The following is a 72089-nucleotide window of genomic DNA, read 5'->3' as shown; positions in this document are numbered from 1 at the left end:
AATGTCATCTGTACTGGCTTCAGTTTTACCGACAAAATTAGCTGAGGCTGCATTTCTGTACTGGGATAGCCTTTCCCCCGCAGTCAAGGAGGACTACGGGGCTGTCAAGAAGAGGCTCCAGGATGTTTTTGGTCCTAACCTGTCCCTGCCATTTTTCCAAACCCATATAAATGCCCGCCCCCGCAAGCCTGGTGAGAGCTTAGAAGTGTACAGTGCTGACGTCACCCGCCTCGTTATGGAAGCCTTCCCTGACTACGGCCGCGTAGCACAGGAAGGGGAGAAGTTTCGCCGCTTCGTGGCTGGTTTGGATCCTGCCCTGCAAGCAAAGATCCACGAGATGGGAGCAGGTGACCTTGACGAGGCCCTCGTTGTTGCTGGGCGCTGTGAAAGAGCACGTGCGGCACTGAACCTTCATGCTTCATACCCACCTATTCAGACTATGGACCAGGTGTCAGTGACATGTTCTGATACTGCTTCTGTTAAGCTTCTAGAAGCAATGGAACAACTGACAGTTAAAGTGAGTGGCCTACAGAGTGACGTCCACCAGCTACAGGAGAAGGACACCTACCGCAGCCAGCGCTTTGACCACTGGGCCAATCAATCTTCTGCATCTGGTGATCCCCTCGGTGGTGCACGCCGCCGTTCTCCATCCGACCATTGTGGTCCACACCAGTCCAGAAACTGCTACTCACCTGACAGATGCTACGGTCGAAGTCCAGAGTTCTATCGCAGGCACCGTCCAGACTCTCCTGAGTTCCGGCGCAGCAGACATGACTGGATCCCTGATGATGTCCAGCATCGCCGCCATTCTCCACGCAGACCTGACTGGGACTCCTCTGTGCATGAACGCCAGCGACGGCATTCCCTAAGCAGACGCAGCTGGGACTCTCAGGGGGATGCCCAGCGCTATCGTTCTGCAGATAGTACATCGCAAGGTGACTGCGGTGACTACCAGTCCAAGTCCGATCGGCCATACAGGAAACACTACAGCTCGCCGTCTCGGAGGGAGAGGGATGGGGACCTACCAGCCGGACGCAGTGTTCACTTCCAGTCTCCTGAGAGGCGAGTGCCATCCGGCACTTCCCGATCAACGCAACAGGGAAACGCCCACTAGCTGATGTTGAGGGGCAGACCTCAGCTTGTGAAATAGCGCCCCTGCCGACAACCTGGAACCTGACAATCAAGACAATAAGAAGTATATTCACTCGGAAACTGTGTCCCCCAACATCCTTTCCATTGTGGAAGGCATTGAAGTATCTGCTCTCCTCGACACTGGGTCTACCATTTCTATCATCAGTGAGGATTTCAGAGTATCACATCCAGCACTGAAGAAGCGCCCAATGAAGACATCCTTCACTTTGGCTCGCTCTGTCAATGGTCAATGCTTGGACACACTGGGGACTTTATCATTAGGCATCCGCTTAGGAAGAGAACTGTTGCAGCACGACTTCCAGGTCATCAGAGGAGCTCATCATTCTGTGATCTTAGGACGGGACTTCCTGAATCAGCACCATGCCCTGCTAGATGTCAGCAAAGGCCAGCTGATACTCTGGGACATGAATCTCCCTCTACTCCCTAAGAACCACGAAGTAGCTGCCTGCGGCAATGTCTCCGTGATGTCACCTGCCTGCATTCCTGCTCGGAGTGAAACCATCATCACCGCATGTGTCGCGGGTGCGACGGCCGCATCTCCAGTACCAACCGACTATGTTGGAGTCCTAATGCCCAACCCTTCATCTGAAGTTGTCGTGGCCCATACTCTCAGCGAAGTACAGAATGGAATGACTGTTGTTCGTGTTCTAAACACGACCGAAGAACACATCGAGCTGCATGTCGGTCAACACCTTGGTGAGTTTCATTCCATCTCATCTATTGACACTGTAGCTGTAGAAGAGTCACGCGGTGCTGCTTCGCATGTTTCTGATATGACTGCTCCTCCTGTTGAGATAGATGAAACCTGTCTGACCCCAACCCAAGCTCAGTCACTGAAAGCCTTACTGTCTAAGTACTCCGTCGTGTTCAGCAAACACCAAGACGACCAAGGTAGAACAGGTATCATCAAGCATCGCATTCGCACAGGTGATGCATCACCAATCAAGCAGAGAGCGTACCGGGTGACACCAGACCAGCGACAGGAAATCCAGCGCCAAGTCGACAAGCTTCTGAAAGCAGACGTCATCGAAGAGAGCTACAGTCCTTGGGCCGCGCCTGTCGTTCTGGTCCGCAAGAAGAATGGATCTTGCCGTTTCTGTTTAGATTATAGAAAACTTAACGCTGTAACCATCAAAGATTCACATCCTCTGCCAAGAGTGGACGATGCCTTGGATGCGCTCTCAGGTTCCGCTTGGTTTTCCACCATGGACCTCCAGCACGGATACTGGCAGGTGGAAATGAAAGAGGAGGATCGCGTGAAGACCGCTTTCACGACAGGGAGTGGACTCTATCACTTTAAAGTGATGCCAATGGGATTGACCAACGACCCAGCGACGTTTCAAAGGCTGATGGAGATGGTTCTCCGTGGCCTCCCATGGCAGACATGCCTCGTCTATTTAGATGATGTCTTGATCTTTAGCCAATCCTTTGAAGAACATCTCCAGCACTTGGAAGAGGTCTTCTGCAGATTCCAGTGTAGCGGCTTGAAGTTAAACCCTGCCAAATGCTACCTTGCCAAGGACAATGTACTCTTCCTTGGGCACATCGTCTCAAAGTACGGTGTAAAGCCGGACCCCAAGAACGTACAAAGTGTGAAAGATTGGCCCACTCCTCACACTCCAACTGAAGTGAGAGCCTTTCTCGGACTTTGTTCCTATTACAGAAAGTTCATTAAGAATTTTGCACATCATGCAGTACTCTTGCATGGACTGACAGAGAAGAATACACCATTCCGGTGGACACCAGCTTGTGAAGAAGCATTCGCTTATTTGAAACAAGCTCTATCACGTCCTCCTGTAATGGCCTTCCCAAACTTCGCCCAGCCGTTTCAACTATACACAGATGCCTCCTGCTCTGCCATTGGGGCAGTGTTAGCTCAGAAGCGTGATGAGAGGGAAGTGGTCGTTGCCTATGCCAGCCATGTCCTCACCAAAGCAGAGAGGAAATGGTCGACATATGACAAAGAGCTGTGGGCGATCGTCTGGTCTGTCAGACATTTTCGGCATTATCTCTACAAGCAACCTTTTGTCATCATTACAGATCACAAACCCCTCTTGGGCCTGAGAAGAATCCCCATCGACAGCAACAGGACTGGTCGGCGTGCACGTTGGGCCCTGGAATTAGATCCATTTGAGTGGACTGTGATCCACAGAGAAGGATATCGGCATCAGAATGCAGACTCATTGTCGAGGCGCCCAGAGGTAACAAGTCCACCTGCCACCACTGAAAACCCTTCTGTCGTCCCGCTGCCTTTTCATGTCGTCACAAAACCCAGCTATGTGTGCACCGCCGATCTTCAGCTGGAACCAGAACCAATACCCCATCAGCCGGTTCCAAACCAGTCCAAAGGATGCCCCTCATCGACTTTCCAGCTTTCCACCAGTGGATTGGAGCTGCAGGAGAAGCAACAGCAGGACCCGATCCTGGCGGAGGTCATCAGATGGAAGACCAAAGGCTACAAACCCCCACTCTGGAGGATGAAAAACAGACCCGCTGCAGAGAAGTCACTCTGGCGTGAATACAGAAGGCTCACCTTTCACAATAAGCTGCTCTGTAGGAAAGTTCATAACCGAACATCCAAGTCAGCAGTCTATCAGGTTATCATACCTCAAGAGTTGCAGGAAGACGTCTTCAAGCTGCTCCATGGTAATCAGGTGGCAGGCCATTTGTCAGCGGAGAAGGTTCTGCAACGTGCTCAGGTATTGTGCTACTGGCCATTCATGTCCCGGGATATTTGTCAGTGGTGCAAGAAGTGTGTGCCCTGTGATGCTCGACGCAATCCTGTCCCACATCAGAGAGCACCCATGAAGACAGTGACTGCAACCTCACCATTCCAGAAAGTGGCATCTGACATCTTGGAATTGCCAGTCACCAGCCATCGCAACCGGTATGTGCTGGTGGTTCAAGATTACTTTTCTAAATATGTCAACCTCTACGCCATTCCAGATCAAAGGTCAACAACTGTGGCCAAATGCATTTTTGAGAACTTCATCAGAGAGCATGGAATTCCGGAGAGTCTTCACACGGACCAAGGACGGCAGTTCGAGTTGGACCTAGTCAAACATCTTTGTGGTCTACTAGGAGTGAAGAAGACAAGGACCAGCCCATATCATCCACAATGTGACGGTATGGTGGAACGATTTAACCGGACACTCATCGACCAATTAGCTAAGACTCTTCTCCAGCAGTCTGGAGAGTGGGACGACTGCCTCAATCAGGTGGCCTTGGCCTATAACACCAGCCCTCACTCCTCTACGGGATACACCCCCTTTTTCCTGACCCATGGTCGAGAGGCACGGATGCCTGTTAATGCCCTGTTCCCCCCTGATGTGCCGTTTCCAAACTCCACGCCCGGCACTTCAGCTGACTATGCAGTACAACTGACCCGAAAGCTGCAATCTGCCTTCAGGTCTGCTACTGTGAACAGGGATCAAGCTCACGTGCGACAGAAACATCACTATGACCAGCTTGTCCATCACACTCCTTACACCCCAGGGGATTATGTGTGGTTGAGTGACCCTACAGCTTCACATTAAAAGCTGTCTCCACACTGGAAGGGACCTTTTGTGGTTCTGAAGTGTCTTGGATCGACTGAAGAGGAATCTGGCGTGACCTACAAGATCAAGTATCTGTTGGATCCACCTGATAAAGTCCAAACAGTCCACTACAACCGATTGCGTCCTTATTACCCTGATGTAAAGACCATGCCTTTGGATGCTTCATCAGCACCTGTGGGTCACACACCTCATCCACCCCTGGCCCTATCAGCGTTATCAGGTGCTCTACCTTTCCAGCCCTCCAGATCTTCAGTGACCCTGAGGAGATGCCTGCCTGGCCCTTTATCACCTTGTCTGGCCCCATTGGAAAGGCCTCAGCCGACTGATACAGACTTGCCTGTTCCCTCATCTGTTGACCAGAGGCCTACCGTTCTGCCTGCAGCACTGGGTTCAAACACCGGTTCCTCTTCACGCCCAGGCCACCGCCAAGTTAAACTTCCTTCGCGTTTCAAAGACTTTGTTCTGATGTGATTGTATGTTTCTGATGCCTTTTTGTTTTACCCCCCCGTGCAATGTTAGTTTGTTGTAACCTGAATTCTACATTAAGTGATCAAAGTAGAAATGAGGACATTTCTCTGGTGGGAGGGGGAAGAATGTAAGCTTTTGTTAAATTGTTAATTATTATCATTTTATATTTAAGCATTATATTCTTTTATGTTAGTTACCTTAATTATACTCTGTTTAATACGTCCTGAAATATTCTTATGTTGCTTACATGTGATTGGGGAAGAAAAGCAGGAAGGTGGGTCGTTACCGAAAGGGGGAGTGTTCGTTGGAGAGTGAGCAGGCAGCCGTTAAAAAAAAGAAAAAAAATTTAAAAAAAGAAAGAGCTGTGTTCAAACGAAGTCGTCCTCTCCTTTTTGCCCATTCTAAACGTAGAGCAATCCATCTAAAACCTACGAACCCCTCAACTTACACGTTTTTAAATGCACCGTAGCTTGTAAGTGCCCAGCCGTGCTCTGATGTTTCCTTGCTGCCTTGGTAAAACAACTTAAATGGGTAAATCCAGTGTGGCTCCAAACACCAAATCGGTCCGTTGCCAGCAATAGGCATTCCCAGCAGTACAATTTGCAGCGTTTCTCAGAGGCTGTGAGCCACGGGTACCGTTCATAATTGCTCGTCTGAAAATGACGGATAAACCCTTTTCCTTGCTGGGACAGGCTAGCTAGCGCAGGAGTTGGGCGACCTCTTCACACAATATCCAGCTTTTCGTGGAAAGTCCGTCTTGAAAATTGTGTGGAAAGTAGTTCCGCAACCAGATCAACGTCTTCTTCTTCGGCCATTTTGGGTTAAAATGCAGTGATAGCTCCCTCTAGCAGGCGCTAATCCAATCACCGAACGCGCACATCCAGTCTCGACGTAAGGCATTCTAGCTGGCCCCGGTGCGCAGACTCGTGATCTGATTGGCTATTGCAACCTGACTGTGCCCGTTCATTTACAGCGCACAGGGGCTAATTTACCTGGCAACACAAGCTAGCTGAAATATGATTGGTTAAAAACTCTACCATAATAAATAAGTTATTTATCAAGTGGCGTTCAATGTTATTTAAAATAACATTGAAAGCCACTCGACTAAGTGCAAATAACATGACGTAAAGAATACAGAGAATAATTTTGTTTACATATTTATGAAAATAAAATAACATGAATTAAATTAGTGTTATTGTGTGAATGTTTAGGCCAGCAGAGAGGGCCTTGCTGGCCCTGAGGGTCCGCCACTGCATTTCATTGATTTCAATTTTGATCCATCGTCAGTGGGTAGAAATATCACGTGATCAAATGATTCACAAATAAAGTGGCTGATGCTTTGTGATATGTAACAGTCAGAAATTTGTATCGTCCCGAAGCTTAAAGTGAGGCGGAAAAACTGGTTTTCCGAGCAACGGTTTGACAGATTTTATGAAAGAGATCTTGCTTGTCTAACTGTAAGAAATCCAAAAATACTACAGCTCAGACTGATGACATTTCAGGTAGCTGAGAAATAAGTGTGTCTCTCAGATATATGAAGCTCAAGCAGATATTCTGTCTTCATGAAATTTACAATAGCAAGGGCAATCCTTCTAAATTCTGCGAAGATGAAATCATTGCCTTCGTGCTCAAAGGACATTTTTGCTACACAGTAAATCTGAATGATGAGATTATTACAAAAAGAAAAAGTATACCCGACTCGTCAAACCAGCATTTTCTCTCTTATGAGTTGTAAGAAATACCACCAGAGTTAATTTAACAGGATTACAGCACGTCCAGGGGAGTTTAACTTTCGATTTTTATGCTGCCTTCACTACTTATTAGGAGGCACTGTTATACTAATCTTATCTCTTATCAAAGTTAAACAACAATAAATCACCTGATCCTGCATTGCATCCCTACTTTTTAATGTTTTGATAATTTCTGCTGAATAGGTTGCAGAACCTTCAAAACACACAGTCTGACTGTCAAACCTGGGATAATACCTGACATTTGAAAGTCAGCATCTGTCACTTCTTTAACGAAAGGCGGTGCCGATCAATACCTGCAATATAGGCCAATGTCCAAACTGTCTGTTTTAGCCAAGGTCTAAACGGGCGATAAGTAACCAGCAGGACTATATACAGCAGGGGTGTCAAACATACGGCCCGCGGGCCGGAACCGGCCCCAGAGGGGGTTCGATCAGGCCCGCGGGATAATTTAAAAATGGAAAAAAAAGCATAAAAGACACAAAATGAATATTTTTATTAAGATGCAATTCATGTATTAACCGCTAGTCATTGTTTTCTCTTTCATTTGTAAAGTGTAGGTGGGGGGTACATTTAGATTTCATATGCACATGTGTAAATGGTTTAAAAAAATCCTTTCTTTATAAATCTTGTTTAATCTTAAAATGCATGACTATATTTTTAAATACTAATTGTTCAAGTTTTGTGCCTTTGTACAATCAGTGGGATCAGTTGCACTGCATATATGTGAATGATAAAATTAAATTGCACATTTGTCGAAGGAAATCTAAGGTGTTTTATGAAATGTTAGCTAAATGAAATGTAGGTACATTTCAACATTTTCCTCATGTACTTGTGCGTCGCTATATCAAAACAAAGGAAAGACATATTTTGGTTATTTATAGCAGAGTATGGTATAATTTTAATGGTCTGGCCCACTTGACATCGACCGAGGCCGTATGCGGCCCACAATATGAAATGAGTTTGACACCCCTGATATACAGTATAGTTTGGGGAGAACAAATGGCCTTCTGATTGAATTTCACTGTGGTTTCTGAAACAAACAAGAGCAAAAACACAGCAGTCATATTATCCTTGCCTCTATGAAAGTGTAAATGACATCATAAGTGTTGAGAGTCAAAAGGATATTTGTCAGGTTCAGACTGAACTGAATAATGTTTTTGGATTCCAAAAATGCAGACTCAAAGCACGAAAACAAAAATACCTCTTAAAACAGGGGTGCCCATTACGTCGATGGCGATCCACCGGTCGATCGCGAATTGGTCCCAAGTCGATCGCAAGGGGTGTAGAGGAGAAAAACAACCTACCATTTGTGTGTCTTTGTGCAAGTTAGTAATATATTTTTTTGTGTTAATATACACTGCACCCTAATCATCCTATCAGTCCCATTTTCACAAAAAGTATTCAAAAAATACAATAAAATAAAGCAAGTAAATCTTTAACCTACGGTGGCGTGTGACCTGCATCACTGGAAGTTGTTGGGCGCGCAGCAGTCTGCAATTGCAGCTTGTGATCAGAGCTGTTGCGCTATATCTTTTATCGTTATCATTATTCTCATTCAGAGTTTGTTTCATATACAATTCACCTAGGGCAAAGAATAGGAATCTAGAGGGCTGAGAGAAGCACTTTAAAACGGCATGTGTGAGCTAGGATAGTTAGCAGGCTGCAAAAGTGCGTCGCATGCCTCCGTGTCAGGCTGTTGCTCATCATGGCGTGCGTGTGTACGTGCGTGCGCTTGCGCAGTAACAGGTCGATCGCGGGAGGATGGTTTGGGCACCCCTGTCTTAAAGAAAATCACGTTGAAGTCTAAACTGAAATCGCTGGTCACAAGGAGCCAGGGAAAGCAATGCGCGAAACCAAAAGCACTTGCAAAGGCAAGGGTCGATAGAACACAAATACACAAACGTAGTATCAAAAGTCCAACTACACAAAAACAATAATCAAGAGCAATAATGGAACAGCAAAATTACTTACAAAGATCTATGAACAAAATGAGAGCGACTATGAATAGTACCGCCAGGTCTGCAAAAATTACACTTGAAGCACAACATCGAGCAAGGTCAATTATCCAACAATGACCAGGTAGTTTGGGCAGTCCTTAAGTACTGTATTTTCTGCACTGTACGGTGATTCGGACTATAAGGCGCTTCTTCAATGAATGGCCTATTTTTAAACTGTTTTCATATACTGGGCACACAGCATTATGAGAATAGAAGCAACAAAACTGACTGCGGTTGCATTATGCATCCACTTGATGGTGCTATGCTAGAGGGAATACAATACAATACAATACAACAGCTTTATTTTTGCAAAGCCTTCACAACCGCTCCAGCTGTAACAAAGCCATGAGAACTGGTCACAAACACGGACATGAAACATATACATACAAATGGCATTACAAAACAATAAATGAAAGACAAATGTTATGAAGACGAGTGATTCAACAAGAGGGCACACAAACCTCGTGGGCTCACATCCACCAGTGGCTTAATATCCTTCGGAGTCTTGCTTGTCTCCTTCTTCCTTCATTTAGTCAGGAGTTAACTATGCTTTTGCACAGAGCTCACAAAGTAGTAGTCGTCTGTTTGAGTGTGTGTTGGCAAATACACATGTCCATTAGTCTCGAGCAGAACCCTTTTTACATCACAATTGTTTCTGCTAATAATCACCACTAGATGGCATCAGAACACCAACAGGGAAACAACTCAATGGGGATTATAAAGAGACTGTAACTAACACCACATATAAGGCGCATCGGATTATAGGGCGCACTGTCGGCTTTTGGGCAAACTGAATGCTTTTCGGTGCGCCTTATACTGCGGAAAATACCGTAACACGGCAAGGCTTGATTGGAAAATGCGGCACAGTTGCGCCCGCTGGAGGGAAACACCCTTTACTCCAGCTGGAGCTGAAACACAATCAAAACAAAACATGACAATATTGTGCTGTGTGGATCTGTCAAACACGTGCCAACAGTGTAGCTGTTTGTTCACATGCCTTGTCCACTCAACTTTATTGATCAAGAATGTTGAGAAACATGCAAAGTCCACACAGTATAGCCAGCGGCTGGATTTGAATCTATGTCCTCAGAACTGCATGATGGATGTGTGACCAAATCTTCCTTTCAACTCAGACTACAACATAGCTCCCGTATACAGAGGAGGTGCAAAGCTTTATTCCTTCATGTTGGACATGTTGCTTGAAGCTTAGCTGTTGGTTGATGAGAGCGGCGCAAGAATAAAGTCTCCATTGACCGATCATAGAAATCGGGATCGCGGCATGCATGACCTCACTCACCTTTCTTACGAACCGAGTTTGAAAGTAAACAAGCAACTGTCATTTTCTAACAGCTAATCTTTCACCTGCGGCAAACATCACACATACAATACAATACATGCTGATTTATATAGCACTTTCACAACAGCGGCAGCTGTAACAAAGCGCTAAACAAAACAGTTAACATAAAGTAAAATAATAAACACAACACATAAAACACGGACAGTCGTGCAGTCCTAACCACTTTTCCGTCACACGCTTTGTTGTTTGAAGGAGTTTGAGATGAAACAGGAGAGAATCAAAGTGTCCATTAACCAGTGGATCAGAGACGTCATGCTCAAAATGTGCACATGTCGGCTACAAGCTAAGTTTCAAAGTCAACAAGAAGCTTTAGCATCCATTGACGAAAAAAGAGATTGGTTCACTTCTCCTGTCCCATGGAAATCCATTTCAATTCCAAGCGGCGACTCTCGGTTCCGAATACGCATCGGCGCTCTGCGCCAACGCTCCTCTCTCCTCATCCTCAACTTCAGCAGCCATCCATCCAGACGCACCAACGCCGACTGTCCAACAGCGCCGACATCTCCACTGAACAAAACGGGGTTGTGAAAAATGCTGCCCATTACAGGCACAAAAAAACACAAGCGCCCCAGGTCTGTCCAGCACCGACAGTCAATGGCGCCGACACATACAATCACATACAAAATTGATTGCTTCAAATCTTCTGTCCTATTTAGTTGTCACTGGTTTCACTTTTCTACATTTTTAGTGCCGTTTCTATTCCTTTTTCATATCTCCCCTTAGACCAATTTGGCTCCACGTTGGGGGATGGCGAATTCTTTGCAGCTGCAGCGCCATGCCATGCCACTGCGGCTCCCCATACGCTGTATTAGCTCCTCGCGGTCGCAGTTTCTTGCATTTGTGGCATCGTAGACCGAGTCGAGTAGAGGAAATATTTTTCACTCTATAAAAACTGGGCCATCCTAATCATGCTGCCTCTGAAGGTGCAAAACATGAAGCACTGATAGCCTCCACCAAAAAATGTCATGGCAAAAAACGTTGAAAACAGTCAGCAACAGGTTGACAAGATGAACAATAAACATTCATTGACCCCACCCCCACCAACCAAAAAGACGGAAAAGTACAAATTACCGTATTTTTCGCACTATAAGGCACACCGAAAAGTCTTCTATTTTCTTAAAAGCTCACAGCGTGCCTTAAAATCCGGTGCGCCTTGTGTATGGTCATTACGGTAATATGTTGACCCCAAAATGGCTCCTTGCTGGAGACATGCTTACAATGTTATAACTTGCTGTTGATCCAGTGAACTATGTCGCTGCTTTATTAAATAACTTTTTGTTGCAGCTCCGATAAAAGGAGAGCTGTGGTGTTGTTGTTGTTTTTTTTAAACGCACACTTTATTAATGGTTTTCACAGTTTCAACAAATACGGGTACGTCTTTGTCAGTCTCCGTGCCTTCTCTTCTTCTGTTCGACTCGAGAGGCGTTCATGACCGCCTCTGACAAACGTAAATTAATGATTCCTTCATTGAAACTACGAAAATTGAAAATAATACATCAAAAGAGAATATCAAGCGAGGAAATCACAAAATAAAGTCTATAGCCCCCCTACAGAATTTATTTTCTGATTTCCTTGTTTGTGAATACACAACAAAGGAATAAATAACAAACACTTCTGAGACAGTTCAGTCTCCTACGTGTTACTGACATCTGATCGTTCTGCTGGAACTACACTTAAGGAAATGCCAAGGCGGGCTATAGAATGTATTTTGTGATTTCCTCGTTTGATGTTCTGTTTTGATGCATTATTGTCAATTTTCGTAGTTTCATTCAAGTAATGTTAATTTACGTTTTTCGGAGGCGGTCATGAACGCCTCTCGAGTCGAACGGAAGGAACGTAGCGACATCTAGTGGATGCATTGAATGCACCTTATAATCCAGTGCGTCCAATCTATGAAAAAAATGTAAAAATAGCCCATTCATTGAAGGTACGCCTCATAATCCAGTGCGCCTTTTTGTGCGGAAAATACGCGAATGGGTTAGCAAAGCTGTGCTAACAGACTGCTAACTCAACGATGCCATCTTTGAAAACTCGGCAGGGTTCGGTTCAATACAACACGAAAAAAGACAAAGAACATTGAAAGCATTTGCACCCTCGTCCGCAGGTGTAAATTACAGTGTTATCTAAAATCCGTGTTTTATGTTATGTGTTGTGTTTATTATTTTACTTTATGTTAACTGTTTTGTTAAGCGCTTTGTTACAGCTGCCGCTGTTGTGAAAGCGCTATTTAAATCAGCATGTATTGTATTGTAAAATTGTATTATCTGACAAGGTGCCGTTTAAAACTTGAACTAAGTACTATTTGAATACTGAATGCTAATGTCCTCTTACTGAACACTGATGATGATTATGATATAACTCAATAATGCAGGGGTGTCAGTCATTTTTGTCGCACTCCACTTTGAAGTTACGTCTTCCCTCGGAGGGCCGTTAAGACAGCGAACCCGAATAAATGTCCAGCTCAAATCCTTCACCTCAAAGCCCTCCCCAGTCACCACAGGTGTACCACAGGGATTTGTCCTAGGTCCCCTTCTCTTCATCATCTACATCCTGCCTCTTGGCCATATCCTCCGCAAATTTAATATCCACTTTCACTGCTTTGCTGATAACACCCAGCTCTACCTCTCCTGCAAGCCAAACTCCATACTCCCACCCCCCTCCCTCACCTCTTGCCTCTCCGAACTCAAAACATGGTTCACAACAAACTTTCTTAAATTAAATGCTAATAAAACTGAAGTCCTCCTTCTTGGCACCAAATCCACTTTATCCAAAGTAAACAGTTTTTCCTTCAACATTGACAGCTCCCTAGTGTCCCCCTCCCCCCAGGTTAAGAGTCTGGGTGTCATCCTGGATAGCATACTCACCTTCCACTCACATATCAACACCATCACCCGCACTGCTTATTTCCACCTCCGCAATATTACCAGACTTCGCCCTTCCCTCACCCCCCGCACCACTGCTATTCTTGTCCACAGTCTTGTCACATCCCGCCTTGATTACTGCAACGCTCTCCTCTTTGGCCTACCTCAAAAGTCCCTTCATAAAATCCAGCTGGTTCAAAACGCCTCTGCTCGCATCATCACAAAAACATCTTCCCAGCAGCACATCACCCCCGTTCCCCAACAGCTCCACTGGCTCCCTGTTCAACATCGCATCAATTACAAACTGCTTCTATATACATATATGGCCATCCACAACCTGGCCCCTCCTTACCTATCCGACCTTCTCCAGGTGCATATCCCCTCTCGCTCCCTCAGATCCTCGTCCTCCCTCCGCCTGTCAGTGCCCCCTGGCCGACTGAGCACCATGGGAGCCAGAGCCTTCAGTCACGCTGCTCCAAAGCTCTGGAACAACCTACCTCCGGACCTCCAAAACTGCACACCTCTTTCCACTTTCAAGTCCCGTCTAAAAACACACCTGTTCAGGATTGCCTACAACACATAGCTCTTCCATTTCCTATGTTTTTATGATTTTATGATTTTATGTCCTGTTTTTATATATCTCGTTTACTAATTTTTACATTGTATTTTCTTATTGTCTGTACAGTGTCCTTGGGTGGCATGAAAGGCGCTTTTAAATAAAATGCATTATTATTATTATTATTAAATGTTTAATCATCACATCGTATACGCAATAAAAAATAATGGCTCACTAGTTTTGAACTCAGTCAAGTGTTTGTTCAATTATTGCTCAAGTGACTATAAACAGGATCACAAAATTATTGCAAAGATGTCACCATTATTTATTACGTACAACAAATTGTTGGGATTTCAGTACAGATTTAAGCGAGGATCAGGGAAGGTGACACAGATGATTTGCTTTCGTGAGCCACATAAAATGACGTGGCGGGCCCAATCTGGCCCCCGGGCCTTGACTTTGACACCTGTGATATAATGCATTGATGTGATTTGCATCTTGTTTAGATTTTATGTGAGGCGATTGTGGTCGTGTCTTGGCCAAGATCCCCTTGCAAAAGAATCTGAATCTCAATGGGACGATTTCTGCTTAAATAATGGTCAATGAAAGTGAGAACAAAAAAATTATTTAGTGTGTTACTTTCATCAGTGCACCACAATGTAGGTGTCCACTTCAAAAAGGAAAATGAAACAACATCAAATCTTGCCAATTATTTCACAGAAGTCTAGATTACATGGGGGGGGGGAGAAAAATGACTGATTACATAAGATAAGATAAGATAAGAAAACCTTTATTAGTCTCGCAATGGAGAAATTCCCGATTCACAGCATCAGGTCTGATTTGATTTGACTTGACTTTTTATTAGGTCATCTTACTTGCTGCCTGTATTTTCATTGTGTTCCACTAATGACAAACGAAAATGTGGTTACTTTGTGATGTTGTGGTTACAGAAAAAGTATCCTGGGAACATAGTGTTCTCTGACATTATGAGATTCAATGTGAGTCCAGCCAGCAATCATGACACCCTTTTGGCATTGAATGACCTACTAAGCTGCTCATGTACTGTCGTTGTTAAAGAGACATCAATGCAAAAAATGCACTCGATGTAACATTCCTTGTCTGTATGCAGTTCACACGAAGCGATATGGCGTGACACTTGCGTGTAAGCTAATAAATTAGCATCATCGTGTCTTCAAAGTAGCAAAACCGCGTTCCTCATTAGAGTAAAAAAGAGGGAGGATGACAGAGGATAACATGTTGCTTTTCGGAATGGAGCTATCAAAGGAAATAGTTCCTTCAAAAGAATGTGGACGACAATGCCATTGTTTTGCGAGGAAAAGGATTGGAGTGGAATGTATCTGACGAAAGTCGACTAAATGTCAACTTCATTTGGGCTGTTCCTTGTGTAATCTAAATACACTGTAGGTGAGTGTGGTAAATCAAAAGTCTTTGTGAATACAAGCCTCAGGCTGTTTGGTGTGACCACGCTGATCCAAAATAGCTCAATAATCAAACCTGTAAGGTTGACACATTCCGGTACGGGATTTTCTGCTTAACTTCCCATTTTTCTCACTTTTTTTTCTCCATTGGAAAACTAGTTTCATAAATATCATGTATGTCAGGGGTGCCCATTACATTGATCGACCAGTAGTTCGCGGACTGGTTCCAAGTCGATTGCGAGGGGTGTGGAGTACAAAAACAAACAAAAAAAAAAACATTTGTGTGTCTCTGTGCATGTTCGGAATATATTTTTTGTTTTAATGCACACTGCACCCTAATCATCCTATCAGTCTCACTTTCGCAAAAAGATTTTGAAAAATAAAATAAAATAAAGCACGTCACCTTTAACTTATGGTGAAGGGTGACGTGCGTCACCGGAAGTTGTTAGTCTGCAATTGCAGATTGATCAGAGAATCGCAATCTGTCGAGCCAAGAGAAGCATTTTAAAATGGTACGCTTGAGCTACGATCATTAACAGGTTGCCAAAGTGTGTGGCGTGCCTCCGCGTCAAGTCTCCCACGAAACTCTTGTGTTTATTTTTCTGTTTCGTACATCTTAGTACGTCTGTCGCTCATCATGACATGCGTGTGTAAGTGCGTATGTATGTAGGGTGGTTGATCGAAAAGTAGATCTTCGGTCCAAAAAGTTCGGACACCCCTGATAAACGTCATATATGTATGTACCGTATTTCCATCACATAACGTTTTATGAACAGTGCAGGTCAATAATTAACGTATTGTTGTTCTTAACTGTTCTACAAAAAAAAAAAAAGCAAAAAAAAAAGCAAAAACGTTTACCCTGTTAATAAATGTTTTCCACAATTAAAAGAAAAAAAACTCCGGGTTTTTGTGGGAGGAATAAGGCCAAAGTAAAACAAAACATAATGTAAAGTTAATTTTTTTAGGTTAATTTAGCCCCGCTGCACACAACAAAATTGCAAAAAAAACAAAACAAAAACACAGTCAACGACTCACACCCGGCGATAGACCCTCGCACACATTATAACCAACTCACGCTAACAGAAAAACTGTTGTCCCTGATATTTTCATTGGGAAACAATATTTTGAAGCCCCATATATATATATATATATATATATGAAGCGTAGGATTAGTGTCTTTTTTTCCCCCCTTTTGTACTGTTTTAGGTAAGGTATAACCCCTCATCAAATGGGTCAATACTGCTCTTTTAGAGGTGGACTGACATTAAGTAGTATTGACCCAAGGGTGCTGATCTGAAACTGATGTTTGTCCGCTCGACATATTTCCCCACAGCACTTGCCCTTGAGGAATCCTGCAATCAGCACAGACGTCAATTCTTCTCATTCTGACTTGACCTTTCACAGCAAAAACCTTGTCACGCATCTCAATGCCATTTATTCCCAGCGAGTGAAATATTAAAACCCACGGGAGATGACTGTCTCGGAGTGTGACGCGGTCTCCACACACGACACCGGTCCCCCTCGGCATCTATTTTAAGATCAACCATAAGTGAAACATGGCTGTTGGGGGGTGATGATATCACCTCAGCATGGACCAACAAAGAGTGGTTCTGTAAAGTCTAAGCCCAATGTGCTATAAAACTCACCTCGCATGCTCCCTTTTAGAAAAGGAAAAAAAAAGAATCGGACTCCAAGCATGAGGGAGAGCAGATGGAAGTTAGTACGCATCCCATCTGTTCATTGTGTGCCATGACAAGAACTCAAACAGACACTGAATAGTAATCACTGGTTTCCTCACCGTGCCGTTTACGGAGTCGCTCTTGATTTCGTGCCTCTTATTTCTCTCACAAAATTAAGTCTTTTTTTTTTTTTTGGCTGACCTTTGACATTGGTTTCAAAAACGGATTGTCGTCATTATCATGTGCAAATGCTTGTTCATCCTTGTGGAAGGCATTTCGGATGTATCCATCCATCCGTTTTCAAGGCCGCTTATTTTCCAGATGTGCTGGAACCGATACAAGCAGACTTTCGGGCGAAAAGCCAGGAACACGCTTGACTGGCCACCAGCCAATCACAAGCAAGTCCTACTCTTTTCCCCTAGCCACACCCCTCGCAGCACTCCTTACAGAAATGAACGATATCGGAGTAATTGTCATCCATCCATCCATTTTCCGATGTGCTTTATCCTCACAAGGGTCACGGGGCGTGCGGGAGCCTATCCTAGCTAACTTTGGGCAGCAGGCAAGGGACACCCTGAACCGGTTGCCAGCCAATTGTCAGTTTAGTTTTATTTTACAATATAACTTGTCAAAATCAATGTTTCCATAAATAAGAAATAATCACACAAACACTATGAATGGCACCATACACTCAAATAAATAAAAATAAATAATTTTAAATTAAAACAGAATAAATGCCACTTCAGTGGTACCTCTACTTACGAACGTCTCTTCATACGAAATTTTCAAGTTACGAAACACCTCAACAGAGGTGCCTCGTGTTACAAAAGAAATTTCAAGATCCATCCATCCATCTACCGCTTATCGGGGGCAGCAGCTTTAGCAGGGAAGCCCAGACTTCCCTCTCCCTAGCTACTTCTTCCAGCGCTCCCCGAGGGATCCCGAGGCGTTCCCAGGCCAGCTGGGTGACAGTCTCTCCAGCGTGTCCTGGGTCGTCCTCGGGGTCTCCTCCCGGTGGGACATGCCTGGAATACCTCACCAGGGAGGCGTTCAGAGGCATCCGAATCAGATGCCCAAGCCACCTCGTCTGGGTCCTCTCGATGTGGAGGAGAAGCGGCTCGACTCTGATCCCCTCCCGGATGACCGAGCTTCTCACCTTATCTCTAAGGGAGAATCCGGACACCCTGCGGACAAAAAAATTTCGGCCGCTTGTATCCAGGATCTCGTTCTTTCGGTCACGACCCATAGCTCGTGACCATAGATGAGGGTTGGAATGTAGATCGGCCGGTAAATTGAGAGCTTTGCCCTTTGGCTCAGCTCCTTCTTTACCACGACAGACCGATACAATGTCCGCATCACAGCAGACGCTGCACCGATCTGCCTGTCGATCTCTCGCTCCCTCCTGCCCTCACTCGTGAACAAGACCCCAAGATAGTTAAACTCCTCCACTTGGGGCAAGATCTCCTCCCCGACCCATAGGGGGCACTCCACCCTTTTCCGACTGAGGACCATGGTTTCAGATTTGGAGGTGCTGATTTTCATCCCAACCGCTTCACACTCGGCTGCGAAATGCTCCAGTGAGAGTTGGAGAGCCCTGCTTGAAGGATCCAACAGTACCACATCATCTGCAAAAAGCAGAGATGCAATACTGAGGCCACCAAAACGGACTCCCTCAACGCTTCGGCTGCGCCTAGAAATTCTGTTCATAAAGGTTATGAACAGAATCGGCGACAAAGGGCAGCCTTGGCAGAGTCCTACCCTCACTGGAAACGATTCCGACTTACTGCCGGCAATGCGAACCAAACTCTGACATCGGTGGTATAGTGACCGAACAGCCCGTATCAGGGGGTTCGGTACCCCATACCCACGAAGCACCCCCCACAGAACTCCCCGATGGACACGGTCAAACGCCTTCTCCAAGTCCACAAAACACATGTAGACTGGTTGGGCGAATTCCCACATACCCTCGAGGACCCTGCTAAGGGTGTAGAGCTGGTCCACTGTTCCATGGCCGGAACGAAAACCACACTGCTCCTCCTCAATCTGAGGCTCAACTTCTGCCGGACCCTCCTCTCCAGCACCCCTGAATAGACCTTACCAGGGAGGCTGAGGAGTGTGATCCCTCTGTAGTTGGAACACACCCTCCGGTCCCCCTTTTTAAAAAGAGGGACCACCACCCCGGTCTGCCAATTCAGAGTCACTCTTCCCGATGACCACTCGATGTTGCAGAGGCGTGTCAGCCAGGACAGCCCCACAACATCCAGAGCCTTGAGGAACTCTGGGCGGATCTCATCCACCCCTGGGGCCTTGCCACCGAGGAGCTTTTTAACCACATCGGTGACTTCAACCACAGACATAGGAGAGCCCACCTCAGAGTCCCCAGACTCTGCTTCCTCCAAGGAAGGCGTGCTGGTGGAGTTGAGGAGGTCTTCGAAGTACTCCGCCCACCGGCTCACAACGTCCCGAGTCGAGGTCAACAGTGTAGTGTACACAGTGTTAGTGGTGCACTGTTTCCCCCTCCTGAGACGTCGGATGGTGGACCAGAATTTCCTCGACGCCGTCCGGAAGTCGGCTTCCATGGCCTCACCGAACTCTTCCCACGCCCGAGTTTTTGCCTCGGCGACCACCAAAGCTGCATTTCGCTTGGCCAGTCGATACCCGTCAGCTGCATCTGGGGTCCCACAGGCCATAAAGGCCCGATAGGACTCCTTCTTCAGCTTGACAGCATCCCTTACTGCTGGTGTCCACCAGCGAGTATGGGGGTTGCCGCCACGACAGGCACCAACTACCTTACGGCCACAACTCAGATTGGCCGCCTCAAAATAGAGGCACGGAACATGGTCCACTCTGACTCAATGTCCCCCGGGACATAGGAAAAGCTCTGTCGGAGGTGGGAGTTGAAACTCCTTCTGACAGGGGATTCCAAGTGCACATATGGACACCCTTATGTTTGAACAAGGTGTTCGTTATGGACAATCCGTGACAAGCACAGAAGTCCAATAACGAAACACGACTCGAGTTCTGATCGGGGGGGCCGTTCCTCCCTATCACGCACCTCCAGGTCTCACTGTCGTTGCCCACGTGAGCATTGAAGTCCCCCAGCAGAACGAGGGAGTCCCCAGCAGCAGTACTCTCCAGCACACCCTCCAAGGACTCCAAAAAGGGTGGTTTCGCTGAATTGCTGTTGGACGCGTACGCACAAACACCAGTCAGGACCCGTCCCCCTACCCGAAGGCGGAGGGAGGCAACCCTCTCGTCTACCAGTGGGAATCCCAATGTACAGGCACTGAGCCTGGGGGCAATGAGTATGCCCACACCTGCTCTGCGCCTCTCACCGTGGGCAACTCCAGAGTGGAAGAGAGTCCAACCCCTCTCGAGAGAACTGGTACCAGAACCCAGGCTGTGTGTAGAGGTAAGTCCGACGATATCCAGTTGGAACTTCTCTCCCTCGCACACCAGCTCGGGTTCCTTCCCTGCAAGAGAGGTGACATTCCATGTCCCTAGAGCTAGCTTCTGAAGCCGAGGATCGGACCGCCAGGGTCCCTGCCTTTGGCTGCCGCCCAGCTCACACTGCACCTGACCCCTTTGGCCCCTCCCATGAGTGGTGAGCCCATGAGAAGGGGGACCCACGTTGTCTCTTCGGGCTAAGCCCGGCCGGGCCCCATGGGTGTAGGCCCGGTCATCATGCGCTCGCCAACGAGCCCCACCTCCAGGCCTGGCTCCAGAGGGAGGCCCCGGTGACCCGCGTTGCAAGGGAAACTGAAGTCCATTTGTTTTATTCTTCATAAGGGGTCTTTTGAGTCGTGCTTTGTCTGGTCCCTCACCTTGGACCTGTTTGCCATGGGTGACCCTGCCAGGGGCATAAAGCCCCAGACAACTTAGCTCCTAGGATCATTGGGGCACACAAACCCCTCCACCACGATAAGGTGACGGCTCACGGAGGTGAAATTTCAAGATACGAAAGGTAAAAATACAGTATGGGCTGCTATGAGCAGCTCCCAGTTTCCTGAACACAATGTGTGTGTGTGTGTGTGTGTGTTGTTGGGTGGAAGGGATGCAGTGATGTTTATGTGTGCTCATGTGCAAGATATGACTCTGTGCAGTAACACAGTAAAAAAATGAGCTCTTAGTCTCTGACTGGTTGGCCACCCCTGCGCTAAGTCATACATAGTGATTTTCATTTGAGTGTTTTAGATTTAGGAGCGAGAACCGCTTATTGAAGACAAATGTTGACTATTTTGTGTGCCATTGGTAAGTGAGAGACGATGATATGTCTAGAAACAGAGGACACCCTGTACAGTGGTACCTCTACATACGGATGTCTCTTCATAGGAAATTTTCAAGTTACGAAACGCCTCAACAGGAAAATATTGCCTCTTGTTCCGAAAGAAATTTCAAGATACTAAAGGTAAAAATAAAGTATGGTCTGCTACTCGTAGCTCAGAGTTTCCTGCACACAACATACTTGTACCTGCTCTGCCATTGGCCTTTACCTAGCATCTTCCTGACATCCCATTAGCTAAAAGGGACCTCTGAGGTACGAGTCTATATATGATATGTGTCTATGCAGTGTCCTCGTCATTCGCCCCTGGGGCCATGAGGCATTCCAAAAGTTTTATGTAAATGTGAATCACCGAGAAAAAAGTGTTCACCAGTCGGGAGATCACTCACTATGCTGATATTTGCCTTGGACATTTTCGAAGGATTGTCAAAAGCCGACAAAAACAAACGTCCTTGGATCAGTTCTTTACAAAACGCCAGGCAAAAACCACTTCTGAGAGGAACATAAACTTAAGAGGGCAAAAAAACGATGAGGGCGCAGTTAAAAGTTAAATGACCATCATTTTTATTCTTTACTCTGTTCATGATGTACAACTCTAATTTATTGTGCAATGATCTAATTGTAACATGTATTTGTTACGTATTTCGATGCATTTTTATGCTTCAGAAAACATTTATGTCTGAATTTTGGGGGCCCTGGAACGGATTAGAGCATTTACATGGAAAACACATCTCTACTTACAAAATATTCTAGTTCAGACATTTCTTCCTGAACCAATTAATTTTGTAAGTACAGGTAGCACTGTACTATTAACAAATAAACATCATTGATCATCTGAAACTTTCACTTGGTCTTGAAGGGGGGCGAGAGAGAGAGAGAGAGAGACAGAGATGACCTTCTTGGTTTTTTTTGGGTGCCCAGGCTGTTGGTGCCGTATGCGCAGTGCGTGATGGGCATATGCCAAGCGCCGTGCCTGATTGTTCTATCATTTCCGAAGACTTTATAAGCACCCTCATGAGAATATGCTTGAACAGCCATCAATTTTAATAGTATGCGTCCGTGAGCAGCAGTCATCAAGGCTAAACCATAGACTGGAGGGTTGACAAGGTGAACCTATGCCCCACTCTCAAGAGTCTTGAGTGGAAATCGGTGTCACGGATGTTATGTGAACCATGACATAAACAACGGCCAATTTTGTCAGGTCATAATGGAGGCCTTAATTGGAGCTCTTGTAGAGGTTACATTCTTGGCATGTCTTATTTGGGTCATATCAAAAGCACTTTCCTTGCAGAGTCAACAAAAACAGCAACTTGAAAACTGATTGGTTGAAAGGGTCTTTTTACCAGCTGCCCTGTCGTGTCCATATTGTTAAATTACAATTGAAAGTTAGTTTTTGCTTGAAGGTAGCCTTATCTCGACGGTGCAGGGGAACCAAAAACTCACTCACAGAACCAGCGATTAGACAGGAAAGCGGTGCCTGGATTTCCTATTATGAGAGGAAAGGTTTGTTAGGAAAGAGCAGCAGGGAATTGCGGAGATTAAATTACACAGCCAAGCATTAAATCTAGGAGAAACTCGGATAAAATATTTGTGTATAATATCTCAAGTGCTCCCATGCACACAAGGTACATATCAACTCTGCTTTCTATTGCAGACATGCTTCTTTTAAATAATTCATGTAAGCATAACAAATCAGGCTAAGTGAGAATATACAGCACATTTTTCATCTTGGATCTGAAATAGTTGCCTGTTAGACTGAGCCATTGAATCAACTTTGAAATAGATGTTCACTGGCAAGTTTTTAAAATTAGGTGAATGCCATTCGACTGAGTTGGCAGCGAGCCCACTGTTTGTTTGTTTGTTTTTTTTGGTTTTATTTTTATTCCAGAGATTTCCTGCTTCTGGAAAAGAAATGAGAGCAATGTGACTGAGTAAAAAAAAATATTTAGGAAAAAAACCAAGTTATGGCCCAAAACAATCATGTGAATTATGCTAAAGGCTCTCCAGTGCCAAGGGGAGTTGGAGAGCTGGATGCACTTTTTTATTAGGGCAACCAATTCAGTTCCCATAACCCAGCAAGTGATTTGGCCTAATGAATACTGTAGTTTGTTAGCCCTACTGAATACTTCAAAGGCATATGAAAGGTAGACACAAAAGTCACATAAGCCTCATTTTATATATATATATATATATATATATATATATATGTATAAATAATGGTATTTTCCGTACTGGGAGGCGCTTAAGATTTTAAGGCGCACCTTCAATGAATGGCCTATTTTAAAACTGGTTTCATACATAGGGCACACCGGATTATAAAAACACGTAGAAGAGAAGCTACAATTGTGGCTGAGGTTGCATTATGTATCCACTAGATGGAGCTACACTCAAAGGAATACAATACAATCCAGCTTTATTTATCTAGCGCTTTCCAGAACATTTAAAATACTACGTCCAAGAAATCAGAATATTGATCCATATATAAGGTGCATCGGATTATAAATCGCACTGTTGGCTCTTGAGAAAATTGAATGCTTTTAGGTGCGCCTTATAGTGCGGAAAATACGGTATATTTGTAAAATTCTCTGCCACACAGCAATAGCATCATTTGTCGATAAACTGCTGTAAGTAACTTTGAATTCTCATGAACATGAAAGAGAAGAAAGAAAGAAATATCAATCGACTTACCACAAAGAATATGGTGATATGGTATTTAATACTGTGGTATTTTCGAAACATAATTTTAAACACGAATCATTACACAAGGAACGTCCTATCTAGCCGCAACACTCTCTGGTCGCTATGGTAACGTTTAAACGTGCCTTCAAAATAAGATACACCGCAAGTACAAAGTGCATGAAAAGTACGACTCACCATCGCCACATATTATGCGTAATGGGCTTGGTGCGTGGGAATCTCCCATTGTGATAAATCCATATTTTAAGTCGGAAATCCTGATACAATTACATGTAGCCTTCTTTTTCTTGAAGGTCGTAGGCTCTTCTTCTGACCTTTTCCCCTTCCCAAAGAAACTTTCCAAAGAGGTTTTTCCTCATTTTGCTAGCTCCTGAGTTTCATTTTAGCGGTAACCTATCACGTGACCGAGATGAGAGTCAAGAGTAATGTACTGCAAACGGATGTAGCAGAATCCGTTCAGTTTTCAAAATAAAACATCTTTCAGATTCCAAAATGAATAAAACAGAAGTAATGTAAGATCTTTATTCTTAAGCTCTTTACACATTCCAAATGGCCCATGGCCCGCTACCGGTCCGCGGCCCAGGGATTGGGGACCAATGGTCTTTTCATACAAGATCTTGGGGTCACTAATCCTCAAAGTGAGAGTAAAAAAAAAAAGTTTTTTAACCCATCCCAGAGGCTAAAATGAAAGCATGAACCTGATCTTTTTACTCTTTGCTGGAATTTCGAATGTAAATATGCTTAGTTTACAAACAAAAACTAACAAGTCACTTCAGGAAAGTGTCCAAATGCCACACATCTTTCCATCATGATTTTATTTTCTGTGAATGTGCAAGACACATATTTGCATTTCAGTGTTTGTTATCAGACCGCAGATGTGGATCGACTGCTGCTGTCAAATGCAGCCTGACACCGTCGTTAAATATTTGTTTTCAGGCTAATGGAAACAGTGGAGGGGGAAAAAAAAAGAAAACCCCATGACAGTTCAAAGCAGCCTCTAATGCATCTTGACACCATTATTTCCTATGAGAAGCGCCAGAAAATCCAGATCACAAAGAGGCTCAACAGCATTACTCCAATAAAGGAAAATATCAACTATTTCTCGTCAGTGAATCGCTGACTTTCTGCTTCGACCAGTTTACTTGTATAAGAAAAACTCAAGGAAATGGTTGTCATGGCAATAAGATTTTCCCGAAATGTATTTGTGAAAACATCTTTGTCCAGTATCTTCATGCTTTGTTTCTGTCAGTTTCTGCCTGACTCCTATGCCTGCTTTGCAAGCATCTCTTCTCGAGGTTGCAGAACCGCGTTGCACCGGAGCAGCTTCCGGTTTGTATCCGTGCTTCGTCACGTGTTACGTCAGCAGGTGCGAGGGAAAATTTGTTCCCTCTGCTGTATTTGCATATCCCACGCTGGCAGGTGGGCGGGTCGGTTGTCGGTGGGGGGGGGGGGGGGGGGGGGGGTTCGGGTTGTTGCGGAGAGGTAAGGATTCTCCCAGGATGACGCAGACACCCCGCAAGGTCTATTTTTAAACCTGTCAAAGTGTGTGCTACACTCTCTCGGTACGCTAACCTTCAACTGTGCCTGCAAACGAAAACAAACAGACACTAAGGGAAGGAGTGAGAGGGTAGAGAAAGTAAGCGCTAGCAACAAAGCTGTCTTTTTAGGCTTGTGAGAGCAATGAAATATGGATTATGACTCCATGGAAGGGGGCAGTGGGAGGGGGGGGGGTCCTTTTAAGCCTGAACGATTGTCAGCCCGCGGAATAAGAATAGAGCAGAATGGATGATCCCCCCCAACTAAAATGATTTGGCAGCACTTGAAAGCTGCGAATGACTAAAGTTCTATCCTGGCCAAACACAGAGCAGCCTGTATTCATTTAAGTCTCTCAGCGTTGGGGTTTATCGGTGGATAACACAGGCTCGGGTCGAGCCTTTTAGATCCTTTTTATCTTCGCTCATGGTCATGTATTTTTAATCAAGTGCGCAGCTCGCAGATTTGCAGTCATGCTTCACACTCACGTGGCGATGTGTTTGGCTCGCACACGTGCCAAAATCCAAAATTGCATGCAGGTGTTAACCTCATTCTCTTTGATGAATTCAGGGCTGTTCTTATTCAACGGTTCCTTTCTCACCTCATCTACTCCGGAGAAGTGAACATTTGAAAGTGGATTTATGACACTGGTCAACATTTTGTTGTAATCGTGGATGCAAGTAAACTTTTTGAGATTTTTTTTTTTTTTTTTGGTGCTGCTTCTGATTCTGCCACTTTTTTCAACAGGTTTTTGTAATAATAATAATAATAATAAGAAGAAGACACACATTTTATGTCTTATGGCCACATTTAGTAATATTTATGAATTAAGGCATAGGTTCAGCAAAATTACAACACATGGTAAAATATGTATTGCGCAATTTTTTTAATAAGTCACAATTGAAAACAAAAAAAAAATATCTCAAAAACCTGATATTCTAGGGGGGGGGGGGGGCGACATTTTAGACATAGGTTTAGGGACGCATTGTGCCATCCATGATTAAAATTTGCTGTTGACCAGTGTCATGGAAAATGGCTACATCGATTTTTAAAAATTCCACTTATCAACACCCGCGTATCTTGTGTGCCTGCTGCCCCAACAAGTATGACTTTTTTTTTTGTTATCTGCTCAACAGCTGTGTCTGTTAGTGAGTGCCTTACTGTTACGAAAGAGTTGGCCTAATTTACCAAATAACAGTGAATCATACTTCGCGGCTTATGAGTGCCTCTATGAATCCCAATAACCCTTTCAGGGACAGCGGTTACTATGGACACCTTATTATGTGATCAGGTTATAGGGTGCATGAAAGGGTTAAACCCAAATAATCCACAGAACTCTCAATGACCGATGAATTGGTTATCATGCTCATCCATATTCATACTACACGATTGAAAAACAATTCCTTATTTGAAATATTGACAAAGGACAACAGAATTCGCTCTCAGGTTTTCGATCTGCCCAGTAACCGCGTCAACTGAGCTCACCAGAAAACCTTGTGGGATGGAAGTAAGGTATTCACCTTTCCAAGTTTTTCCAAAGTCTTAGCTTTGCCGGAAAAGCTTTGCTCCTTTCATCAACCTGTCTTGCATAAAAATCCAATCTACTACATTTTCCCGTGCACATTGACATACCGTAATGTCGATTCTTCATGCCGTCCCCCCCCCCCCCCCCGATAACTACAAACAAAATAAGCAGAAGAATTACTGGTTTGAGTATTATTTGGAATTTGAATAGCTGCCCGGGGTTCTCATCAATCAGCTCCAGCAGCAAGTGGCAGCCAGATTGGATCACAGTACGATGGGGCCTAGCAGATACATCAGAAGTTTATTTTTATTTTTCATACAGAGTGCTCAAAAAATACAATCTAATTCAAGTCAACCGGTATAAAATACAGACATGATTTGATGCAGCAAAGAAAAGGCATTGCATACAATATTTGACAAGCTAAAAAAAAGTTGAGTTTTTTTTTTTTTTAAGGAAAACACCTGTTCTATAAGGATTTTAACCCTTTCAGGCACAACGGCTACTGCATTGGACAGCTTATCATGTTATCAGGTTACAGGGTGCATGAAATGGTTAATATCAGCACAAATATGCCCCAAGGATTTAAAACCTCTCCAAATTCGGATTTACAACAATGCAGATGTTCCCAACTGAATACCGAAAAGGAATTGTTTGACATTTCAGGAAATGTGCTTACTGACTATCTCGCCAAGAGTAAAATAACAACAGATGCCGCTCTCGCGTTGGAACGGGCTAACGTGAAGCGACAGCCACTTGGCGAGATGACAAACATTTATAGGAGTGAGAAAACATAAGCTTGTCTCTGTCTAATTCATTTTGCCAAGATATCTTCCCGTAGGAATGTCGACGTGGAGGTTGTGTTGATCTAGCGAACAGATTCCACTGCAAGTTTTCCACTGACTTTGTGCACGGTCCATATTGCTCTTTTCCCAGTACGTGTTTAGCGTTATTTAAAACCGAAATAATTTGGGGTAGTTTGTTCAAATGGATGGATGGATAGATGGGTGGTTTGTATATTTTTGATCCATGGCTTCCAACTGATGAACTAAATGTCAGAGACCTTTTACTAAGACACCTGGGAGCTGTTTTGAATTGTGAGAATTTACATAATGTCTCCTTGAAATATTTAATGTACTTTGTACCAAAATGTCACTTGCATGGCTTTAGAAAATGTGCATTTAACCCTTTTATGCACCCTGTAACCTGATAACATGAAAAGCTGTTCACTGTAGTAACCGCTGTTCCTCAAAGGGTTAATAATGTTTTACATGAGTGGTTGATTTTATGTTGTATTCTCCCTTGTCTTTGTGTGTTGCTCCTAATAATAATTATTCAACTTATTAATGACTTCTACTTATTACTCGTATGGCATTTGATCGTACACTCCTTTCTCGTGAGCACTTTGAAACAGGAATTCATGCCTTCGTCACATCCCGGCTGGATTACTGTAATGCACTTTACTTTGGAGTCAGCCAATCCTCCATTAAGCGTCTCCAGTTGGTCCAGAATGCTGCTGCTCACCTCTTGACCGGTACTCGTAAGAGGGAGCACATCACTCTGGCATCCCTTCACTGGCTCCCTATACATTTTCGAGTTCTTTTTAAGATTCTCGAATATTTAAATGGCCATCTTACCTTTCTGAACTCTTCTGCCCCGACACACTGCTCGGTGCCTCAGGTCTGCGGACCAGACATTATTAGAGGTACCAAGAACTAAATGGAGGCTCAGAGGGGACCCCGCCTTTTCCATTGCTGGTCCCTCTCTTTGGAATGACCTCCCACTGAACATTTGGCAAGCCCCCTCGCTGCCCATCTTTAAAACTCGTCTCAAAACTCAGTTGTATTCTTTGGCATTTGACTTGGCATGACTCAGACTTGATCTTAGTTTGACTGTTTTTCTCCTTTCTACTATCTTTATTAATTTATTGTATATATGATATTTGCTCCATGTACAGCACTTTGTATACGGTGGGGGTTGTTTTAAAGTGCTGTATAAATACAGTTGAGTTGAGTACTCAAGTGTTATTCAACATATTTCCGAAGTACAAATGGAATTTGTTTCAGTGGTAACGTTGTTTTGAAAGTCGTGATGTTATATAATTTCAGACATGAATAAAATGTGCCCTGCTTTCATAATACATTTGAATAAATGTCGAAACACCTTAAAACAACAAAGAGGCATCCTATTGGATGATGTAAGGTCTAAGTAGGTTCAAGTAGGTGTTGTTTGCAAAGCTTGTGAATCCTCTGTCTTGAGCTCTCTCTGTGGTGAAACCGGTGAGTGAGTACACACAAGATGGAGTCCAAGCAAGGCAACACCCCTAACCTTGGGAGTCTCCCAGCTGGTGTGTCACCGCGCCATCTGTGGCCCTGTTTGTTCCAGAGATGTTCAGGCTCTTGTGAAACTGTGTAAATTGTACTGCAGGTCTGCCTTGCATATTGTTTTTCATTAGGACCGCAAGGCCTTCAGAAAAAGGTCCTCGTGAAAAAGAAACAATGTGAGCTGGGAACAGGAATTGTTTGCTCGTCTGTTAGCCGGCCCAATTGATTACAGCGGTGATAAACAAAGCAACAATGGAGCTTTGAGAAAAGCAATTGGCCGGATAGGCAGCTCAGAACTTGAACTATCCACGTTGGTCCAACAAAACAAAAATTTGGCAAAAAATGCGATTGCCAGATTATTCCTCTGTTGTAAACAAAGCATTCTTGCAATATAGTTGACCGTTGGAAAGCGGAGGAGATGAATATTCCAAGTCCAATTGAAAAAAATATATATAAAAAATAAAACACTTTTCATGGTTTTATTTGATGTTTTTATGAAACTGTTAAAGAAGAAGAGGACCCAGGGGAGAGCCCTGCAGCCTTGTCAGGGAAAAGTATCCAGAGTGGAATTCCTACACCCCGGTTCTTGTCGTTTTTGCCGGTGATAGTTTCCAAAACTGTGAAAACGGAGGTGTCTATTTTAGGATGTAGTGCAGGCCTATGTTGACTGCGTCCTCCCCAGACCTGTTTGCCCGGTAGGCAAACTGAAGAGGGTCCAGTAGGGGTCCGGTGACGTTTCCAATAGAAAAATCCCACGGCACAGCATCAACAAAAAATACTGATATAATAATGATCTTCTCTCAATTTACTCACAAATCTAGGCCTGTTTAATTCAACACAAAGCCGATGTAGTCACAGGAAGCCGTGTCTTCTTCGTTTGTTATGATGACGACGGCGATTGTGATCATTCAAAGGAAATCAAATATTGTGGAAACAGTCAATGGAAACAAGTTCTGTAAATTTTTGCTAGGATTTATAAAATGTTGAATTTTTTTCTCCGTGTGTGGCAGACAATAAGGATCAAAACGAATAGCGTGCTTGACGCGCACTATTTCTTGTCTTGCTGAAATCAAAAAATTTGAAGAGGTGAGCCCTGCCATGTGCAGTCTGCCCGACATACTACTGGGCCAATGGCAAGCGCAGATTATGTTACCATGACGACAAGGTACAGATTTTGGGGTGAATTTACCTTTTGATTTCAAATTAAGTGACTGCGATTTATGAACAACAGACTCGATTTTCCCGCAATAACTGCAGAATTACATTTGTCAGTTACCTCTCGCTAATTTAAATATGCCACATTACATCATATTTACTTGGTTTTTCACCCTTGACGGGTGGGCATGCACTCTGGAGACTCGACTGCAGTCGAATCTAGTTACAACATACCTTAAGGGACATAACGAATCTATAACGGTGGTCTGTATAAACTACCTCCAATAAAATGGCCGCCAACTACAATGTACAGTATATATATACTTTTTTTTTCTGAACCACAAATACACGCTGGAAGTGGATTGACTGGCCATAAGGGGAGAGCATGGCTATTTTGACAGAGTGACGCAATGAGCACACCCACACCATTCATAGACTGCATTTATTATATTAACCCTTTCATGCACACTGTAACCTGATAACATGATCAGCTGTCCACACTGTAGTAACCGCTGTCCCTGAAAGGGTTAAGTGAAGCACACGCTGAAGTGCCCTGTCTCTAAAGCGGGTTATATAACAAGCCTTTGTGATACGTTCGACTAGAATTGCAGAAAATAATGACAGGCTTGATTGCTTCTCAAAAAGGCATCTTCCCCAAAAGCTGAAGACTAACAATGCTAAATCGGAACCACTTTCTTGTTTATGTCACAAAGAAATTGTTAGACTTCGGAACCACTTTCTTGTTTATGTCACAAAGAAATTGTTAGACTTCGCTTAAGATGAGCACAGGACTCACAGCAGACAAAATGAACTGAGAACTGGTTTACTTTCAGGAAGAGGGACGGGTCGAAGGGGCAGGAACCAAAGGCAGTCAGAGAGAAACCAAATCGAGGTCTACTGGAAGGCTTAAACGTAACAGTTAGGCAGCAACGAGTACGGCAGGGAAGATCTGGCAACGGGCGACTCTTCAGACTGGCCTTCATGCTGCCAAGGAGTGTGGCTGATGAGGTGAAGACTGGCAGGTGTGTAAGTGAGACAGGTGCAATGATTGGGGAGTGAAGGGAACGGAAACAAAAACAACAGAAGGAGGGGCCACACAGTGGACCACTGAGGACAGATAATGTTTTCCAACAGAAATGCTTTTCAGACACCAACATAGATTTTTTGATGTGTGCCATGCGGCTTACCAAGGAGCCATGAAGCATTCGAGTCAATAAGTAACAAGGTGGCTGGTCTTAAAGCAGTGATTATCTCTTTAAAGGCTGAAGATGTTATAAACGTCTCAACCTGGTGGCAAGTTCAGCACGCCGATTTCCGTTCCAACAGCCTTCCCGCTTTCTTCCAAAAGGTGGACCAACAGGCTTCCATCATATAATTACCGTGACAATAACCTTGGCCTTCCGAGCCGACGTTTACAGGACATGAGGCGTTGTGGCCTTAATCTCTGGGTGTCGCTATGACACACGCGTGTGAATACACACCCTGCTATTATTAGCTTGGTAAACTGCTTGGTGTGCGAAAGGGTAAATGATGGTTAAGACCACTGCTATGTTTGAGCAGGCAAACCCCCCCCCCCCAAAAAAAAACAAAAACAGAACTCACGTTCAGCAAGATCTTCCAACTGTAGTTTATTAAAAAGACCAGGGTGCAAATATGAAATTAAAAAAAATAAAGACAAGCATATCATTTTTAAGCATTTAATACAAACTTAACAATATAAACTATTTCAGTCCCTCTTGACATGTAAGACACTGACTCAAAATACTTTGTTATACCGCATTTTTTTTTCTCATCAAGTATTGCACAATGTAGGTACAAAAATTACTATCCATACGATTACATTTGCTGTCCATAGTATAGCAAAATCTTGAACCCCTTAACAGAAAATACAATTCATCTTTCAGAAATAGCAAATATTCCTACAATTCGAGTTCCACCACTAAAGGAATATTCTGTACACAATCTTGAGAATATCTGGTGTCATTTTTTTTTCTTTTAAGATGGATTTGTTTCACAATTGTTTTAAAAAAGAAAACTAAGGAAAAGCTGCTGCAGCCATCACAGATCACTGGAGTAGTAAAAAGATATAAATGCAACACCATGTCATAGAAACAATATATACTCTGATATCTTACAAACTTTGTACTAAATTAAATTATACAATTAGAAAAAGACCAAGTAACCCCACTTTGTACTGCCAATTCATAAAAATCAGCCCGTCTTACCAACTGTAAAATACTGTAAGAGGCCAAAACTTGAAGCTTGTGTTTTGTTTTTTTTCTTCATTATATCCCCCCTTATTTTTGGAGTATTTTCCTCAACATGGTAAAAAAAGAAAGAATATTGTGCTTGGTTGGCAAAAAAGGGGGGAAAAAAAAAGAAAAACAATGACGCATGATGAATTGAAGAAACCAAGCTTGGATGTGTTTATACAGCAAGCTTTTGTAGTGTAGAAACAAACTCGAAGGGTTCCAGTAAACACACCCTTGGGCACATGCGCCTGGTGGACGAGTCGCTCTCGGTCCAGTTTCTAAAGTGTGCGCTTTGTTTTTTTTCTTCCTCTCTTTTCCGAGCCACCTCATTCATAAATAACCATCTGCTCGGTAAGTTTTAGTTAGCCATAACAGGCTGGAATTGCTGGTTAGAATACTGCATGGGTCTCAGACTAAAGTTGAGGCCATCCACGAGGGACTTGTCATTGAGGCTTCCGTAAGCTGCAAACACATCGAAGGCATTGTTGTACGGCAGAGGTCCGAGCCCCAGGGAGGCCTCGGCGGGAAACGCTGGCCCGGGACTGGCCTGGCTCTGGAGACTGGGAAACACAAACTCCTTGGCGTTGGGGGACAGAGCCGAGGCCTTCTGTTGCTGCTGCTGACCGAGGCCCAGCCCGTACAGCGAGTGCATGGAGGTGGAGATGGCTTTCTGCTTGAGCAGGGTGTTGACATTCAGACCCAGGTTGCCAATAGGCGACGACCGTGCCGCTTTGTTGCTACCGCCGCCGTTGGTGCCGTTGGTGGCGTTGTTGCCGCGGCCGCAGCTTTTCATCTTGGTGGAGCCAAACTTGGTGGCGGCGAAGGTGGCCGTGGTGAATGTCAGCGGCTGGGCCGAACGCGGCATGAAGGAGGGGCTGACGGCGGCCGACTGGCCAAAAGGAGGCGACGGCGAGCTGGACTCGGACGATTGGCCGACGGGTTCTGTGATTGGCATAAACACCTGGGCCTCGGGATTAAAACTGTTCTTGATCTCCTTGTCTAGCTCGGAGCCGTTCTCGCCGTTATCATCCACGTAGAGCACCTTGACCGCTCCCTTCTCTCCGATTTGGTAGGAGACCTCGAACGGGTCAATCCACACGCTGAGGTCCTGAGGGAGGTTATTGCGGACATCTTCGATGGCCAGCCCGCTCTCTTTCGCCGCCTGTTCCACCACGGGGTCCACCTTCTCCCCTACGTGGATACAGCGGAACCCCGAACCTTTGTATGGCTTATCCGGGTACCAGTGGCCTTCATACTTTTTGCTCAGCAGGCTCTCCAGCTCCTCGCCGAAGATATTCACACGTCGTCGGGGGAGTTTGTTGTATAAATAGGAAATAATAAAGTTGAGTGCTACTTGAATTTCAAGCTGCATAGCTGCTTCGATGGGGATGAGATTTTCGTCTCAGCTGTTTGTTTCCCCCCCCAACGGCACCAGAACACAAAACAATTTTTAAATCTTCAAGGCAACAGTGACCGGAGTGATGGAAATGCTGATGGATGGAGTTCTTGTGGATGAAATGAATATCCTTCCTGAAACGTGGCTGGGTTCTGGATCCTGAAAGACAAGAAAGTTCCCTTTAGTACCTCTGCATTATGTCAAATGTAAATGGACATTTGCTGAACTAAAAATGTTTGTTGACATCCATTCTGATATCAACTTTCAAAATACCATTGACATATCGCAATTTATTTTATATGGCAGCTAAGGTGAATATGACGAGATTTAGCTGAGCCTTTTGCGAACATTTTAAAGAAATAACAGTTACAAATGTATGTATTTTTTGCTTTCTAGAAGCTTTTGTTATGGAAATACACGTTCCTGTAGAAATGCATGTGGAAATGCTGGCGACCGGTCGACAGTCTCACCCAATGACAAATGGGACAGGCTCCAACTGCAAAACATAACTCAATTTGAAACACGCGCTATACAAAACATGGACATGTCCAAAAGCTCACCAAATTTTGCAACAATGTTGATCCTGACTTTAAAAAAAAAAACAGACTTATTAAGGGTCCTAAACAGGAGCAGACGGGCGATGTTAAATTGTGAAATTGCTTGCTTACACCATTTAATATAGGGAGAGCATAGAATCATAGCCGCTCACTCAGTAGCGCCCCCTGGGGAGTTTGAACATAAATAAGCGGAGGATAAATTCGGTGCCCATGTCTATCATGCCAAGACATGCATAAAAGTCTCAAGGACCATGCTTGAATTTGAAACAAAATTTGGCCAGTTGGGTTTGAAGTTTCCATTTTGGGTCAGTTCACTTGCTCCTACTTTGGCAAAGGCCATTCATCCATTTTCTTACGACGTTCGGGGTCACAAGGAGCTGGTGCCTATCCCAGCCGACTTCAGGCCAAAAGCAAACTACACCGCAGATTTCCCAATCAATCAATCAATCCCAGGACAACTGTGTCAAATGGGTAACACTAAAAAGTGTAGCCATTTCATCCATACAGTCTACTTGTGTCTGAGTTAGATGATCACTTCAAGAATTGGTCATGAGAATGCCTCCCCCATTTAATGTCGGTACAAGGGGGGGCTACATCTCGTGGGGGGGCAGCACCAAGTCTTGAATATGCAACAGTCAGTTGCAAATGCTGCATCTCTCAATTGGACGGTACCAGCCCCGCTATAAATAAGCCATCGAGTCACTAACGGTGTCAGCGGTCTGTTCCTCATTGGCCTTGTGTGACAAGACGAAAGGCAAGCTTTGTGACCCCTGTGGGCAAACGGAAAGTGTGCAATAATCACGCGGATGCTGAATACGTGTTTGGACAAAACACCGACCGAGAGCTCTCTGGGTGGTTCCTTATTTCTACGACTCTGGCTTGCATCCAACGAGCTATAACAAGACACAAAACGTGAATGCTGCCGTTACATAATTTACACTGACTGCGCGCGCATTTCATAGCATCCCGAAGCAGATTTTTTTTAAATATGCGTGTTTTCTCGTCGTACATGACAACGTCGAAAATTAGCATAACTAGCATTAGCTTGACAACTTGCCGTGAGGGGTGTGAACGCCTGTGCAGCACAGCGTCCTTTTATTATTATAATTATGTCCCCCCCCCCCCCCCCCAATATCTCCTGTGAGCCAATTCTGTTAATGTGTAGCTCAGACAGGTTGGTTATAGTTGTCGGTTCGTGATGTGTACAGATTAAGGGATTAAAGGTCAGCGATGGACGCAAATAAAAACAAAAACGTCAAACGGGGGAAAGTCACGTTCATCGGATGCCTGCTCCACAGCTAGATAGGTAGCTTTTAGCTTGGTGGCCGGAACCAGAATATTCGACATATGCTACGTGACTGACATTTAGTAGCGCAATGACAGCAATTAAAAAGGCAAGGAAACGTCAGAAAATACACAATCAAGTTCAGATTCTCAATCAACAGATTATACGACACCGCTGCGGGTGATTTGAGATGGACTTACATGGGAAATTATCGAACCTCTTGCAATAACAGCTTCCGCTTGGAGTATTATAGACCTTCGAATTGCAGCGTTCTTTGGGAAGTAGAAAATTATGATGTCGACGTCGAACCTCTTGGTTCCAGACGAATTTCCTTCTGTGAGTGGTGGGGTAGTTAGCTTGATTCCAATTCCCGAATTTACTCAGCTGACTCCCCGCAGCCTGGGAGTTTGTACAACTCTACCCTTTAAGACTGATGGCGACTTGTTTATATAGTATCCCTCCGCCACGGACACGGAGGAGGTGGAGATGCGGCTCACAGAGGTCGACACCCAGCAGAGCGATTCCACTGGCTCGACGTATTACGTCATCCGCGAACCACCAAATGCCGGCTTCCGATTGGATAATATTTTGGTCAATCAATGGAGGGGAGTTCTATTTACGGCAGTTGGTTTCCCATTCGATGGGCTGTGAACTATTTTTGCCTTTTTTCGAGTCATTAAAAATCTTGTTATGAACCAAAAATTTATTTATTTAGATACATTTCTCAGACAATGGGGAACAGAGGATGAGGTGCTCGAAAATGGAAGGACAAGGCCCTACACGGGATGTACCACCGGACCATAACTGAAGTGGCTGATCTCAAGAAGTCCTATCAGTGGCTAGAGAGGGCTGGCCTGAAGGACAGCACAGAGGCACTCATCCTGGCTGCTCAGGAGCAGGCCCTGAGCACCAGAGCCATTGCGGCCCAGATATACCACACCACACCACACCAGACAAGACCCAAGGCGTAGGTTGTGCAAAGAGGCATCGGAGACGATCCAACACATAACTGCAGGGTAAAAGATGCTGGCAGGGAAACCCTACATGGAACGCCATAACCAGGTGGCTGACATCGTCTACTGAAACATCTGTGCGGAGTATGGACTGGAAACCCCAAGGTCAAACTGGGAAACACCTCCAAAGGTGGTGGAAAATGACTGAGCGAAGATCCTGTGGAACTTCCAGATACAGACTGACAAGATGGTAATGGCGAACCAAGCACATATCGTGATCTTAGATAAAGGGCAGAGGAAAGTGGATGTTAACTTTTCTTTTGATAGCGGCGCGGACACCCGCAGCGGCTCCTCTTGTTTTATGTTGAGAGGGAAGAAATTTCATCTGTGCTGTATGTTACACATACAGTACATTTGACAATAAAGTTTATCCAATCCAATCCATCAGAAAGAAGGAACACGAGAAACTCGAGAAATACCAAGGGCTCAGAGAGGAGCTGGAGAGAGCCTGGAAGGTAAAGGTGACAGTAGTGCCTGTGGTGGTCGGAGCACTCGGGGCAGTGACCCCCAAACTGATGAGTGGTTGCAACAGATTCCGGGAACAACATCGGACATCTCAGTCCAGAAAAGCGCAGTGCTGGGAACAGCAAGGATACTGCGCAGAACCCTCAAGCGTCCTAGCCTCTAGTAGAGGACCCGAGCTGAATGGGGGACGGACACCACCCGAGGGGTGAGACGAGGATCTATTTATTTATTTTATTTTTTTATGTAGCCGGGTCTTTAGAAAGACTGGACTGAACACAAAATATTTTTTATGTGGGCTTTATTCCCAACTGAACAAGAAAAAAATTGTACAGTTTAAGAGTTCGAAAAAAAGGGATCTAAGAGATCAAAGAAAATTATCTAACAGATAAAAGAAAATTATACAATAATAAACAACAGTGTGGCTCGCTTGATAGGAAAACAGAAATAAAATGGCATTACTTCCAAGCCACAATACTCTATTAAATTCGAATAATCATTCCAACCCAATGTTTTGAGACACACTTACTCGATACGTTCCGGCGTGTTGGGCAGACACGAAACACGCGGAAAAACACAAATGATTTCCCCTCTAAAGAACACATAAAGCAGCTCATATAATTTCACAGTAAAAAAACAAAACATATTTACACCTTGTCACATTGCGAACACTTACGCTGTACAGCCGTTTGCAGGACCCACCAGCGGAAGCATTCAATTTCCCAAACAATGATCTCTTACTCTTCAAATATTCCAACAATCAATCACTTGTCCAAATACAACCCCGAACGTGCTTCATGGTAAAATAGTTACCAATTACCTGAATATCGCCTGGGTCACAATGACGATTGTTGTTTTTTTCAAATTGGGACGAGCGGCATCCACAGTTCAGCGCTATCCTCCTTCACGTGCATGTCATCCCCCCCTACTTCTTGGTCTAATTCTCACTCGCGCTATATGTTACTGCGTGTTTTTGATCTAGCATTACTTTTAAAGAGACAGTGCTAGCAAGGTAGCCCTCGCTACAATATCAAAGTATGGTTCACCTACAATGTCAAAGTATGGTTCACCTGGTTACTTAATACAGTATACTGTATACTGTATTAAGTAACCAGGTGAACCATACTTTGATATTGTAGCGAGGGCTACCTTGCTAGCACTGTCTCTTTAAAAGTAATATTAAATTATTAATATTAAAATATATATATACTTTAAAAGTATATATATATATATATATATATATATATATATATATCCCGTATTCACACACACACGCACTGCAACGTGATTAAATTGTAAAATTGAACAATGTTGTCATGTGTGATTACGACTTTAATGTGACACCAAGCCCTTTTAAAATAAAGAAGCTTACCGTGATCGCATAGTAATGTCCTCTCCTGTTTAGTATCGTCCTGCCCTATCCTGTCTTGACTATACTATAGTTTCACAACAAACTTAACACTTGAAAGGAAGCCAATTTCTCACTGACAGTCTTTCACTGTGGGAGTGGGCAACACACACACACACACACACACACACACACAGCTGTTTACGCAAAATGGCATTATGATGTTCCAAGAACTAACAGTAGCCGCAAATGACAACCTTGTTTTGCAACATCCACCTGCAAGATTTCATGAAACAGATGCACTTACTGCATGAGAAAAAGGTACTACATTGCACTGTATATCACTACTGTCAACATGGTATTAAAAAAAATTACCTGATTTGATCTGTAGATTGTGAAAAAATGAATAGTTGTCCAGTGATTCTTGGCAGCATTGTGTGTGCTGGCTACTTTTTTCACAGCAGCTGAACAGTACAGCAGGGCTTAAGTTCTCCCCTGTCAGGCCTAGGGAGCTTGACGCCACAGCCTGTTCTTACCTAACATGGGCTCCCGCACTCCTGTGTTTGCACAATAAATACAATGCCACATGAATCTCGCAGGGCCAGGGGGCAGGGTAGCATTGTGAATAAATCAAGACAGGTGTTTGGATAAGACCTGTGACGTAAAACTGTAGATAACAAATTGTGAACTCATCGCCAAAAAGCTCCTTTTCGTCAGCTAAGATACAGGATCATATTTGGGTTGGTGGACATTTTTCCCCTACCCCCACCATGACATACAAAATACAGAAACATTTACTTATGTCCTTAGACAAAAGTGATTCTTAACTATGATGTCAAATAGATCATGACCATTCCCTAAAATGGCATTCCTATTATCGCTCCTTCTTGGTGACCAACTTACATATTTAAGATAACAGATTTTTAAAATCTGTTTTAAATCAGTTTTTTTTTTTTTGGTCGGATTGTACCGATATCTTCCGTGTAATTTTTAAAAACATTTCATTTGTGCTACGGTCTTTTTTTTATCCTGGACTTAAATTATCCTCGGAAGAGGATAGTTCGAGCGTGGTTTTTTTTTTCCCTCTCCCTACCCAGCGTTTTTCCTTTCTGAATTCTGATTGTAATTTCCCCATTGCGGGACAAATAAAGGATATCTTAATTTGATGAAAGGTGTATTTTAAATGGTTGTACTTGTTATCTGAAGTTGTGTCTCAACTTACTCACAGCCCTGTTAGGATAATATTTATAGCCAGAGAGGATGAGAAGGAAAAGTGAGCTACATGACTCAGCAGAAATTATTCTGTTGTGATCATGGATAGACCTAAGATGGTCCTCTCTTCTATTTTTCATTATTATTTTTTCAATGTTTTCAGCCCCCATAATGGAGTGTGTCACTCTTACCAACGCAACCCTGTTACACATCATCAGATTTGGTCTTCTTTTTATTATATAGCTAAGCTTGTTCTTAGCAGAGTAGCTAGCTTAATAGTAGTAGCTATTAAGTAGCAGAAATCTAAATAAATAAATAAGTAGTAGTAGCATTTACCAGAGCAAAAATTAAACACCAGCACTGATTTGAAATCCTGTTACATACAACTCTGTAACACATTACTGTATCAGATATAGTCTTCTTTTTTTGTATATAGCTAATTTTGTTCTTAGCAGAGCAGCAAGCTAGCATTTACCAGAGCAAAAACTCAACACGACCACTGATTTGAAATCCTGCTACATACAATCCTGGTATCTTGGTTACAATTATCCAAAAATTAAATTAGCATTCCAACAAAAGTTAACTTTTTAAGATGTAATCACAAAGGATTTAATCCATCCATCCATCCATTTTCTAATTGGCTTATCCTCACAAGGGTTGCGGGCGTGCCGGAGCCAATGCCAGCTGTCTTCAGGCAGGTAGGCAAGGTGAACTGGTTGCCAGCCAATTGCAGGGCACCCAGAGACGATCAACCATTCGCACTCACAATCACACCGAGGTTCAATTTGGAGTGTTCCATTGACATGCCAGACATGTTTTAGGAATGAAACCAGAGTACCCAGCGGAAACCCACGCAGCCACTGGGAGAAGATACAAACTCCACACAGGAAGGCGGGAGCCAGAATCGAACCCTGCACAGCCATCTCGTCCTAGACGCATAATTTTCCCGCGGGACGCACAGTTCCAAATAATGTGCGTTTTTGGGACGCAAGGAAATTTCTCAGTCAAAACAAACAAAAAAAAAAACCAACTACGGCAGGCCTGAGGATTTCACAGTAACGATCGTTACCGGTAGCGTGTCGTTTCCGTGGCGTCACTTTGACGGTACCGAAAAATCGTCTCCCATAAAAGTCACCATACATCGAGTTGACTGTACACGATCGAATCTCTCCTGCGTGATTAACGCGATTTCACTGTGCTTGTATGTGTGTTTGTGGTGTGGTGTGTGAGTGTGTTTCTTCTAATTTACTTTCTTTTTGTTTTGTTTTCAGTGTTGGCGGGGTGGGACAGATAAGGTTATGTGCTCATGCGGGTTGCTATTTTAGTCCGCAAACTGAGGAATCGCGCAGATGACAGTTTGAGATGGCGGCGAAAAAACACACAAAGGTCTACAAATTACGACAAGAAATGGGAATGCCAGTCTGATTTTTTGTATAAATCGTCCGAAGGGTGTATCACTAAACTCACCTGTGACGTATGCACAGAACACGAGAGCGAGATACGACGCGAGGCACGATTACGAGGCAAGTTGGTTATTAGATCTATAGGCTAATCGCTATGAAAAATATTATGAAATAGTCTTGATTATTCCATAATTTACTGGGTGTAGCATGGTAACTTTAGGAATAAAACATTCGTCACAAGGTGTAGTAATGCTAATGTTAACCGTCAGTAGAACTAACGATGATGTGTGGTAGATTCTTTCGTCAAATTGATCGTAGATTACACATGACGATGACCAGTAAATTAATCTTTGCTGTGTGATACTGGAAAAAATACTCTGATTTTGTGGTATGTTGTATTCATGATGCCATATGACTACATATTTTGATCCATTTATTTTGTTGAATAAACCCGGAGTACACAGCTGCTGATGTTCATTGTTAATCTTGTATGCCTGAATTATTTACATTTTTGCAGCATTTGTTTATATGAAATAAACCTATTATCAATGTATATTGTTGTTGTTTGTGATATTATCATATGTAATTGAATAAGTAGACCATTTCAGAATTCGAAATTTGGGACTCTCTAAAGGCATAATGGGACTCGTACTTTTCTGATCAGCGAGTCCCTGGGACTCGCTGGGGGAAAACTGTAAAATGATCACTGCCTGCACTGCAAGGCGGACGTGCTAACGAGTCGACTGCCATGCCATCCCTTCATAAACGATTTATTCAGTCACATTATTTTAAATACGATTTTCAGACGCCTAAGCACCTTTAAAAGGGTCACACCAATCACAGCAAAATTTGATATGACAAATAGAATATAAGCATCAAATGAATTTTATATACTATTTGTGTGTTTTCGTTTGTGGAGGCACCATTCCATCACCCGGTTTATCTAATCAATCTTTATTTTTCAACATGCAGCCTGTTTAATTTCATTTGCCTATAGACTCAGATTCTGTGTTTTATACGCTTCAAATGACATCATTCATTATAAGAGGCATTTGATTCACTGATGATTAATTAGCTTTGTGAGATACAAAGACAGAAGACGGTTTGATCAGTCTGCTTGCAAAATCATTCATGATCTCAAACAAGAAAACAAATTGTATTCTGCACATGTGAATGTTTGATGTTGAGCTTGGTTTCAGGATGCTGCAAGCGTCATGAATCGTTCTTTCTCTAGAATCATCTCTCTCATACCCAGAGATGATTCCCCCATCATCCATGAAGCCACTCGTGTGATGGATGACGTCAATGCAGCTAAACACACTATTGGGGCCGAGGAGACACACCAAGGCCAACAGAGAAAGGGGCCTTTTTTTCCTTTCATACCTCAGGATCAAAGGCGATTGCGCTATAAGACTGCAAGGGAAGCACAGCTTCCGTAAAATGTCAAGAAATAAGTGATCAAATATATGTGTGTACATACAATTGTGCGTACATGTCATTGACTAAATGTGCGCTACAACCCGCTCAACCTTTGTTCCGAATCAGCTTCTTATTACTGGTTACGACGGGGTTCTCTTATCATTCATTCCCGCAGCTTCACTGCGCTTTAAACTGTGTGGACGCTGAGCGTCTACAGCGCTGATGCTGGGCGTCGAGAGAGTTCAGAGCCCGTTGTCCCAATGCATTGAAACGAGACGAGTCATTGGATAAATGCTGGTTTGGTCCCGTCCATCGGACGCTCGGCGTCTCCGGGAGTCTATGGACAGTGGGCGCTTATCGGCTGGCCCGGACGCTCCGCTTTTCTGCATGATGATTGAATGATGTGCCTGAGGCTGAATCTCTTTTTGATTGACAGCGAAATGAGGCAATCACCAATCTTTTTGTGTAGGCATCCGTGGGAGCATTTTTCAATTCTCATTCTGTTCTGAGTTGAACTGGAGACTTCTTCAATCATCTTACAGACACTTTCTTTGTTGAAAACGACTCGCGGCAAATTAATCTTTTATTTCTGGTGGGTTTTATTGTAGTTGCTTTTGTTCGCAGACTGACTTATATCACCACAGTTTCCGTCCTAACCGAGCAGCGGGTGCTGCTGAGCCCCTCCACCGTCAATAAGCACTCGCAGGTGGACACACTTGACACGAGCCTCGCGCCAGCCCCAGCTAGCGAGCTACCTAAGTAGCAAGCCCCACATAATGGCAGACAATTTGAATGTTGTGGACCGAATTTTAGTGAAGCCATTTGATAGTCTTCCTTACGAGGAAAAGCTTAGAGTTAAACAGCAGGGTAGATCAACTCCTCGGATTGATTTGGTGCAAAGGGTGGGGGAAAAGTCACCGTGTGACGGGTCTTTTCAGTTGTCCTCATGTGAGAAAGTGAGCTGGCTGACTGGCAGTGCTGTAACAAATAAAATGTACTGTTGGCCATGCCTCTTGATGAAACCATCTCAGGGATGTGTTGTCTGGTCAAAAGTGGGTTTTGGGGATCTCTCTAACTTTAACAGGGCATACAAAAGGCATGAGAAAAGCAACATGTGAGTGCATGTGCTAGGTTAAGTTGCCTGGGCAGAGTAAGCGTTGAGCATGCAATTAATGAAGGCGCTCGCATTCAATTGGTAAAACATAATGAAACTGTCAAACAACAGAGCTTTCCTAAACCGCCTTATTGACATGACTTCATTGCTTGGCCGTCAGAAGCTGTCATTTAGGCATACCTGTCAACTTTTCGGAGCGCCAACCTGTATAAACTACCAAAAAAATCCTTATAAAGAGCAAAAAATCCTTATAACATACCAAAGCATTTTATATGTCAAAATAACGGCAGAAAAACCCCCACGAAATTTTCAATGATATTTATTGTAGATCTCCATAATACAATGTCTGCTTAATGTCTAATCATCATTCAACTTAGTGGCATTACTGTGTTCAGAGTTGTATTCCTGCGTTACTTTTTTCACCAACTCCAAATATTGAAAACACTGAAAAAATAGCCATTCAGCACTCAGGTTTCAACTAGGAACCACGTGATTTACTGGAAAGTTACCGGAAATGAAAGCATTCGAGTAGACTAGCACCATTCTGGGCAAAAGCAAACGGAACTACCCGTTAGGGGAGGGGGGGACGGAAATTTTCAGACTCCATATGATTTGTGCGATACGGCCATATACGTAAGATTCCCCACAAAATCCGTATGAACTATGGCTAAACCGTATGAGTTGACAGGTATGTTTAGGGGGCATGATGAGAGTGATGAATCATCCAATTAGAGGGAGTTTACAAAAATATTCGCTAAATATGACTCTGTCCTGGCCACACAATTCCGGTCATCAGCTGTGTTTTCTGGCATGTCCCATGCAATTCAAAATGATTTGAACTCTGCTCTTTCAGCCACTGTTTCTGATGAGATCGAGGATGAAATTCAGGCTGCTCCCTTCTTTGCGTGGCAGGTGGATGAAACAACTGATTTAGATTACCATGCTCAACTCTCGATCATTGTTTGCTGTGTGGATAGGGCAGGTAAAAATCAGGGGCGCTATATTGGATTCTTTAATGTTTCTGGGGGGCGAGAGTGTGTTTTTGAAATCTTGAATGAGAGCTTGCAGAAATATAATTTCAGGGAGAAACTTGTGGCGCAAACCTGTGATTCAGCTCTTGTTTGATTGTAAGGTGTCCTTGAGTGTTTTATAAATAAAATGTATTATTATTATTATGATTATTATTGCCCCCAGTGCAATGTGTGTGCATTGCTATGCACTCAGACTGAATCTGGTTCTCTCTCAGGGGGTTAAATGCTGAGTGCAGAATATTTTTTGCATCAGTCTCTGGGTTTGCCACATTTTTCTCAAAATCCACCAAGAGGATGTCTTTTCTTGAGTCTGCAGGTCGCTCAAGGTTGCCCAGAAATGCTCCTACTCGATGGAATTTCACATCACAGATAGTGAGCACTGTGGCAAACAATTATGATGCCCTTATGATGATCATTGCAGATAGTTCCATGGATGATGACACATTCGACCGTGCCAAAGGCTTTCTGATGAAACTGGAGGATTTTGAGTTTGTGTTCATGCTGTACGCATGCGAACAAATCTGCACCGAGACTGATGTGGTATTTGACATTGTCCAGCAGAGAGCTGTGGATGTTCTCTACTGCAAGAAAAGATTTGAGTCTCTTCTTGCTTTTGTAAAAAAAGAAGGGGTAAGAGGGGGCTGTTTATGCCAAAGCAGCAGATCTCACATCAGACCTACAAACTGATCCCACGAGAAAACGCCGTATGTAACAACCAAAGGATCCTAAGGAGCGCTACAGAAATCTGTACATGACCATCCTACACAATCTCACAGAGCAGATACCTCTGCGCTTTGCAGATTTGGAACGTCTGCGCTTCTTGGAATTAGTCAATTCAGGGAAGTTTGATGAGATGAGACAAGTGTTTCCAGAGTAGGCATTTCAGAGTGTCCTGAAAGGTTTTGGCCCGTTCTTTGATTGTGGAAGACTGAGGTCTTGTCACGTTGAGCCCGAAGCGACAGAATAATCGCTTCGTGCACAACTACTAGAGGTAAGTGGATCCCCGAAACAGCAGACACAGAAAAAGAATTTTGTCATAAAAAATGAAATTTATTATAACACAAAATCCCCGTCTAAACGGACAACAGAAAACGCTGGTCAAAAGAGGGCCAGGAAATAATAACGAAGCAACAGGAAACGCTGGTCAAAAAAGAGGACCAGGAAATAACAGAAAACGCTTGCGAAACAAAAACGGCAAGGAGAAAGTTCTTAAGTAAAATACTAATCAATCACGAGAGAAATATCAAGGCACATATAGTCATGTAAGTCAGAGTTTTAACCGAGAAGGAATAGACGATAGCAAATGGCACGGCGTGGAATACTCCGGCAGTGAGTTGACTGTCGGAGTGCCTAGATATAGCAGGTGCAATCGTCAACTAATGGGTGGCAGGTGTGCAGGCGGCAAGCAAGAACGCCTGCCCCCTGCTGTCAAATACGGAACGTGACAGGTCTGAACTTCAAGTCCTATACTCAAACCAGGACTTGCAGGGCAACAGGGGAAAGCAGTGTGATTTCTTGTTGTTTCTGAAAGACATTGAGTCAGACAGTACAATGCCTCAGGTCTACAAACAACGATTGGAGCTACTTCTGCAGGTGTAGAGAAGAGCTTCTCCTGTTTAAAGCGGCTCAAGTCTTAAACCCGCAACACCATGGGCCAAGGCCGTTTAAGCAGCCTAGGTCTTCTGGCCATAGAGAGGACGCTAGTTAAGTCCCTGGAAAAGATGCCTTGTTAGTATGACAGGGTCACAGATCATTTTCTTGAAAAGGAACCTGAGAGTAGAATTCACGTATAAATAAACGGACACATTTTATGATGTAAGCCGAAATTGAGCTTCCCCACCTCGACAGACTAGCATCCGCCACTGCTCAGGATATGCCTGACACAAAGGCAAATAGCTCTAAAGTCACTGAAAATATTCTCTTGCGATCACATGAGACCTCAGCTTGTTGCCACTCAATTTTTATACTTGTATGGCAGCTAAGAATGTTAAAATGTTACTTTTTTTAAGGATTGTTTCTACTTCCATCATAGGATTCTTTAACTCTCTCATGCACCCTGTAACCTGTTAACATGGTAAACTGTCCACTGGAGTAACCGCTGCGCCTGAAAGGGTTAAAATGGGACATATTCTGAAAAATAGCTTTTTAGTACCTCGGATACAACAAATTTGACAACAAGAGTGTAAAATTAAACAAGGAAGTAAATATTCTAACTGTGACGTCATTTATTTGAGCGAACCCCCCCCCCCCCTACAAACACACACACTCGCCGTGACACACACACTTACCGACAAATTCCAGCCTGCTGTGCATACACTTGCCAGTGAGATAAGACAGAGTGTCTATCAAGCCATTGTTGGCGCTTCGCTCTTGGTTGTCATGGTAAAAAAATAAAAATAATAATAGTAATAATGAAGTACAAACACAAAATACAGTACACTACTGTACTGTTATATTCTCTTCAAGATGGTGTTCATAGTGCAGTTTGCTTCTGTAAAAAAAAAAAAAAAAACGGAGGAAACTATTCATATTTTAAAAAAGGTCAGCTCCTTGCATTAACTATGTTTGGAAAATAGTACGGTATTCAACCTGTCAGGGTAGCTTTCAACAAAGTGTCGAGGAGCGCTTACTGACGCCAACTAAAGCATGTATCGTGCTTTAAAAATGTGTAACTGTTATACAAAGGTTAAAAAGAAAAGAAAGAAAGAAAGAAAAAGTTAACAGCTGTGCATTAAAAGTAGGGGTGTGCCAAGACCACTTTTTCACTTCTGATATCATACCGATATTGCCTCTAGTGTACTGTAGGACACAAATATTGATCTGATATCAGCAGGAATGATACATGCTTGTATGACTTGATGAAATGATATTGTTCAAATAAAGAACAACAGTTAGCAACAGTAGGTATTAGAAAATATGACCCATTTATCAATAAAATAGATTCATAAATACAAAATAAATATAATAAAATAAAACAAAGTAATTTAAAAAAAGGACACTGAGAAATAACCACAATAAAGTCTATAAAAACAAATTACACTCTCTGAAGTGCAAAATCACGATGTTTGCGTAAGATGCCGGATAGAAGAGCAGGAGGGGAGAGGGAGGGGGAATGGACTGCAATTGACTAATCAAATTTCCATTTGCGTTGGTATCCCAAGGCCACATCTCAATTCAGCGAGTGATTTTTTACAAATTCAAGATATTTAAAAACAACGCATTTATTAAAAACAGAAAAAAGTAAATAAAATTACATGGCATAAGTATCGTTTTGTTTTTTGTTTTTTAATTGTATGACATACAATCACGACAGTCACAAGGTGACTACTGAGTGAATTAAATTTCCCGCAGCACTGATTGGACAAGCAATGTCATGTGATCATCTGCAGCCAGTGATGGCCAAGCGGGCGTGTCATAACTAATTGACATGTTGAGTCAGGTGTGTGTTACCCTCCATGGCAGAGGCTCTGTTGAACCCCTGAGAGCGACTCACCGAACCCCAGGGGTTCGATTGAACCCAGGTTAAGAACCACTGATTGAGAGGCACGCCTTGACTCAGAATAGTCCTGATCCTCTTAATTTCAGCCTCTCAACGGTAAATAGTCTGCGATTTCTATAGTCCTCTATGAAAGCAGACTAATTGCGCTTGATCAAAGTAACACATTTGCAGATATCTTTGGAAAAGAATGCTCCACATTTGTAACTATTTTCTGGTCATCAGACCAAATCCCTGACTGAATCATAATCAATTAATGTTTGTGCATTTTCTGCACGGTCCATTTGAAATACTGTCCTGTTTTTGAATAAAGGGATGGAAATGAACCCTTTCAGGGACAGCGGTTACTACAGTGGGCAGCTAATCAAAGTATCAGGTTACAAGGTACATGAAAGGGTTAAGCAGGTTTTTTTTTGTATCTAATTAAAACTCATTCAGTACCAGCCAATTCTTGACTAAGTCTGAAAAGACGTTTAAAAATGTCTTTGGGAGTGAATGAGTTTAATATGAAAAAAATGCTGACATAGCAGTTGATTACATTTCCTGTAAAATGATCATCATTAGATGTTTCCTCATCACTTCCACTGGCACCATTGTTCCGAAAACCCAAGAAACAGTGAGAAGCCACGTAAACACAGGGAGAACATGCAAACTCCACAACTGAGGCAGATGGGCTATCGATCCACCCTGCTACCCAATACATTTCCTTCAGTTGTTTGAACCCTTTCATGCACCAATCATGACAACCCGTAGCCCAGGGATGTCAAACTCATTTTTGTCGCGGGCCACGTTTTAGTTACGGTTTCCCTTGGAGGGCCGTTCTGAATTTTGGAAAACCATAAAAATGTTTAATCACCTCCACATATTACATACACAGCGCACAACAAATTGATGGAGAGCCACGAGTTTTAAAATCAGAAGTCAAGAAAAATGACTGTTATTGTGGATTACAAATCACAATTGGAAATTTTGGTTCAGACTTAAGCAAGCATCATTGAACTTGATTTGCTTTTGCGGGCCACATAAAATGATGTCGCGGGCCAGATCTGGCCCCCGGGCCTTGACTTTGACACCTGTGCCATAGCCTGATAACGTGATAAGCTCTCCATTGGAGTGACCACTGTCCCTGAAAGGGTTAAAACAAAGGTTTCAAAATATGTTTCCATTTGCGTTGGCATCCCAAGGCCACATCTCAATTCAGCGAGTGATATACCAAGCGAGGAGGTGCAGAATCATTTTGCCCCCCCCCCCACCCCCACAATATATCTCCAGTATGTGGGTGTTAGTCTTGGCTAGAGACAGGTAGAATAATAGTCCCACTGCATGCCTAACAATGACTTATTTGTTATTCCCCACTAGAAAATGGCCTGTGAGCCAGGTGAAAGTTTCCTTCTGTTGTCGAGTGTGTCTGGCAGGGACTTGGAGGTAAACACAGCTAATGAAGTGAGATGTTTTAGCATGACTCATGCACATTTTTCTGTGAAGTCAGTCTACATAGACATTTTTTCGATACTCTCTTCACAACACTGTGAAATCCTCCCCCTCCCCTCTGCGGGGCTTTGGAGTTTGCACACGATAGTATGCAAACCATATGCACACTCCCGCATGTTATTGGCAGGTTTTGACTGATCCATTGGGCTCTGTATCAAAAACTCAATAACAAAAGATGGAAATTAGGGCAGTGTGAAAATGTCAGGATCTGCTTATTTCCAAGCAGGAATTGGAATCATCCATGGAAATATCCTTGAAAGACCGTCCAGTGTTTTGTTTAGGGTTTTTTTTCCTGGGAAAGTTAATTTTGTGTTGGTGAGTCAATAGAGTGGACACAAAGCTCATGCAAGCGCGTCCAATAATAAAACGTGTCACACACTGTGTTTATTTCTCTTGGCTGTTTGTCAAGTACTGAGAGCGCAGATGGCTTTATTATACTGTGTTCTACTAGTGGCCTCCGAAATACGACTTCAAGCTTTCCTCTCTTATTGAATGCCACTTATTTGTTTCATTGCTTTTTTTTATGATTTACACCCGAAACAGCAAGCCAGATGCTTTTATTGTAACAAACAACGCACGCAGGTTTTGGATCACAGCTCCGGCTTTTTCTTTGGATTTGCACATCATTTTCCTTAAATCACATGTGTAGGATGAAACTTTGCAAAGTGTAGAACTAAATTTTTTTTCTATACTATAATTAGCTATAAAAAAAATGTAATTGCTCATTCAAAGGGCATTTCAGTGGCTTTCAGTCGTGTTTGGTTTTCGAGAACACTCGTGCAATCCAAGGGTGTATGATGATAAATCATTGCAAATTTTTTCCACATTTAATGTGACCTATAACTTTTGATTGAAAACTAATACAGACTAATACTATGTTACAGCCCAATTGGCTTGTTTTACAGCAGTCAAATAGTTACATGCAGTAGCGTACTAGGCCTAAGTGTTCATGAATTTAAAAAAAAACAAGGCTGAGGTTTTATTCCTAATTATTTATTATCAATTGAATAACATGATTTCATATCATTGTATGAAATGCAAGACGCTAACGTTAGGCAGTTTGCATTCCAGAGGTTGTCACAAGTGTTCTCATAGGAAACAGCGTGATTTAAGTAATGACTCAATCAAAATAAATTGCACATAAAAGTTGAATAAAAATACTTAAAAAATATATAATATTTAATTAGGCTGTATGCATATATCCATCCATCCGTCCATTTTCTGATCCGCTTCATCCTCACAAGGATCGCGGGGCGTGCTGGAGCCTATCCCAGCTGTCTTTGGGCAGTAGGCAGGGGACACCCTGAAACGGTTGCTAGCCAATCGCAGGGCACACAGAGACGGACAACCACTCACACCTAGGGTCAATTTAGAGCACAGTGTCAAAGTCAAGGCCCGGGGGCTACATCTGGCCTGCCACATCATTTTATGTGGCCCGCGAAAGCAATTCAAGCATGTCAATTTCCATGATGCCCGCTAAAGTCTAAACCAAAATTTCAAACTGTCATATATAATGTAATAATTACAATGTTTGAGCAATCCATTATTCTTGACTTCTGATGTCAAAACAAGTGATCCATTGATTTGTTGTTCGCTGTGTATGTAATATGTGGAGGTGGTTAAACATTTAGATGGTTTTACAAAATTCACAGTCATAACGGAACTCCAAGAGAAACCGTAATTACAATGTGGCCCGCGACAAAAATGAGTTTGACAACACTGATTTAGAGTGTTCCATTAACTTGCCACGCATGTTTTTGGAATGTGGGAGGAAACCGGAGTACCCGGAGAAAACCCACGCAGGCACAAGGGAGAACATGCAAACTCCACACAGGGAGGCCGGAGCCGGAATTGAACCTCTGCACTGTGAGGTTGACGTGCTAACCACTTGCTATTCCTTTCAAATGTAATTTCTATTTTGGAAACAATTGGTTAAAAATCTGTTTTTTGTTTTTTTTACTTAATCAGGTGGCGGCCCGGTAGTCCAGTGGTTAGCACGTCGACTTCGCAGTGCAGAGGTACCGGGTTCAATTCCAGCTCCGGCCTCCCTGTGTGGAGTTTGCATGTTCTCCCCGGGCCTGCGTGGGTTTTCTCCGGGTACTCCGGTTTCCTCCCACATTCCAAAAACATGCTTGGCAGGCTGATTGAACACTCTAAATTGTCCCTAGGTGTGAATGTGAGCGTGGATGGTTATTCGTCTCTGTGTGCCCTGCGATTGGCTGGCAACCGATTTAGGGTGTCCCCCGCCCACTGCCCGAAGACAGCTGGGATAGGCTCCAGCACCCCCCGCGACCCTAGTGAGGATCAAGCGGTTCGGAAAATGGATGGATGGATACTTAATCAGGTGTCGAAATTCTTTTTCTTCAAATGATCCTTTTCCACTGCCATTTTGTAAACAATGGGGAAGTAATTGACAATTTAAAATCTGTTCCTCAAAGAAGCCATAAAATGGTTTTCAGAGCGACGTGGGAATTCATTGTACTTTGTCAAAGGCAGGCTGTTGGGTTTACTTGTGAGAAAATTTAGCCTTGCATCAACCAGGGCAGAACTCTCCAGTATTAGGTCAAGTAAAAATGACGGTTCAGGTGTGTTAAAAATCCTATTCTGAGTTACGACTAGATTTCATAGCGTTAATCTTGCTTCTGAAGTGGTTTGCAGTGTCCTCACAGAGGGCCCTAGATGGTGTCAGGGATTTTTTTTAATTTTTAAATTGGTGTTGGTTGAATGGTCGAAAGTAGAGAAACGGTACAGGTCTTCGAACTTTTCTTTGTTTTCTGTGATGAGTTTGAAAAATGGGAGATTCTTGCTTGTTTGACTGCATTAGTGTAGGTTTTGAATTGTACACGGATTATTTCATGGCACGCTGTCAACCTGATTTTTTTTCTCCTCCTGTCTGTACTTCATTTTAATGTGATTGTTTTACTTCAGCTTTCTTCATCTGCATAATGGATGAAGCGGTGTCTACGTGAAATCAACAGCGAGTCACTTCACTCCCAGTCATTTGATATTTGAGGTGGCTTCCTGCTTTTTCGGTCAGATTTCGGTCAGATGCTGTCAAAAACAAATAACACATAGCAGAGGCTCTCACAGGCCTTGAATTAAATTAATGTCAGATATGAACAGACATCTATTGCACACAAAAAAAAAAGAAAAAAGAAAAGGGAAACAGAGGGGTATGAGTTGGAATAAAATCCATCCATTGGAGTGGGTATTTGTCCGGTTACATGATTCGTAAACATCCATGCTATGATGGAAAAGATTTACATATAAAGTCCTTCAAATATGGTCATTTCACATGACCTGCCAACAAACCCTCTTGTGCAAAACCTTCAATCCCGCTGTTTGTCATAAATGATGTCACTGTAGCCATGGCAACCATTTTCATCCTCCTCCTTTCATTCACAGTTAAAGTAGCACTTAAGCGCTATTTTTCTGACAAATGTCAGAGGCACATATGGCAGGTGGAGGCAGGAGCGAGCAGAGCTCTGTTTTGCTTCTTTCTGCGATTTTTTTAAACAGGTGGCCGTGAGGATGGATGAGAAGGATTAATAAATGAGCCAGAAGTCATGGACAGGCATGTGCGGAGTGACCAATGTTAGTGCTGGCTGCTGATTCACTACACATGCTACATAATATAGATTGTAAACAGACTGAGGCAATGCACTCACTTTGTGTTATTGACTGTATGGAGCAGAGCTTTCGAACTCAATGAGTATAAAAAGCAAACTTAAAAAAAACAAAACAAAAAAAACCCCTACATGCATCTGTAGGATGATATGACCACACCAATAATTAATGACAATAAAAATACAGTGGTACCTCTACTTACGAAATTAATTCGTTCTGGAAGAAATGAACTTTGAAGTCAAGACGGCGCCCGACTAGGCAGCCGTCAGCAAGTGCTCTCATGAGCCTTGCTTTTTTTTGTTGTTTTTGTGTTTGTTTTGTCACTTTGTGTTTGTTGTTACGTCGTGTGGACCTGATGTGGACTTTTTTCAGCATTTTTTGGCCACGACATTCATCAAAGAGGACACTCTGTGCTCGGTGGTTGCGCCTTCTCGGCAGCATGGGTATACCAGCACTGTTTTTGACTGGGAGGAATGTCGGCGCCATTTGACTGTCGTTGCTGGACAGTCCCGGGGCGCTTGTGTCTTGCGCCTGTAATGGGCAGCATTTTTCACAGCCCCGCTTTGTTCAGCGGAGAGATCGGTGCTGTTGAACGGTCTGCGGCTGGATGGATGTAAGGCTTGAAGAGCCGACGATGAGAAGAAAGGAGCGTTAGCCCGGAGCGCCGATGCGGATTTGGAACTCGGAGTCGCGGCTTGGAGTTTGAAGCGGATTACGTGGGACAGGAGAAGTGAACTCAGCTCTTTTCGTCAATGGATGCTACAGCATGACATTTCTGATCCACTGGTGAAAGGACACTTTGATCCTCTCCTCTTTCATCTAGAACTGCTTCAGACAACAAAGTGTATGCAGAAAAGTGGTGAAGATTGCACGACTGTCTGTGTCCTATGTGTTGTGTTGTGTTATTTTTGTTATTTTGACTTCAAAATGGCGCCGCGAGAGTGGCTGCCTTTCCAGCAGCTCCTATATTTTGTTGTTCTACTTCTTCCTTTCATAACGTTGCTGCTGTGAATTGGGAATTTCTCCATTGCGAGACTAATAAAGGTTTTCTTATCTTTTCTTATCTAAATGTCTTCACTAGAAAATTGTGTTAGTACTGTACAGACGCGGTTTCCTCGTAGTTAGTTTTGATTTTGCCTTTTTTTTAATTCATGTACTTTTAATTAATGTCTAGCGGGTTTGTTAGTTTTTATTATTTGGTTCAGTGCTTCTTAGTTTTAGTATCAGTTTTAATTTGTTTTTTAAAATATATTATTCCGTGTTACTCAAGTTCAAGATCAAAAAAATATATATATATATATATATATATATATTACTTTGAATTGTGCGATAAAGTAACAAAACAATTCTCAAATGGCTATGACTGATCTTCCTTTTTTTTATGGACATGAGACAATACTCATATAAATACGTTTAAAATTAACCCCAAAATGATATACTGCATCCTAATTGGCAAAAGCAAAAACAAAGGACATTTTTGCGATAATTATAGTTCATTTTAATTCATTTTATAAATGTAGGATGTGGTTTCAGTCAGTTTCCATTTGAGAAAAGCATTTTCGTATTATTTTCGTATTACAAATGTATGTTTCATTTCGCGCTATTTCGTTTTCATTAACTACATAATAACCTTGACTCATACGCCACTGTACAAACTGATTCAGTGTGTGCACTGTTTGTAAGCTTGAAATGTACGCAGTAACTACTTGTATCCAAAACATTTCTCAGCACTAAATGAGATACTATCGAGATTAATAGATTGGATTGGATGCCACCTCTCCATCAGCACCACCCAGAACCAGCAGCGGCATTACCCACCGCTTTTCGGTTCACAGAGCTGACAAAGTGCTCTTGGTGTAGCAAGAGAGTCGAGCCATATTTCGCTGAGAATGATCTTTGATAGAAACGCACAAAAGTGATAGGATAGACAAAAAAAATGCCTGAGAACAAGCGAAAAAAGAGCCGCGGTGTATAAAAAAAAAAAAAGCCTTTTCCCAGCCCGGCTGCATGTATGCAACTCCATCAGCAGCTCAATGTCTGTACTCTCCGGGGGGAGGAGGAGGAGTTTGATTGTGACATTGCTCTTTGGCTTGGAATTTCTACTGAGTGCAGTTCAGCCCATGTAATCACACAGTGTCAGGATGACTTGTCAATTTACCGCAGTCACATTCAGCTCATTTGAATGGTGAATGGAAAATGTTCATGTTGCTTGCCTTGTTGGTTTTGGTCATTTTTAGGCATTTATTTTGTGCTGAATTGCCAGATGTTTTTGAATATAGGAAACCGGAGTACCCAGAGAAAGCCCATGCAGGCCCGGGGAGAACATGCAAACTCCACACAAGAAGACCGATCGAACCCATGACCTCTGCACGGCGAGGTCGACGCGCTAACCACTTGCCCACCGAGCCACCCCGTCACATTATATTTAATATTTTATTTTCTGGCATGCAAGTTCATCTTAGTTCATGTTCCCACTGCTGTAAATGGACCAGGAAGTTAACCGTAAATTTTTTGGATGAAATATGGTACGGACCTGGTACACGTTGTCAATGGTGTGCTCGTTTTCCACAAAAACTACCGGTACTTGTTGCCTTCTCTTTGTCCCCTTTCTTTCATTTCATCATGCAACCAAACAACCAACTTCGTTTTGATGACGCTATTCAGTAAAATGTTATACTACTTGAAAAAAAAAATCTATTAAATTTTAGCCGATAGCTGATTATTTGAGCCCCTCAATTCCACTTGTCATTCTAGTTAAGGTGTTGTTCACGGTTTGTATAAGCCTCCTTATAATCTTGAGCTTAACCTTTAGCGGGTCAGCTGCATTCGTATCTCCCACCATTCATAACCAACGTCACGGGTCTCTTTGTTACACCATTGTGCATGAATGGAATTTAGCCACACAAGGCTAACTCCAGTTCTCAGCGCAACGCAGCCAAGTTGTGTCAATCCTATAAAGCCGTCGTGTTGCGAAATATCCTCTCCCTCATGGGACACAAAGTCTATTTTTGTACGGACAGCTTAGCTCAAGGTGTGACGTAGGAAAACTCTTGCTGTAATAACGTAATAACAGCTCGACAGTTTGGTGAAACTGGCTTGAACTTTTTTTTTTTTCATTCGCAGTTCTATTTGTGGTTTCATCAAACACGTTTGTTGTGAGATTAGCCTTCCTCTCAGGTGAAAGTACACATTTTTGTTTCTAGGCACCCACGACGGTTTGAGACTATAAAGTAATTTGAATGTTGATACAAGGTAATTGATACAGTTTGACGCTGCCCATTTGTTCTCCTTATTACACTGTAAACCAGGGTTCAGAAATTTTTTTTGAGCTGCACTTTATTGTACATGTGGTGTATTACATAGCGTTATGGGCATTATGTATTTTTTTTCTCCACAATTTCCAGATGTCCGCAATATGCTTTCTTCAAAAGACCCCAAGGAAGAATTAGAGCACTTCTTTACACATAAGGCAAACAAAAGTAGAGCCCATAGTTTGGAAAAAGTGAGCACCCGTGGGAAAGAAAAAGTAAAGCATTTTCACTTTTGGATATTGTACTTCATATCACACATTTAGCAAAATTTACAATTATTTCCTTCCAGGTTATTTAACCCTTTCGGGGACAGCGGTCACTGCAGTCACTGCAGTCTTATCATGTTATCGCGTTACAGGTTATCAACATTGATGCATGAAAGGGTTCACACAGGAAACGATCTTTTCACTCGTCTAGCGCTTCTCCACCTATTAAGGCCCTCAAAGCGCTTCGCACTCCAATCAGCACATACAATACTGATTTGATTATTCAAGTTCACACTTGAAGCGTGTGCAGACCCTCCAGAGACCCAATGATTTGTATCCAAATAATTAAAAAGTCAGCTTTCTATAATACTTATGTCCTTTTTTTTAATGTTGTGAGCGTTGTCATCACAATTAATCCTTCTGAGAGAAATGCATGCCAGAGACAAATGTGTTTGGCTGCTTTTCCTCATGCTGGTGGTAGAGCAAATGAACACACTTCAATATGTAAAGCCAGATACAGAGAACCTTTTCCCACTGCTTGCCTTTGGGTGTTTACTTATTGCACCGTTTACTGTCTGCAGTGACCTGCCGTGTGGGTAGAAAAGGCAACCACAGGCCTGAGCTCTGATCAGACCATGAAAACAGCTAACAGATTGAAAAAGAATGTCACGGGGAAGCGGTGGGTGATTCCATGCCTATGTGAAAAGCCATTAATCACAAATGAGCCTGATCACAATGGGAGGTCAGGGAAGGGAACCCAACCATGTGTCATCAGTATCAGGACTCCCTTGATTCCTTCCTACTTTTCGCTTTTTTCTGTAAACAACTATTCTTGTCACTTGGTCATGACTTATGAGTCTTTCTGCATATATCATACAGGATGTACATGAACTGTGTGTGTGTGTGTGTGTGTGTGTGTGTGTGTGTGTGTGTGTGTGTGTGTGTGTGTGTGTGTGTGTGTGTGGAGTGGGGTGTATACAAAATAATTATCCATCCATCCTTCCATTTTCTACCGCAGGGAGCAACAGCTTTAGCAGGGAAGCCTAGTCTTCCCTTTCCCCAGCCACTTCTTCCAGCTCCTCCTGGGGGATGCCAAGGCATTCCCGGGCCAGCCAGGAGACATAGTCTCTCCAGTGTGTCCTGGTCGTCCCTGCGGCCTCCGACTGGTGGGACATTCCCGAAACACCTCACCAGGAAGACGTCCAGGAGGCATCCTAATCAGATGCCCGAGCCACCTCATCTGGCTCCTCTAGACGTGGACGAGAAGTGGTTCTACTCTGAGCCCCTCCCGGATGACCGAGCTTCTCACCTTAAGGGAGAGTCCGCACATCCTGCAGAGGAAACTCATTTCGGCCGCCTGTATACGGGATCTCGTTCTTCCGGTCATGGCCCATCGCTCGTGACCATAGGTGAGGGTTGGAACGTGGATCAATTGTGAAATTGAGCCTTTAGCTCAGCTCCTTCTTCACCATGACAGACCGATACAAAGTCTGCATCACAGCAGACACTGCACCGATCCGCCTGTCGATCTCCTGCTCCCTCCTGCACCCACAGAACTCCGATTGGCCACCTCAACAATAGAGGCACAGAACACGGACCACTTGGACTCAATGTCCATGGTGGGAAAAGCTCTGCTTTGAAACTCCTTCTGACAGGGGATTCTGCCAGACACTCCCCAAAAAAACCCTTACAATACGTTTGGGTCTGCCAGGTCGGACCAACATCTGCCCCCACCATCGGAGCCAACTCACCACTAGGTGATGATCAGTCTGTGTGGAATGAATATAAGCAAAACACAAGTTTCACTTTTTGAAGAGGATGACTGACGTAAATCAACTTTTTGCGGGATATTCTATTTTTTTGTGAGCACCTATATATATGGTGCTCACGTGTGACTGATGCCAAGTGACCACGTATTCTTATGCTGCCCTAACATACCAGTTCATTCCGCGCTATTTCTAACATTGAAATGTCATGTGTCTGTCCTGTCATAATTTGAGGACCCCTTCGTTATTTGTTTTTGCTAGATGTCTGCGACCCACCCAAAATGGTCCCACAAAATGGTCATATGAGTCCCAACCCACCGGTTGAGAAGCACTCCTCCGTACTGCTTCAATAACATGCTCATTATGTTCTCTTTTTCTCTGCATTCAGTCACAGTATAAAGGCCTGAAGTTTGGAGGCATGCCATCACAAGCAGCTTGGGCAAACCTGCTTTCAGAACAAAGTCCATGGGAGAGCGAGTCTCCCGCTAACATACATGTGTGTTTGCATGCGTGGGTGGGTGCATGCGGCTATGTTGACTGCAATAACACAGTGGCGTGAGCCTCAATATAGTCAAATACATCTTAAAGAACTATCCACTGGAACAAATAGGAACCACTTTGCTCAATACGATTTACAGTCGTCCGTAACATTGAGCTGCCATGGTAAAATTGTTGGGCGTTATGTTATTAAGAAACACAGATGGGCGATAAATCAATATTTGCACGCGAGATTACATTATTCGGCAAGTTTGGCATTGTGTAATGTTGCAAGCCATGTCACGTGTCTTGTATTTTTATGGACGACGCGTTTCTCTCATGAAGTGACGTAAGCTTTGTAGAAAACACCCTAAAAACCCTAATGTTTGGGTGATCATTATAATATTTTCAGAGATTGATGTGAGCATTAAATCAAGATGTCAACATAAATTTTGGTGACCATTGATCACAGTTTTGGCACATTCGGTGAGGTTTTTAGATTCCTACATTTTTGTTCGAGTTCCATGTTGCATCACTGTATGGCAAGTGAGAAAGGACATATTACATTAGTGTCACAACTAAAAAAGCATTTGAAATGTTTAAGACCTGCACAAGACTCCATGGAAGCCATTAAATCTTTGGAAATCTCAAATGAATATAAATTTTCATTTCCTTTTTCTTTTCAGTTCTGTAGCAGACAATTGTTGAACCGAGTCGGAGCGATATGTCAGCCCATCTGCCATATTGTAATGTGGCTTTAATATTAATATACCGTATTTTCCACACTATAGGGCGCACCAAAACTGCTGTTTGGCACTCTGTAAATCCAACTGAATTAAAATTTTTAATTCCTTTGAATCACATGGGTGGGATTCAATAATTGACTTCAGCAGGCACTTATCCGATGTCTGCATGAATGCAATTGGCATCCGCGGGCAAGAAGTCAGGTGTGAGGATTTGGATATTTTCAACTCATTCCTCACTGGTCCGTGTAATGATATTCATTTGTAATTTTGCTGTCACTGCGACAAGCTCAAAGCACTGAAATAATACGAATTGTAATTATACACTCTTATGGCTAAGATATCAAGGGACCTTGTCTCATGTTCTCCATAGAGCTTAATGTATGTAGAATACAATTATGAATTGCTTTCTTAAGTTAACATTAAAATTTCTGTCCATCCATTTTCTTGACTGCTTGCCCTCATTATTCTCACGGGCAAGCTGGTCTGATGTAATATTCATCTTTTGCTTGTTACTACTGTATTCTAATATTTTAATTAATATATATGTTTATAGATAAAAAAAACATTTATATTAGCTTGATAAGCTGTCCACCATAGTAATCGCTGTCTCCAAAAGGGTTCAAGTTCATAACAAGTGATCTGGACTGATTATTAATTGACATATTTTAAATGTTCACATTCACCGAAGGGCGAACGATCCTGATCATGAAGGATCCCTCAAAGGGTGGAGTCCCATCCAACTATCGGCCAATAACCTGTCTCTCCACAACATGGAAGCTCATGTCAGGCATCATTGCGGCTAAGATAAGTGGACACATGGATCAATACATGAGCGAAGCACAGAAGGGCATTGGTAGAGATACCAGAGGAGCCAAACATCAGCTGCTGGTTGACAGAACAGTCGCACAAGACTGCATGTCCCGACATACCAACCTGTGCACAGCCTGGATTGATTACAAGAAAGCCTATGACTCGATGCCACATACATGGATCACTGAATATAAGGTGAACAGGACCCTAAGAGCCTTTGTTGCGAACTCGATGAGGATGTGGAAAACCACACTGGAAGCCAATGGCAAGCCACTTACCCAAGTGTCCATCAAATGTGGCATATACCAAGGTGATGCACTCTCCCCACTGCTGTTCTGCATAGGACTGAACCCCCTAAGCCAAGTAATCACCAACACAGGCTATGGATACCGCCTCAGAAATGGAGCTACGATCAGTCACCTCCTCTACATGGATGACATAAAGCTGTATGCTAAGAGCGAAAGGGACATAGACTCCCTGATCCACACAACCAGGATCTACAGCAGCGACATCGGGATGTCATTCGGGCTTGAGAAATGTAGTCGGATGGTGACTAAGTGAGGAAAGGTAGTCCGTACTGAAGGGGTCTCACTCCCTGAAGGAACAATGGCAGACATTGAGGACAGCTACAAGTATCTCGGTATACCACAAGCCAATGGCAACCTCGAACTGGCAACAAGGAAAGCGGCTACGGCCAAATACCTCCAGCGAGTGAGGCAAATCCTAAGAAGCCAGCTCAATGGCAAGAATAAGACCCGGGCAATAAACAGCTATGCCGTGCCAGTGATCAGATACCCTGCAGGAATAAAAAGGTGGCCAAAGGAAGAGATTCAGACCACGGATGTTAAGATCCGAAAGCTCCTAACCATGCATGGAGGGTTCCATCCCAAATCCAGCACCCTGAGACTGTATGCAAGCCGAAAGGAAGGAGGCCGGGGACTAGTGAGTGTGAGAGCCACTGTCCAGGATGAAACATCAAAGCTCCATGAATACATCAAGGAGAAGGCTCCAACGGATGACGTACTCAGAGAATGTCTCAGACAATGGGGAACAGAGGATGAGGCGCTGGAAGAGGGACCATCATGGGAGGACAAGCCCCTACACGGGATGTACCACCGGACCATAACTGAAGTGGCTGATCTCAAGAAGTCCTATCAGTGGCTAGAGAGGGCTGGCCTGAAGGACAGCACAGAGGCACTCATCCTGGCTGCTCAGGAGCAGGCCCTGAGCACCAGAGCCATTGAGGCCCAGATATACCACACCAGACAAGACCCAAGGTGTAGGTTGTGCAAAGAGGCACCTGAGACGATCCAACACATAACTGCAGGGTGTAAGATGCTGGCAGGGAAAGCCTACATGGAACGCCATAACCAGGTGGCTGGCATAGTCTACCGAAACATCTGTGCGGAGTATGGACTGGAAACCCCAAGGTCCACCTCCGAAGGTGGTGGAGAATGACAGAGCGAAGATCCTGTGGGACTTCCAGATCCAGACTGACAAGATGGTAATGACGAACCAACCAGCTATCGTGATCATAGATAAAGGGCAGAGGAAAGCCGTTGTAGTGGATGTAGCGGTCCCAAGTGATGGAAACATCAGAAAGAAGGAACACGAGAAACTAGAGAAATACCAAGGGCTCAGAGAGGAGCTGGAGAGAGCCTGGAAGGTAAAGGTGACAGTCGTGCCTGTGGTGGTCGGAGCACTCGGGGCAGTGACCCCCAAACTAGATGAGTGGTTGCAACAGATCCCGGGAACAACATCGGACATCTCAGTCCAGAAATGTGCAGTGCTGGGAACAGCAAGGATACTGCGCAGAACCCTCAAGCTTTCTGGCCTCTGGTAGAGGACCCGAGCTGAATGAGGGACGGACACTACCCGAGGGGTGAGACGAGGATTTTATATATATATATATATTAATAGCAAATCTTCAAAGTTGACAGGTTCTTTTCTTGCATGGTTTTCAACCAAGAGTCTTCGGTAGCGGGCCTGTGTGTGCACGACTATGTGTGAGATGCCCCTCTTAGTTTCCACTCAGTGTTCTATTTCACACTTGGCTCATTAATCATGCATTGAGACACACAACCGGGAGTGTAAAAGTCAGCACTGCAGTCCCAGTGCAGCACAGAACAAACCTTAATGATGACTGCTCTCCGTTTGCCTACACGTGTGTGAAAAAAACAGGGTCGCACAAGGTCAGACAAAAAAGGAAAAGGCCTTGCCTTTATTTGTCAGGATGCAGATGGGTTCACTCGTTCCAAAGCTCCTACCATCGGCTAACATCTATCAGTGAGTGGGCAATTATCCAGATGCATTCAATTTATTTTCCTCTCCGTGCTCTCAGACATTAGCTTGTGATTGGCTGTCTCGCATGGCTGATGATATGACCCAAAACAGAGCTAATCCCTCTTCATCTTCTTCCACATCACAGTGAGCAGCAGTTAGCCACTTAGCCTCATGACCTACAACCCTGCTTGCACCATATACCCCCCACAACCCCCACCTACGCTTCTTCCCATCTCTCTGTTGGACAACGTGGGCCGGGGTACACGTGCAGACAGAATTCTCTGCGCAGCCTCTTGCAAAGATGAAGACTTTACTTGAAGGGTTTAATCAGGGGTAAAGGGACACTCATCCGCAGGCTCGGAAATAACACTTAAAGCAGGTGGCGGTGAGGTGAAGCAACCCCCTGAGTAAGCACACAACATTTCCATCTAATCAAACACGAGGCAGTAAATTTGAATTCAACTGAAGTGATGCTGAGGAGCCATCTGCTTATTGATTAGCAGGACGCCACAAACATCCGTCTCCTAGCCCATGGCTGACACTATATGCATATTAGAAACAATATTGATTTCAAAAGCGGGTGTGTCTGAAAAATTGGTATGACTTCTATGAGTCTATGACGAGATGGGGACATTTTACGCTTATTGTCCTGCCAGGGTTGCTGATTCCGACATGTGAAATTGGCAATCAGTCATACATATCGTGTATGTATGTTACATTCATTAGTTCATTTTTGCCATTCAGGCCACTATAAGGAAACATGTACTCCTTTACAAGGAAAGGAGTCATATTTGGTTAATTAAAGGGGACAAATGAAGGAAGATGGTCTGTTTTTTTGCGTATTTAAACAACCAAGTAATTATTTGATCTGCCCTTTTCTGAAAACGCTTTGGTAAGTTAAATGCAGTGTACAGTGGTACCTCTACTTATGAACGTCCCTTCATATGAAATTTTCAAGTTACAAAATGCCTCAACAGGAAAATATCGCCTCTTGTTACGAAAGAAATTTCAAGATACGAATGGTAAAAACACGGTATGGGTTGCTGGTCACAGTTCCGAGTTTCCTGAACGCAATATACTTCTAGCTGCTCAGCCATTGGCTTTTAGCTAGCGTCCCATTGACTAAGAGGGACCTCTCCCGTACGTGTCTATGTGTGTATACCGATAGATATGTGTCTATGCAGCGTCCTCATCATTCGCCCCCGCGGGCCATGACGAAAATAGTTTGACGAAAATATGAATCACCCAGAAAAAGTGTTCACCAGTCGGGCGATCGCTCGCTATGCTCATGTTTGCCCGGGACATTTTCGAAGGATTGTTAAAGCCAACAAATGCAAACGTCCTTGGATCCGTTCTTTTCAAAACGCCAGGCAAAAAGCACTTCTGAGGGAGAACATGGACTAAAGGGGATTAAAAAATGATGATGGCACAGTTAAAAGTTAGGTGAACATCATTTTTATTCTTTATTCTTTGTTTTTTTTTACGTTATGCACATTTATTGTGCAATGATGTAATTGTAACATGTATTTGTTACATATTTAGATGCATTTTTACGCTTGAGGAAACATTCATGTCTGAATTTTGGGGGGTTTGGATCGAATTCGGGCATTTACATGGAAAACGCATCTCTACTGTAAAAATATTCAAGTTAAGAAATTAATTTCGTAAGTATAGAAATAGAATTCGATTTCCACTTGAACCTTTCGGGGACAGCGGTTACTACAGTGGACAGTTTATCGTGTGATCAGGTGCATGAAAGGGTTAAAAACACTCAAGATGCTTAAAATATCTACATTTGGTGCTTTAATACAAAGTGCTAGTTTAATACGCAACCTTAACGGGTGCTGAACCGTTAATATGAAAATGATATTAATCTTAAATGCTCATACTCCCCTCTATAAAGATGCCCCATTTCATGTGAGTGTTTGTCCATGTGTAGAGATGGACTGAATTCGGTCTTGGTAAGAGTAACAACACATTATAAGTTGTTCAGCAGTTACTGTGGGTCCATAGAAGCCATATAGAAAGTTTGATCTCATTATTAAGAGTTAACTGCCTGCAACTTTATGTTCAGTCTCACGGCTCCCATTAACCATCGGCAGCAGCCAGTGACTGTTAAAAGCAGCTATATGGTACCTGACCAAAGTTAAAGGACAACCTTGTGAAATGATTGCAGCATAAAGTGAAGTAGGAAGGCACTTTTGACAAAGACTGTAATTGTTATTTTGCATCTACTGAGTCAACAGCGGCTATTATAGTTATGGTCAACGTAATTCCCGAGAATGTTAATGAGGTATGCTTCACAAAGCCGGAACAAAATGAAGTAATTGTTGTTTTTGCCTGATGATAAAGAAGCCAAAAGAGTGATTTTATATGCACGAGCCAGTTAGTCTTATGTTTTGTTTTGTTTTAATAGCGCTAATATGAAAGGTATCCCAGCTGTAACCACGATATTTTTATTTTATTACACATTGTATTCTCCCAAATCATGAAACTCTTTTTTTTTCTGACAGTAATTTTCACCTACTAATTTTGGGGTGTAAAATCGAAAAACTGATGTCAGTTTTTCTCTATCACGTCAAGATTTTGAGCCGTAGAATCCCCATTTTGTGAAGGTTTATGAAATAAATGTGTATGTATGTAAATAAAACGCAAAGAAAAGTTACAAGCTTTGAAAACAAGAACAAAAAAAACAACATCTAATAAAACAAAACAAAACTCACAATGGTATGGCCATGGTTACAAGGTTAAGATAAAAAATTAACAGCAATAATTCTCAGAATTCAAACTATGTTTCTGTTTGATTGATCGAATTGACCTATCGGGAGCTGCACACACCTCTCACCGCACTGTCTCAATTGTGACTGCACAAATAAATTCCCACATAGCTGTCGATAATTCTAATCTAATAAACTGGCAAATCTTACTTAAACTTCTCAGTGGAATCTTCCTGATCTGGTCAACTGTGAAGAAAAAAAACTGACTGCAATTTTCAAATCAGCATGCCAAGTTTAGATTTAAACATCATAAAAATCTAACTCAATAGAATTTTATTTATTTTTTGTCAAATTGTTCCCCAGTGTGATTTTTCTCAAGAGACACGCATGATGGTGGCAAATAGCCTTTCAGTTTGAAGTGAGTGACCAAATTAAGACAATGGAGTTTGGGGCTACTTTTTCCCCTTTGCACTGAAGTCCTTTTTTGACTCTTGGCTTCAATTAAACGAAGTTAGTGTGCAGTTTGTGTAACTGCAAAATTTTCTCTTTCCTCAAAATAACAACACAAAGTAATTCATGTCCAAACCGCTAGCAACAAAAGTGAGACCGCAACTCAGTGAAAATGTCTACATTGGGGACATTTTGGCCATTTTCCATCCCACATAATTGTGATCAATTTTGAGATATGAATGGGAGCAGGTGTGTTAAATTTGATATCACACTCACACTCTATCATACTGATTCCTGGAAGTTCATTATGGCGCCTGATTGCTAAGAACTCTTAGATCTAAAAAAAAAATCAGTTATTTGTCTAAAAAAAGATGGCCAACCCCTCTGATAGAGGCATCTTACATTAATTTCTTGCAATGCAAGGCACAGCCATGAGTTCATTCATTGTTCTCTCTAAGGCACCATAAAGGCAATTGTTGATATGTCAACATGAGACACCAAGAGCATCTGATGGCTAAAACACGCTTGAGAGGCAGCTTTTGGAGTGTGTGTGTTTTTTTTTAACACATATATACCTTGGTCAGTGTTGACGTAGATCCCGTAGACATGGCTTTATATGACTTATTGGACTTTGCAGTTGACTTCATGTTATCGTTACTGATAGCAAAATGAGCGGTAAGTAAATAATGAACCACGGTTACTCTCGTGATAGCAATTCAAAATAATTCCATCCCCATCGTCACATTCAGCCCTCATGCTATCAAAATCATATAAAAGTGGCATACAAGTATGATGGAAAATGTACTTTTTAATTGCTCGGGTAAAAATAGTTAAGTCTTTGGGGGTGTTTTTAGCAATCTTTTGTGATCTGCCAAGTTCTGGAGGTGTTTCTCGGCATCAGCCCTTCTTGTCATAAGGGGCGTGATGGTAGAGGACCAAAAAAGCAGGGAGGCAGGAAAAGCAGGGTGTATTGAACAATATATATGAACAAAAACACTGACTAAAACTAAATCAACAACACAAAGTCTTGAACACTAATAAACCAAAGTAACAAACAAACAAAAACCCATAACTGAAGCGCAACTATTTGATGCCGAGCGGTTAGCGTGGCAATCCTTTGAACAGAAAAAGAGCTAATGACATGACGGCCAACATGTGCAACATTGGAGGAGAAGCCTTCCAACGCCACCATTCGGACACAGAACCATGGCAGTACCCCACCTCAATGGATGGATCCCAGACATCCTAATGTCACCCAGTGGCAGCCGCAGAACTTGCACCAACAATGTAACAGGAATGTGTGGCAGCCGCAGGACATATACTGCCAAAACAGGAAAAGGTGGCGGTCACAGGACGTGCGCCGCCGGAACAGGAACAGGTGGCGGTCGCAGGTCGTACGCCACCAGAACAGGAACATGTGGCGGCTGCAGGACATGCACAGCCAGAAGAGGGATGGGTGGCGACCGCAAGGCATGCGCCGCCAGAACCGGTACAGGTGGCGGTGGCAGGACGTGCGCCACCAGAACAGAAACAGCTGGCGGCCGCAGGACGTGCGCCGCGGCAAGAGGAAAAGGTGGCAGCCACAGGACATGCGCATCCGTAACAGAAAGAGGTGGTGGCTGCAGGAAGTGCGCCTGCCGCAACCAGAACAGGTAGCAGTCGCAGGATGTGTGCCGCCACAACCGGAACAGGTGGAGGCTGCAGGATGTGCGCCACGGCAACAGGAACATGTGGCAGCCACAGGATGTGTGCCGCCGCAACAGGAACAGGTGGCAGCCGCAGGACGTGCGCCGCCTGAACAGGGACGATTGGCGGCCGCAATACGTGCGCCACCTGAACGGAGGCAGGTGGCGCACAGAGTTGACATTCCAAGCCCCTAAAGCTAGCTTCTGTAACCAAGGATCATTTCGCCTTCGACCACCAGCTTTCTGCGCACCCGACTTCCTCGGCTCCTCCAATAGGTGATAAACCGCACGAGAAGGTGGACCGACGTTGCCTCTACAGGCTGTATTCATACAGTATTTTCACCATATGGTCTGTCTGGCATCTCATGACTATGCACCTCATGTCACCAGTGAAACAGCACATGAAGCACGATTGGAGTACCAAAATATTTAAAACTTTTTTAGCCTGGCAAATTTCATCTAGGAACACTGGGGAGTATGTTTTATCTACACAGTGTGGTACATTGGCGTTGAAAGAGAAACTGAAAATGAAAAAGTACCTTTGACAATTGTTTTCCTGGTATAGTTCCATAGTTGGTGCCTTGCAATTTTTTTTTTCATACAAGAACAATAATAGCATAGCACTGTTCCTACCAACTGGCAGTTCACACCACATCACATTGAACGCCTCTGGATCCGCTTACGAGACTCGAAAATATATTTCACTGGGACTTCGGCAATAAAACTTCAATTTAGAAGCCTGACTTGTAATCTCGCCTGTACAGCTTCGGCCACGCTTCGGACAATAATGAGAATATGATTGATCATATGAGGGGTAATTGAAATGGATTCATCATTGGAGAGTTGAAACTTCATCTTTTCCAGGGGCTATCGAGAGCAGTGAAAAATGACAATCGGCATTATCGCGGCTGACCCAGCCTGGCCAACAAGACACTTTATAATCAATACAAGCAGAGACCATGCCGCTCTATTGACATTCCCTTAAGGATTATAAAGAAGAGGGTTGAGGACTATACCTACAGTGAACACTTTATTATTAAATGTTGCATCATTTACTGTTCCAAACCGAAACGTGAAGATTTGCGTGATACAGACTCACAGCCAGATGCGTTAACACATCAGACCCAAGGCCATGACCGGGCCGTAGAGTGTGTCTTTAATCTGCAAATCCACAGATCAGTTGGAGATCACGGCGGCAGCCTTGAGTCATACGAAGAGATCCGAATGATGCAGCCAGCTGTTGTCCAGGCACTGCCAGATAATCGAGGACCGCAGGCTAAAAAGCTGTTTCGACTCTTATTTTATCCTCACAGCAGCACTGTTATTTTTCTTTTTTTTCTTCTCTCACCCTATCATTGGATGCTAACTCTCTCAGACCATGTGCATTATACCTGTGTACAAAGTCTATGAGCAGGCAGTGATGCGAAATGGCCCCCTTTGATTGCTTGGGCATCCATTTGCGTTTTAGAGTTGCTATGATCTCTCAGTCCTGGTGAAAATAAACCATCAGAAAGATTACAGCCACTCTGCGCTCACATATTGGGTGGGCAGAGGGAGCTTGGCTCATTCTGAACATTTCTCCCCCTCTTTCAATCAAACTAAACTAAGGCCTGATTTTCGGACATCTTAAAAAAAATACTCTATTTATGAAGAGTGATTTTTTTTTCCCTCCATGACCGACTTGCAAAATGGTCGACGTCATCACTCGTACATGTTAAACCTGAATTTGCGATGACCCTTAAGCTTGCGCTTGACAAATATAATCACAATTAAAAACTAACATTCCTGCTGTAAAAACTAATTAAACTAACAGAATTAAGGAAAAAAAAGTCCATATGAAATAAAACTAATGACACTGGTACCTCTACTTACGAACATCTCTTCATACGGAATTATCAAGTTACAAAATGCCTCAACAGGAAAGTATTGCCTCTTGTTATGTAAGTAATTTCAATATACAAAAGGTAAAAATACAGGATGGGCTGCTGGTTTCCTGAACGCAACATACTTATAGCTGCTCTGCCATTGGCTATTACCAAGCATCATTCTGTCATCCCATTGACTAAGAGGGACCTCTACCGTATGTGTCGAAGTGCCTATGCAGCCCCTCGTCATTTGCCCCTGAGGTGTTCCGATAGTTTTAAGGAAATGTGAATCACCCAGAAAAAGTGTTCACCAGTCGGACGATCGCTCACTATGCTGATGTTTGCCTTGGACATTTTCGAAGGATTGTTAAAAGGCGACAAAAGCAAAGGTCCCTGGATCAGTTCTTTCCAAAACGCCAGGCAAAAATCACTTCTGAGAGAGAACGGGCAGAAAAACGATGAGGACGCAGTTAAAAGTTAAATGACCATCATTTTTATTCTTTATCCTTTGTTTTTTACATCATGCACAATTCTCATTTATTGTGCAATAATCTAATTGTAACATGCATTTGTTACATATTTTGATGCATTTTTATGTTTTAGAAAACATTTATGTCAGATTTTTTTGGGGGGGGTTGGAACAGATTAGGGCATTTACATGGAAAACGCATCTCGATTTACAAACTTTTCTAGTTGAGAAATTTCTTCCAGAAACAATTAATTTAGTAAGTAGAGGTACCACTGTATAATGAAAAATCCAAAATTATTATAACCCTGGCTTGTGATCAAGCCATGGTCAATCCATAAATGTGATGTGAAACGAAATGATAGGCAATTAGTTAGCAACCGGTAGCTTGTGCTTTTACCGGACGTTGTGTTGCTTGTTGCACTGCACTGTATGGCCTGGGCATGTGGAACTGGTTCCCTTGTATTTATTGATGATGTTATTGTTGACAAAAGCAACAGGATGAACTCTGAAGTGTTTTGGTCAATGTGGGACAATGAAACAAAGCATATTGCAAAAGCAACCAAAGGCAAAGAATTGAAATGTTATCCGATCGAGCATGCATCTCACTTGCTAAAGACAAAGTTAAAGGAAAAATGCCCCAAGAACAAGCGATTGACTCCAAAGGAACCGTCAAATGGAAACTGAATGTCTGCAGTTAAAGCACATCTTGCTCGTTTTATTTCCAATCCATTGGGGTGGCGTTTAGAGCCAAAGAGATGAGAATTGTGTGGATGTCCCATAATTATGATCTGGTTGTAAACATATCGCCCCAAGTCACCACAGTATTAAAAAACAAGGAGAAGAGTTTGCTAGCACAATGTATTTTGCTATCTAACTCAATTTACCTGGGCGCCGCTGGAGCTATGGTCTAGGTGAGGCTGGGCCACATCAGGTTTTCCCCCCCACAAAAATGTATTTTTAAAAAAAAAATGAAAAAAATATATATAAAATATATTCTTGAAATGCTTTTGCTTCTGCTACACTTTTTCAGTGCTTTGGTTCCAGTTTTCCACAAGAAAAGCTCTGATAAACATTCCACCGTTCTCAAATATCCGATTTTTTTTTCTACACAAAATAAGATGAAAATAAATAAACAAATCAAAGAACCCTACTTCGCGGATTTTCATATATCGAGGGTGGTACCGGTCCCCATGAACCGCGATAAGCGAGGGATCACTGTAATGTAAAAACATCAAACAGCAGCACAGTCGCCAGTGGAGCGTGTCTGCCTCCAGTCGAGAGATCCGTGCTCGAATCACTGTTGAAACATTGCTTTTTTTTCTGGTTTCCTCCCACATTCCCAAACATAACTTTCTTAGCGTTGACAGTGAATGGTTGCTGTAAAGAAAATGGATAGATGAATGGGGGGGAAAAAGTAACAGATGTCTTGTAAATTTACTCCAATTGTACCCCAAATTTGGTGGCCATACATTCAGTACACTGGCGCGCACATTCATTTGTAGTGGTGCTGACCTTTACTAGTAGCAACATCAAAATTGTCATCCATCCATTTTCTATCCTTTTTGTTGGATTATTGTCTGAGCCAACAAGGCCCTGAGGTGGAGGAGAGACAGGAGCGCAGAAGTGAGGTTGTTGCTCACGTGTCCTTGGGATCCCATAAGTGACTTGAAAACGTAACATATTGTTCTTTAATAATAGAATAATGTCCATGCAAGCAATTTATACACCCCCAAGAAAGAGGTTTCATATTTTACTGTCAGAAAAAAAAGTCTGATTAATGTACCAGTCAAACTACTGCCTCCAAAGGTCATCTTTCGATATTTATGATGAAGATCTAAAGCATCTTCTGCAGACTTTCAAATAAAGAA

At 43.2% G+C, this 72089-nt stretch overlaps 1 protein-coding gene across 2 annotated transcripts; it reads right to left on the bottom strand.

The window, feature by feature from the left end:
- Positions 1-31928: 31928 nt before the first annotated feature.
- On the bottom strand, positions 31929-39039 carry LOC147190249 (protein Tob1-like). 2 transcript variants are annotated; one of them, XM_086139177.1, is made up of 2 exons: positions 39019-39039; positions 31929-34137 (listed from the first exon to the last, which is right to left on the bottom strand). In XM_086139177.1, the coding sequence occupies exon 2, from the start codon at positions 33952-33954 to the stop codon at positions 32941-32943; it is 1014 nt and encodes a 337-aa protein (XP_085995303.1). In that variant the 5' UTR covers positions 33955-34137; positions 39019-39039; the 3' UTR covers positions 31929-32940. The 2 variants fall into 2 exon arrangements, with proteins under 2 accessions (XP_085995303.1, XP_085995302.1); XM_086139176.1 differs by lacking the exon at positions 39019-39039 and adding an exon at positions 36021-36250.
- Positions 39040-72089: the final 33050 nt, after the last annotated feature.

Source organism: Hippocampus guttulatus, chromosome 19, assembly GCF_054856545.1.
Source record: "Hippocampus guttulatus isolate MCC_2025c chromosome 19, RoL_Hgut_1.0, whole genome shotgun sequence".
NCBI classification, from domain to species: domain Eukaryota; kingdom Metazoa; phylum Chordata; class Actinopteri; order Syngnathiformes; family Syngnathidae; genus Hippocampus; species Hippocampus guttulatus.
This window is presented reverse-complemented; position numbering and strand designations above follow the sequence as displayed.

Coding starts and splice junctions, on each gene's coding strand:
- LOC147190249 (XM_086139177.1), bottom strand. CDS start 33,954: ATGCAGCTTGAAATTCAAGTAGCACTCAACTTTATTATTTCCTATTTA.